Below are 67,844 nucleotides of genomic sequence, written 5' to 3'. Positions count from 1 at the left end.
GCACTCTATGTCAGAGCAGAGCTGAGTTTGACATTAGTCACGTGTGGATAAGCAGCAGCTGTCTGTGAATTACAGTTTTTTGAATCTAAAAGAGGCAATAAGGCGTATATTGGCAGACAATGCCTAAGCTACAATGCCAGCAATATAAAGCTCATACGTAGACCTGCCTGGAAGATAACATTGGTATAATGCAAGAATCACAGTTCTTTCTGTGATTCATCCCTAACAAAGGCTACACAAGTGAAAATCAACTGGATTCAATCAAACCAGCCTGTAGGGCAAAGTATTATTAAATTAAGCAATCAACCAAATGAATCATCTGCCATCGTATTACAAGGCAAAGATAGCTTGGTTTCTTGATTCCCAGGGTTACTTTTAACTCTAACTCACAGACCATTCTGTGAGAGGAGCCTCAGACCAGACTCAAGCCTGATGCAAAACGAATTAGTAACTAATTTTTTCCCCCAATTAATTGTGGGCAATAATATGCCAGCAGTATCTATTTGAAGACACTGCTAGCATATTGTGTAGGGGCTATTACATCTTCAAATACACTGTATATGCAATTTGCCATATAATTAGTATATAATTAATTTATTGTACTACAAGCTCTATATTCATAACAAATCATTGAGTAGTTCAGCAAGAGTGGCTAAAATATAATATGTCCCTACAACAGTTGTGAATAGTTCTTCAATAACTATTATCTACCTTTATGTTGATGAGAAACACATGTATCTTGCATTACTGCACATCATATCACAATCAAACATTTTTAGGGATTAAAAAACATTGGTCCAAGATGCATTTTATACTGTATTTACTATTATTTGTAATCTAACCTACAAATCTAAATCCAGTCCAATGCAATACCCACCACTGTGCATTGACTAGTTAGTGTTTTATTTTCAGATGTTGGAGTTGTTGTCATGGTAACATTACTCAAGAAAATTGCATCATTTTTTAACATGAATTTTAGAAAGCAGTTATATAACCCCAGAACCCCTTTGCCACTCTCTCCTGGGTCGAGTCTCATCTTTGTGTAGAGGATTATAGCATAGATCTTACATCACCTCTGTTTCACTGTAGCAGCAGAAATAGATCAAGGCATTTCAAATAATATCTCCATTGGAGAATGTCCAAAAATAATAAAGATCAGGGTGCTAGCCTGGACCCACTTAAATTGTGCTAATGCATCCCCCCCCGAAAAACCATTTCAATACAGTATGCAGTGTGCTGAGAAAAGGACACTTTCCACGTCGACTGTAGATGGTGGAGTTGTGTGGCCTCTGATCTGAGGTGGTGAATGTTGGGGACAGAGTGAACCCAGAGTGTAATGCTGTTCATGCCTGTTTTTCACACACGTCCGGCTGATATTAATGCTCAACAGTTCCCACCTGCTGCAATGGCAAGCCTGCCAAATGTCCCACTTAGAGAATACACTATCTCCACAGACATTCCTTATGGGAGAAAACAGGAGGGTCCTGTCCCGAGGAGATACTATCTTGTTCAGGAGAATCTCAAATATGCCCGCGCACGCTTCCATCTGCCTTGGCAGTCTACGTTGTGGTCTATTTTTGGTTTTCCCCCGCCTTGGGATGGCATGGCCGTGGGTACTCAGATATTCCGTGCCCCTGTTTGACAGGCTCAAACAGAAGTGGAGCCAATAGGTGCAGCGAAGGGCCCGAGGGCCTTTCAGCGGAAAACGTCCAGCATCAGCCATTGAAGAACAAGGGCCGGGCTAATCAGCGTGACAGACAAATCTTAAAGCTGCCACACTTGAAATTTGAGCACTCGACAGCAATTCTCCATCCACTTGGTCACACATGTTTTAGCCAGTCTCTTTTCCCCATTTTACCTTTGGCATACCAATTCACAGGCACATATCATCTGTGCAATGTCCACCATCACTTCAGTTGCAGTGTGTTGAAACAATATATAATCCGATTGCAAATGATATTGCAACACTTGTATGTATGAGCAAATATACAAATAGTTGCCAGTTTCTGACATTGCAATATAAAATTTAATACATTTTTTAAATGCCACTGCTTCTTTTCACTCTGGTCTCTCTATCTGAGGACCTAAGGATTCTTCACATAGCTGAGGCAGTCCAGAGGAGTTGCTAGTAAACTATGATCATCCTAGAACAACCGTGCCTGGGGCCTGCTTAGGGAGATGATGCTATATACTACCTCCTGTAGCTTGTTCTTTTTTTTTCAGGTGTCACATTAGCTTTGAAGTCCAATTTCATTCAGTGCGCTAATACGCTGTAGCTCTTGGTATGGTCTTCTGTGTGGGAGCCAGATTACAAATGTGATGCGATGCAATGTTTGCTATGAAGTCACAAAACTATAGCTTTTATCATATCACGTGATTTGTATCACTTATGTCACCTGCACCTCTTGTACTGCTATCAATGGAATTAACATATGAAAGCCCCCCCTCTGAAGAATAATGTTTAATTGTTCTTCATGAAATCACTGCAGATCCTGTCTGGGGCCTGTTGCTTTCAATTATAAATCCATTTTGAGGGCCTGTACAGCACTATTATGGAAATTGATTATGGTGGAGGCAAACCATCGATTGAGCCCTCGCAGGAAACAATTCTTTCTGCTGAAATGATTTGCACCGCTATAGCTCCGTATGTGAGCAGAAACGTCCCTCCTGCATGGCTGTAAGCAGAGACCGTGACAGACAGGATCTTCTGCAGTGACCTTAGAACATCCTCACTGGTTGGCAGCTATTTATTTTGTTCATTTAAAATGAAGAAACAAACAGAAAATCAGGGCAGTGTTACAGTACAGTATTAAATTACAGTAAAATACCTGCTGGTTTTATTGAAATTAAGATTTTATTTTGTTCAGGGAGGGCACCACAGATTTTTTTCTGTTGGAGCTTCTCTGTTCTTCTTAAAGACATTTTAATCTACAAATGGTACATACACTGGGGAAGCCTTTTTTATTGTACACTTGCACTACTGTTGCCAGATGGAAAGTGCATTTGTCTAGTAGTACTGTATTCTCACAGACATTATATCAAGCAGCATTATTAAGCTTTACCAGCACAGAAATCCGCTGTGATTATTATTCATTAAAACACTTATATAAAGCAAAGCCTCAAAAATAATACAAAATAGGTATATTTAGCAACTGCATCATGATGCAGCTGCTGACAGTTCATGTTTGTAGTCCATACATGTGAGTGGATTTTCCCAGACGCAGACTTCAAGCACTGAAAGTTGTCTTTGAAGAATAAGATAACACGTATACAGTTTGTGCAAGTGGTTAAGTTCCAGGTGAATGCTCACACAGTAACACACAAACAGAAATGTGTGACCTGCTTCCTCTGAGCTTGGAAGCAGGGGTAACATAAAAGGGTTCAAATGGTGTAAATGCTTGTCCACCAATCATGGAGTACATTAGTAAGAACAAATACGATGCTGCCGGTGATTGGCAGATACTGCTATGGCCACATCCGCCTATATAGTAATGCTTATAGGTGGAAGCATCGCTATTTTATCCCACTGGCTGATCCGAAGCGGGTTCAGAGCATTCCTGCAAACCTCATGGGGGACTCCTGTGGAAATGCCCACAATCATCCCCTGACAACCAATGGCTTGAGTGGAATAATGCTGGGGTTGCAGCATGGTAAATGGTGTACAGGCTAACAGTGAAATTTGACCGACCCCCCAGTGCCAACTCACACATTCATTTCCCCTATTACTCGATGCAGCTGAGGCTGCTGCAAGTGTCCACAAAGCCTTTTGTCAGATGTATATGAGGGCAGCAGAACAGCATTATGAACAAAAAGCCTTCTCTATGAATGGGTACAGAGCAAAACAGACAATGGATAATGTGTTTTATATACACTCAGTGACCACTTTATTAGGCATTTATTAGACTTCTGCTGCTACTGTAGCCTATCCACTTAGAGTTATGATGAGTTGTGTGGTCAGAGATGCTCTTCTGCATACCACTGTTGTAATGTGTGGTTCTTTGCATTACTGTCACTTTCCTCTGAGTTCTCGCATTAACAAGATGTTTTTGCCTGCAGAACTGCTGGTCACTGGATTTTTTTTGTTTTTTTGCACCATTCTTTGCAAACTCGAGACACTGTTGTGTATGAAATTCCCAGGAGAACAGCAGTTTCTGAGATGCTGAAACCACCCTGTCTGGCACCAACAATCATTCCACGGTCAAAGTCACTCAGATCACATTTCTTCCCCACTCTCACATTTGGTCTGAAAAACAACTGAACCTCTTGACCATGTCTGCATGCTTGTATGCATTTAGTAGCTGCCAAATGATTTGCTGATTAAGTGTACAGATCTACCTAATAAAGTGGTCACTGGGTGTATATATATAGGGAGCTCCATAATATTTAGGACAAAGATATATTTGCACATTGTGAAAGTGTATATATATATATATATATATATATATTTTAGATTTCTAATAGAGCATGTTGTAAAAGTACACAATTTTAGCTTTTATTTAAGGTAAAAAATAAAATATATATATATATATATTTTATTTTTTACCTTAAATAAAAGCTAAAATTGTGTACTTTTACAACATGCTCTATTAGAAATCTAAAATTATGAAGTACACAGCTAAATCAAGAAAAAGGTTCTTTCAGCCAAACATTATGGAGCTCACTGTATATATATAACTCTATAAATGTTAAAGGCAGCAATGACATGAATAATTCATTTTCAACCCTGTAGTCACATACTGTAGGGACAGTGTATATTTTATTCATAATTGGGGGAAAAAGGAAAAATAAAACAGCAAATGATCAGCAACAAGGTCCGAATGTGGTTAATGTATTGCTGAAAATTAACTTACAACATTATTGTATTTGTTTATTAAATATCATCATAACAGATATCATTGCTTTCATTTAATGGATAATTTATTCAATGAATAGTATTATATAAATACACAAAAAATTATAACCCCCAGTTTTAACTTCTGGGTGACTCATTCTTGAATATGAGAAATGTAAACATTTAATTAAAAAAACTTTTTCAAAAACCCTTTGGCCAACTTGGTAAGGTTAATTCATTTTTGTTGTGATACTAATGAAACGACCTTTACCTGTGCCAAACATTATGCCAGAAGATGAGAATGGTAGCAGGGTGGAGCTAGAGTCTTGGGGAGCGGGGTGGGTAAAACACTGAAGATGGATTCCAAAACGTTTTTAAAATTATACAATAGGTTCTTTTCACATGCAATCTTATAACAAGGTACTCATCTTGTTACATAGTAAGCCTGTGACATATTTTCAGGCCAAATCTATTGGGCTCTGATCTCTTTTTAATTGAAATAATCCTGATGATTTCTATATTTCAGCATTTCGACTGCCAACCTGTCCAGGGTGTATTCCTGCCTTTCGCCCAAAGTATGCTGGGATAGGCTCTAGCCCCCCTCTGACCCTGTTCAGGATAAGAGGGTTAAGATAATGGATGGATGGATTTTGAGGCTTTGTGCTGTAGCCCATCTACTTCAAGTTTCAGAAATGCTCTTCTGCATGATTATTTGAGTTACTGTCACTTTTCTGTCAGCTTGAACCAGTCTGGCCATTCTCCTCTGACCTCTCTCATTAAGGCATTTTTGGCCACAGAACTGTCACTGATTGGATGTTTTTTGTTTTTCGCATTAATGGTCACTGATTGTATTTGTGAGGCTATGCATAAGCATTTAAATGCATCATAAAATATCCAGAATTTACCTTTTGTTCCATGTCTCATACAAAAAGAAAATGCAGGAAAATTGCAGAACTGAAATCCATAGAATGAAATTGAAAACAAGAAAATTGTTTTAGTTCAGCTGATGTTTGATCATGTCATGGTCAGGAGGTTCAGCAATTTTTCTGACCAAATGTCAGAATGGGGAAGAAATGTGATCTAAGTGACTTTAACCATGGAATGATTGTTGGTGGCAGACAGGGTGGTTCGAATAGCTCAGAAACTGCTGATCTCCTGGGATTTTCACACACAACAGTCTTTGCAGAAAATGGAGCAAAAAGAAAAAAAAAAACATTCTACGAGTAGCAGATAAAAAATGCCTTGTTAATGAGAGAGGTCAGAGGAGAAGGGCCAGACTGGTCGAAGCTGACAGGAAGGTGACAGCAACACAAAAAACTACACATTGCAACAGTGGTATACAGAAGAACATCTCTGACAACACAATGCGGCCAAACCTCTAAGTGGATTGGCTACAGCAGCAGAAGACCAATAAGTCAAAAACAATACTATAAAGTGCTCTGTGAGTGTATATTTTGTTAACATGCTAGATAAATTCTACACAATTTTTGGTGTACTTTGGAGTTTATATGCTTTATGGACAGTTATCTCATGTTATTGATATGTATAGATTTTTTTAGGGATATTTCTCTTTTAGGATTTATTTTGTTTTAATACTGTAAAAAATCAGCAGAACCAGGGGTCCACCACGATAGGGATTCTGAGCTATTTTCCTACCCCCCACCATACCTAGCTATGCCGCTCAATGAAACGGCTGATAAATGAAACCATTACGAGTGTAGTGTATTAATTATGCTGCTGATCATTCAGCCCTTGTGAAATGTAGCTGGACTTCAGCATGGACTGTCAATGAACTAGGTGAGAATGGTGCATATAAATGAACCAGACGAGAGATCTTTTCGGTCTTGCGGCCGTTCGTCTGCCATCACTGTTAAAATGAACAGGGTCTCTGAGCAGCCACGGTCACAGTTAAAATGAACAGGGTCTCTGAGCAGCCACGGTCACAGTTAAAATGAACAGGGTCTCTGAGCAGCCACGGTCACAGTTAAAATGAACAGGGTCTCTGAGCAGCCACGGTCACTGTTAAAATGAACAGGGTCTCTGAGCGCAGCCGTGTGCTTCACTGAGAGCTGTGGCCGGGCCCGGTTCAGCCCCGTCCCCAGCCTGCCCCTCCGGAATGAGCTCATGCGCGGGCGTGTTGGTGCCGCTCCAGACAGGCTGCTGTGTGACGCATGGCAGCGACCCCATCCACACGCCGACACCCTGGGGCGGCTGGGGAAATCAGAACGGCAGGCTGGCGAGAATGAACAGGAAAAAGCACAATCAGGCTGAATTCACAGCACAGCGCAGCACACACCCCCTGCCAATGCGGCTTCCATGCACATGTGGGTAATTTCATGTGTGCCAATAGGTCAGTTTTTCAGGGGCAACAGAATATTTGCTTTTTTGAGGACCATTATTGGTTAACTCCTTAAATCAGTCCAGCCTGTATTTGCGCTTGTTTGTTTATTTGCATTCATTCATTTTTTTTGGAGTGAAATTTCATCAATCTGTACACACAATTTATGGTTTGAAAGTGTTAAATTCAATGCCAATGTTTTAGCGACAATGTTTCCTTATTTTATAACGTGAGGAGGCAAAACAGGCTCGAGGGGACACCTTCTTCCTTCTCTCTGAGCGATGTATTTTACCAATAAAATCTGAACCAGGATTTGTCCAGCTTTGCGAATGCCCTGTACTGTCCTATCACATGTCCACATGCCCCTATTTGTCTTGTTAACAGTCTGGAAAGGGATTCTGACACAGGGCAATCTGGGATCTGTGAGTCTGCTTCATGCCCCCATTACTGACCAAAGAGACAGGTGAGCTAAAAGGCGAGCTAAAATCAATTCCCACTTTTCGCACATTCTTGGATAAGTGACTGGAGGTGCTGTTTTTACCCCTCCTTCCATCCGTCACCGGGGGTGAACAGACCTCACTGCTCTGATGTAGCAGGCAAGGTGCTAAATCACAAACCTTAACCTGTGCTATTATTTCACACATTCACCCAGCCTTTAAACGCAGGCACGTGCATGCACACAACTACAATTGTGTGCCAAAATGATTGGCACCCTTGAAGAAAAAAGGCTCAAATATAGATATAGATAAAGTAGATACCTTTTTTCAATACATGTATTCTCATATTTCAATGTTTTTTTTTTTTTTTCTGAAAACCTTATTACTGGGACACAATTATTGCAAGTAAAATCAAGCAAAGTGAAATTGGCAATACAATTTCACTTCATTTAGTTAATCTCAGTCTAAAGCCATTGTGTCATTCCATCACTTCCAGCTATAAAAATAATGTATAAAAATAAGAAAACAAGAAAGCAAAATCTATTTGGCTTTTCCCATGCTGATGGATGACAAAGAACTGTCAGCTGAGAAGAGACAGATGGTAATTGACCATCACAAGATAATTGGTAGACTTGGTCATAGATAGATGGACAATGACTCAAAACATAAAAATCCTCATATAAATGACTGAGTGAAAACAACATCTATGTTCTGCAAAGGGCATCTCATTCTCCAGACTTAAATCCCATCAAAAACATGTGGTATGAACTGGACATGAACATAAATGTGTTCCCTGACCTTAACACACATTATAGGAATAATTTGAACTCATGGCTTGTGCAAACATGAGGTGTTTGCACAAAGTATTCAGCCAAGGGGGCCAGAAATTGTGAAACATGTTTTATGGGGAAATATATTGTTTATTTGAAAGATATTAGACTTTGTATGATTCCATTTAATCATTAATAAAGCACACTACTTTACACATATTGGAATAAAGCTTATGTCAATATTATTTTTTAGTTTACAGTATTTTTGTGCATTTTTGTCAAGGGTGCCAAAAATTCTGGAGCCCACTGTACAGTATATTGATGTGACTACCCATGCATGCAGAGGCTGGCAACTGATCTCCTTCACAAATGTATTTCCCCTGTCTTGCAGTGAATCAAGAGCTTCAGTCTGTCCCAGTGAGAGCATGAATCCCTTCGTGCCAAGGCTCAGCATTGACTGACTGCCGAAAATAATTCAAGAGTCAAAGTCAAAAGAGCGTAATGGCCTGTTTATCAGGGTGTCACTCTTTTTCTAAGGCTGCCCAGGTGTTATTTACTTTAGAACTGACAGGGAGAACAGGGCTGGATGTGAATTTAAAAATGTATCTACGGTTGAGTGATGGAAGTTTTGTTCCGGGAGGAAGGCTGCAGGAATAGCAGGACACCCACAGCCAGAAAGGTGTTAAAGATGAATTACGCTGCCACGGAGAGCAAACGCTCAAGTCCAGGTCTTAAAAAGAAAATTGCTTTCAGTTATAATGCAATAGAGATTTATTACAAAGCCAATTTCCAAAACTAAACAAGAACCATAGGAACAGAAATTCCAAGAGTGGACACCTTGAGTCATTTCCAAAGGGGGCAGACAGCCCAAAAAAAGCCATTTTCATATCCTGATAATATAAGTGCTACATACTCCATTCCTTTGCTGTCCTGTGTTGATGAAACAGCCAGGGAATGGCCAAGCTGCTCTTCTGCCCCCTGTAAGGGCAAGCAGCCAGCAGCCACATTTCTTTAAATGAAGCTTGGGGGGTTGCCAGGTGCCTGTACCCACCCTCTTTGCCTCCTGTGATAGAATCCTTGACTCACACATTCAAGCTAGTTTTCAGAGACAGTACATCTGAAATGGAATCCCCCTTTTTCCTCACCACCTGAACGCAAGTCTCTGCCACCTCCTCACCATCTGAGGATAGTGGCTATCGGAAAAAATAATAAGGAGGCCAAACCCCTGGACACCATGGTTACGTCTAAGAAACCACAACCCCAACCTCCCACTTTCATACCTTCTGGTCTCTTCCATGTGGCCATGCTCTTACTATTAGCTGGTAAGAAATGTTTTGTTTGTTTGCTTCTGCTTTTTCCAGAATACAGTCAAGGTCATGGAAGGAGACAGGGCCCAGCTTTTGTAGTGGCACATTGATAGTGTTGCTGAATAGAATTTCAGTCTGGCTGGTAAGCAGCAATGTGTTTAGAGGGCATTACTTCTGGATCAAATATAATCTTCCACTTTCTCTCAAACTTGATGGATTCATCAGGCCTTATATTTTTTATGTTCTCAGATGATCTGGCTCATTCCTGAATTTTATTTGTCTGAAAGAAATGACAGTATTCGCCCAACAGCCATAGTCTTTGTTATTCATTGCCTGAATATTGTGTATAAACCATAACAACCATTTTTGTTTTTATATATTGACTTTCAAAATGTTTACTGGCCCTATTACGGAGAGAATACACTTACAGCAGAAATAAAGATACTGAAGGCAAAATGTGGTGTGTGTAAGCCTTCACATTTTCTACTGAACGACGAAAGATGAAAGCACTCAGAGTACGAGTGCACACCCTCACTGACAATGGCGTTACATAAATAACCTGCCAAACTGAATTTAGCCAAAGCCAAGAGAGGGGGAGGCAGGAGATCACTATCTGGCAGTAGCCTATGCTTGCACCTTTGTGTGGTTGTCCACTCATTGTGTGTGTAACAGCTTCCCACAAAGACACAGACTGTCCTGAACTGTGAGAAGGGCCAAAAGAGGACTTATGAGTATGGCCAAGAGAGAAGTGATGATGCAAACACATGCTAGGATATGTAGATTATTGTTCCAGGTGGAAGTTTTTTGAGGGTATTTTGATGAGTGCAGATTTATGCATATGACATTGAAATAATGGATAAAATAATAATAAAGTAAATAGAAGAGCATCTCTGAACACACAAGGCATGATAACTCTAAGTGGATAGGCTACAGCAGTAGAAGTCTAAAACATACAGTATGTCTAACAAATACCTAATAAAATGCTTGGTGAGTGTATTTGCTCTGTGGTTGCCCTGAATAAAGAGTTATTTTTAAGCAAATCAATAGTAATAAGCCTTCAATAAGTGGTACACCTGGATTGTACAATAAATTAGGTAAATTATGGTGTAACGAAAACAGCTCTTGAGTATAAGTTGAGTATACATCACACTGTCTGGTGTCAGTAATGGAGTTGATTTGTTGAGGAACTTGCTATTGGAAGAAACTTCCCCATCCCTCCCAGAAGACATGTCAAATTTAGCTGCAGCCGGACAGCTTGTTCTGTGACCAGGGGAAGCATGGACAGTCTGTGAGACAGATTTCATTTGCACTTTCCATCTCAAGGATTTGTGCAGAATCCACAACAGACACCCCTTGATTTTGTTCCCAATCAAATATGTGGTTTTAATAGCACAGACAAGTTAAAACAAATAGCTCATTTTAAGTGTCATCTCTAAGGAGGAATATGCTGTTCCTGTTCCCATGACAGCCTTAAGGCTTCTTACTGTAGATGCAATAGGGTAGTTTTTTTAAGCGCCAAGATGTTTGATCTCAATTCATTTTATATTCACAAATGAGCATGAAGCTAGCACCATATTTTGGAGATTATAATCTAGGGGTTACTACTATGCTGTGGTGTTGTCTAAACTGATAATGTCAGTTAGACCTCATACATTGTCATGCTGGCACAGAAATCTCTGTTCTTTATCTGTGTTCATCACTGCATTGATACTGTTGCATTGTATGGGATGTAAAGTGTTGAAAATTAGACATGATGCCCACACATAATCTTGCCTACGTCATAAACAAAGAGCATTGGGCCATCACATACAGCTTCAACCTTGCTTTGATTTGTGCAGTAAGTTCATGCTGTACATATTTATACTGTATCTACCTTTGTGTGTCACATATTGCATTCAACTGAATATGAGTCTCAACAACGGAACCAGGAATTTATATTGTACTGTTAAAATTCTCCTAAAAGTACTTCTGCAAGAACTTTCATGAAAGGCTAAATTGCAGGCATGCTCAACCTTTGTGGGAGCTGGCAGTAACAAGACAGCAATAATTTGGGGGATCATCGGGCAGAGATAGTGTATAATTGCGAAGGAGGAGACCATCAATCATGCATTACTCATGCTGGGAGAACAGGATGATTATAACTGTAGATCCATGGTATTCAAGCTGTGTTCACAGCTAAGACAGTCCCTGGGTGTCCCCGCAATAGGTTGCCTGTAGTCAGAGCAGCATCCACAGGTCCAGGGCAGTGATGAATCAGGGGTTGCAGAAGTTTTCACCACATTTCCTGCCAGCTTCTCCTACCCCGATGTTGACACAGAGAGGCTACGACATACAGTAGATGTTTAGTTCACCGGTAATTGAGAAAAACAAGAGGGGGGCGGCATCCTGCCATCTGAAGAGGGTTTGATAGAGGTACAGAAAAGGGCGTTGAAAACAGAAAAACTGCCTGGATTTGGATTTATCGGGGTTGTAGTTACGTCTGAAAATGATGATGAATATATTTCACTGTTTTTTAAATACATCACAGTATCATGAGGTACCAATCATTTTGTATAGTGTAGAGCTGCAATACACTGAAATTACTGTATATATATATACACTGTATATATATATACAGTGAGCTCCAGAAAGATTGGCACCCTTAATATAAATGGAAAAAATATATAATACACAGCAAGGATAATTATCTATATTTTATGTGAAAACTATATACTTTTATTTAAATACATTTACTGTTTCAATATTTTTATTGAGTAATCAATAAATAAATCTATGTATAACCATATCAGTACCATTGTAGTATCAGGAGACCCATAAAACAAAGGGTAAGAAGGGTTTGTATTTGAAATTAAATAATGAAGGCAAAAAATTGAAAGGTGGGGTTTCCTCGTGTCTTTCTGGCCAAGTGGAAGGTCCTTCACTACTGGAAAACAGAGGTGGTGGGTAAAGATTCACTCTTTAAATATGTGAATCTGTATGTTCACACAAATGTGTGTCAACGGGAAAAAAAAAAAAGTTTTATCCCTGGTACAGGCAGTAATAACAAGCCCTCCTGATAAAGCATGTCTTTTTGGATAACGCAGTCCAAAATACAATTTATAGCACTCTTTCCACCACACACTTTCCTCATTTCCAAACGCTGTCTGAACACATGAACGTCTATTGAAAGAAGCACGGGGACTACATGAATAAAGAAACATACAAATGACAATTTCATGTTCTAGTTTAGAGAGCTATTTTTGAAGGCTGGTCCCTTTATTATCTCTGAATGAAAACGGGGACAGCACCTCGACAAACCAGTGCCCAGCTGCCTCTCTCGTGTCATGGACCCCTGCCACTGTGTTTAAAGTGTACCTGAGTGGGCCCCTGTGACTGTGTCTAAAGAGTGCCTGAGTGGACCCCTGTCACTGTGTCTAAAGAGTGCCTGAGTGGACCCCTGTCACTGTGTCTAAAGAGTGCCTGAGTGGACCCCTGTGACTGTGTTTAAAGAGTGCCTGAGTGGACCCCTGTCACTGTGTCTAAAGAGTGCCTGAGCGGGCCCCTGTGACTGTGTCTAAAGAGTGCCTGAGCGGGCCCCTGCCACTGTGTCTAAAGAGTGCCTGAGTGGACCCCTGTCACTGTGTCTAAAGAGTGCCTGAGTGGACCCCTGTCACTGTGTTTAAAGAGTGCCTGAGTGGACCCCTGTCACTGTGTCTAAAGAGTGCCTGAGTGGACCCCTGTGACTGTGTTTAAAGTGTACCTGAGTGGACCCCTGTCACTGTGTTTAAAGAGTGCCTGAGTGGACCCCTGTCACTGTGTCTAAAGAGTGCCTGAGTGGACCCCTGTCACTGTGTTTAAAGAGTGCCTGAGTGGACCCCTGTCACTGTGTTTAAAGCATACCCGAATGCACCATGCCTGCTCACCCCAGGATGGTAGAAGACATCTACCACCCTCAGCAAGCTGGGAAATTATCCATATAAGTTCTGATGCCATGTTCACCCTGTGAAAATTCATCAAAACAGATACAGTATAAAAAGGGGGAAAATCTACAATAATAGCACCAAAATAAAAGCAACAACAACAGCAAAAATCCCTGAGCCGCTGCTTGAAGTTGAAAAATGGAAGGGAAATATCCAGTGAACCATGACCTTGGGTGAGGCACTCTGCTTGGCTGCCAGGCCATATGGGTATACATTATTAATCACTGCTTCTGCTTGCTGTCCCTTTACAGTACATTTTTGTTCCTTCCATAATATATCCACAGTGAATATACAATCATATGGGATATGCACTGTACGTGACTGAGAAGCTTATTCAACAAGCAGGACTAACAATGCTGAAATATAAAAGTGCAAATATGATGACTGTATAATTCATCAGTCTGGCAGCTGATATATTGGACTGCTGCAGGTTCTACACAGAGCCATTCAATTAATCATTTTACTTTTTTATTATTTACTATTATTGTATACATTGTTTTTGCTGTCACAATGTAACAATGTCATGACTGTATTCGCAACCAGTGATGTCAACCCAAAAACGACAATACAAAAAGCAATACAATTAATTTAAAAAAATAATAATTCAAATGTAATAACTTCGCTGTTTGCATTATGACAGTGTTATGATATTGGTCATATGACCTAAGACATTGACTCATTATGAGAGATGCTATATCATGCTTATGACATTTGCATGAGATTGATTGCATACATTTAAAATACTACCATTCGGGTAAGGGATTTCTGTGCATTATGTTGTACTGTCAGGAGTGTATCATATGGGAAGAAGAAATACATATTTAAATACAGATAAATGTTTACTGAAGGGACAAATAAAACTTTCACTTTCAATTTCACATTACAGAAACATGCGCACCTTCACTTAACCCATATAAGGGATGAGGAATTTTCTCTTTTTGATCTGTGGGAAGAAAATGAACAATGAGGAAGGGAAAGGGTTAAGAACAATATAAAAATGTCAATATTTAATTTAGGGATGTGACAAATCATCAGTTTCTGTAAACTGATGTTATCGGGTTATCGTCCCATTTTGAAGACGGTTAACTGTTTTACATTTACATTGACATCAGTGCAGCAGTTTGTAGTTAAAGCTGTGTAGGCTACGTCCAGGCATGCTGGTCGATCGTGTGTCATTTAAAATGACAGTTCTTCGTGTTTTCATCCCTCTTCCCTATGGCTTCTGCCTGACAGACTTGATTGGCATGAAGTGTGCCCAATCTGCTGCTATTGAGAACATTGTTACCGACAGGGTTGTGCACTCACAATTCTGCCACGTTACTGTCCAATATTTGTGTGATATACAGTAACATGATAACACTGTGTTGTGGTGGCGACACAATGAGTCTGGTCTATTTTAGGCAGGGAATCCACTCAGTCGGTAAGGGCAGCTCTCTTGCAGTCAGAGGGTTGCCGGTTCGATCCCCCACCCGGGGTGTGTCAAAGTGTCTCTGAGCAAGACGCCCAACCCCCAAATGCTCCTGATGAGCTAGTTGGTACCTTGCATGGCAGCAAGTGTGTGAGTGTGTGTATGAATGGGTGAATGAGAAGCATCAGTTGTACAGTGCTTTGGATAAAGGTGCTATATAAAATGTCAACCATTTACCATTGCTATTTGGATACCATAGTCGACTGGTCTAATCATTTTACTTTTATGCCATTGGTTTCTATACGGTCTATAATGGTTTCTTCATATTTTTATGTAACAGTAAACTTAGCCAATGTATTTCATTTGATTTTCTAGTTTTCTTTCATTCCTATAATACTGTAGCATTCCATTCCCTGTGGTGTTTACATTCTTAACCCCCTGAAATAGCCAAAGACTGCTTACTTGGACTAGCCTGACAGAAGCTATTACACAGCAACAATTTGTGCGTTTTTCACTGGTGATGAAAGCGCATTTATTTAATTAAACTGAGCTTACAATTTCAGCTTCAGAGAAATAGAATAATTTATCAGTTTGCAATTTTTGGTAAACGTGTTTCGGTTAACCGTTTAAACACCCCTCATTTAATTCTGGATCATGTGAAAATAAAGACAAACGACATAGCAGAACAAAACATTAAATCCGCACATAAATCTGAGCTATTATGTTTCCACATAAATGAACTGCCACATTAAATTGTGCTAATTAGGAAACGGCCCCCAGCTTGTACTGCATATGAATGCTTCTAAAGGAAAGAGCAAACAGAAATGGAGAAAACACAAAGCAGACATGGATTTAGAAGAGTACGCTATTCCCTCAGTGTAATCTTTGTTTGTTGGTTTGTCTCTGTCTTATTCAACAGTTTTTTGTTATTTGCTGTTGTGCATTAGGAATGTAATTTGTATTTACAGACCTGCCTAAAGACAATTTAATTTTATGCTTCATGCTCAGTTCTAATGCTTGTTTTCTTATGCATACACACACACACACACACACACACACACACACACACAAACTCTATGTGTTCATGCGTATGCGTTTTATTTTAGAAATAAAACCACAAAAAAAAAATGCGAAAAAACTAAAAGCACGACTTCCAACCAATGAATGGTTGAAAATGACATTTTAAAATAAAGATCAACCGACAAAACGTAGTCTATTGTAAAAGGAAAGGGAGGGTTGGCTCAGGAGCTCTGCATAATGTGTCATCGCTAATGTTACTTTCCACAGCAAACCACCCACCGCATAACCATCAAACAGAGGGAAATCACTAGCTATTTAGAGCTGTGGGGAGGCATGGAGAGTGATAAAGCAAAGGCTCATGGGTAATGTGACAAACTCACGAGTTTAAATTCTGTCAAGGAGAAAATGGAAATACCATTTGTCAAATGTAGCTCTTCAATCAGTCTTTAGTCAGTAATTCAATCAATCAAGGAAAGCAGCCTCAGAGTATATTAGTGAAAGAGAACAGCAGCATCACACAGATTCATTCAGATGAGTGAATTCAGATGAGCATGTCTAGAAAACGAAAATGAATTTCACGACATTACATAACATAACATAATGACGAACGGGCCATTCAGCCCAGCGATGCTCGCCTTTTGCTACCACTAAAGTGTACTTAAATCCGGAGGAGCAGAGTGATTGAGACTAACCAAAAATCTAAAAGATGATATGTGAACAGGAGCGCATTTGGAAAAATGACTCAATCTTAGTCAAATTCATACAGTATATGAAATAAATAACTGCAAATATAAAGGCCAGGATTCACATTAATAGAATAAAAAGAACTATTGAAAAACAGCACTATGGGGCAATGGGAAAAATCAATAAATGTGATGTATGGCATGAAGAGGACTATAACGAGATGACATTGCTGGAGGAAAGGCTGACACAGGGACACAGGCTGTGCCCTCTGTTGTGGTCATGTGCTTCATTCGGCCCTCACTGAGAACAGAAAAAACTCTAATAGAGCTGGTGGAGGAACCGCTGAACAGAGATTGTGTACAAGAGATCACCATGGCAAAGAGCATTACCACGGTAACCTCCTGTCACGACTGATGAATTGCCCACGCATGCTGCATGTGGAGCATCCCGATAAATTCATTGGCGTACACTTCCCTGACAACGCTCGAGCTGTCGTTTCTACAGCCGCCTTCAACGGGTACCGTACAGTACAGGCAATTAAACAGCAACCCAGAATCTGTTTCAGAAAGATTTATACAAGACCTTATGTAGGGGAAATTAATTAGTTTTCCATGCCTGAATGATTAAGAGAAAGAGTCTGCTAGCATTTTCTTTCTTTCATTTTTTGCAATGTTAAATATTTTTAAAATATCCATTATCCTGCTTCCTAACAAAATATTAAAGGTTCATTCATACATGTGTGTTTGGCATGTGTGTGTGTATCAGTGTGTGAGAGTGTGTGTGCAATGAGTTCTGGTGAATCTATACATATAAATTAATATGAATACTGTGTGCATTTGCAAGCCGTACTGTACTTATGAAAATCACTTCTGCAGGAGTGAACAGTTCAAGTCTTTCTGATGCGCTTCTGTTAATCCTTTTATCGGTTTGCTTTTGACAAGCACACTGTATCTGGAACCACATGTCCTATATGTATGCAAAAAAATGTTTCATCGCAAAATGCTATATATCCATTTTGGGCGTTTTCAGAAAATACCATTTTTGCTACTAATAAATGGGCCTAAAATGTTTTATTTCAAAAATGTAATTTTACTATTTCAAAAAATATTCAAATAAAAACAAAGTTAGTGCATTTTTGGAAAATAAGTAGCAGATTTCAATGTGTAGCCTACTTTTCTTTATATAGGCTACATAAACTGCGTATGCGCCACACAGGACTGGAATAAAATGGAAAGAAGAGTCAAATGTGGCATCCTACATGCCGTGCTGTGTGCGGTGTGCAATGGCCGCAAGCAGTGGAGTGTCTGGGTCAGGGTCAGGGAAGACTACAGCCTGGGAAGATACTGTTGTTGTTGTACACTCTGTCTCCAGTCCCCTGTACTATGGAACAGGTAAAACAAAAATGCCACAAAAACCTGAGGAGTGACAAGAAAACAGACTGGACATACAGTGTCAATTGGGCTTCTTCCTGTTTTGACTTTGCAAACTGACTTTGCAGGAGCTTTGAATGTACTGTATGATTGGCTATTCCATCAAATTCATTTTCGGTAGTTCTCATATCTTGAATCATTAAATCATAGGGATTTCATCAAGAGGCATCTTGTACAGAACATTAAAGTTTAATAACATCTGGAACCCCAGAGCTGGATGCACAGAAAATGGAGCATCTCACTGATACTTTCATGTGTGTGTATATGTGTATGTGTTTGTGTATATGCATCTGTGTGTGTGTGCTTGCATGTGTCCATGATTGCGTGCACATGTGTGTACACACCAATAGTTGTGTGTATGTGTGCAAATCATATTGATTGTGAGCATTCCTGCCTGTGTCTGTACATGCTTGTTTGCGGGTATGTTTGCTTGAGTCTGCAGCCTCCATCCACAGTGTGTGGATTAGTGACTAGGCCTGTGATAAATGAGGGAACATATATGGGCATGTGGGTGGAAGTGTTAGATGCAGGGAGAGGAGGTGTAGGCTTTGTAATGAACATGCTATAGAGAGTGAAATTAGTGTTTGTGTGTGTGTGTGTGTGTGTGTGTCTATGAGCATGCATGTGCATCATATGTGCGTCCATGTTTATGTGCTTACATGTGCGTGTGTGTGTGTGTGCATGAGCATGTTCATACCAAACACTGCATCTCCCACAGAAGAAGTGTGAGTGAACACCAGATGGCTGACAGTGGTGGCCTGAACATATCCCAGGATGCAACAGGGGTGAGAGAATCTGCTCCCACCTGGCGGTGCCAGCACTCGGCCTTCAGGGCCAGCCACCAGAAGGCCTGACGCCTGAATCTGCTCAGGTCACGGCAGGCTAGAGCAGCTCGCTGCGGAGCACAGCACAGGAATTACTGTAGGATTATACATATCAAATCAAAGGTGCAAATGCAGGAAAGATGTACAGAGCCCTCCAGAAAAAAATATACGTCAGAGTGAAATTTCTTTTGCTATATACTGTACTGTACCTAAAGCACTTGGATTGATCAGATAAATAGTAAATACGAGATAAAAGTTAATCAGTTAATACAGATAAGCTGTTTTTATTTTGTATACTTACAGTACATGCAGGCACATGCACACATACTCTAGGGGCCAACCAGTGCCCAAGCACCTGCCCGATTGCCTTCGTAAGAGACAGTGCCCTTATGCCTGCAGCATTTCTCTAATTTATTTCCCTCTTACTGAAGCAGAGGAGCTCTCTGCCCCGCTCTCATTAAACACAAAGACTACATACATGAGCCACCACACACGCACACGCACACGCACTCGCACACACACACGCACACTCACACGCAAACACACACGCACACTCACACACACACACAGACACACACACACACTCACTCACACACACAATGCGAGTGAGTGCTTTCCATGGACATCTCTAGGCCTGCGCTTTCGGGGCTTAAGCCCCAAACGTTTCGAGGCGAGCCCGAATATTTTGTTCAGCCTCATCATAATGCGTTTGTTTACCGCTCAATGTCTGATATCACTAATGAAGCTCGTATGCATGCAGCCAGCCCCCTGCGTCCGTGGAGGCTTGTCCCGGAGGGAACACAAGCTGGCTGTAATGACTGTGGAAGCTTTCTTGCTGAAAGTGGAGGGAAAACACAGGAGATGACTGCACAGAGGCTTATCTCTGTCAGACAGCTAGGTCAGCGTGCTCGCCCTGACCGTCCGTGAGCTCCATAAACAGCGTTCTCCCAGCCGGCCTGAAAAGTACCCATAGACTTTGACCTCTGCAGGTGAGGTTGAGGACAGAGGGTCAGCCTGTGGTGCTGAAGAGACCACTTATGGCATGTATGCTCAATATGTATTCATTTGAGATTGGTGAAGGCTGCCGTCTAAGTGCACTGAGCTGCAGTCAAAGCTAATTCAATCAAAACAGGCCTTGCAAATGAACCATTTAACAGGCATACCAAGTAAAAAAAGTGATACAGATCGTTAAAGTGTTAAGATCCAGTTCAACACCGGCATGAACTCTGCTGAACCAGGGACTGATTGTTCCCGGACTGCTCAAAACTACTATTCAGGCAAACTCATTTGATCATCCATTTACAGTCCAATGCTGTAAAAGCTGGCTATGCCATAAACTGGCCATAAACTGGTCTTGCTGGGTATGAACTAGTCAACCAGCTAGTGCTGGCAGTTGTTTCAAAACATAGCTTGAGCAGGCAAAATCACGTCAAGCTGGGAGCTGGTCTGAACTGGTCAACAAGCTACAAAAAACCAAGTTTGAGCTGTTTTTTAGCAGGGTCTTGCTGAATTAATTTGGATTAAGAACCTTGTTCAAGGGTTGAACAGAAGTTCACAAGAATGCACACCTACGGGTTATAAATCTGGTGTCCTAATCCAATGGTTTTCAACATTACTAGCTGGGGGTCCACGGTGTATGCTGGTGTAGGGATGGGACTTTACTGATGACAGGAATGTCAACCTCTGTCCCCGTCTATATACTGACGTTTGCTTTGCGTTTCTTGCACTGTTGTGTGAGATGGGGTTGGTGAACAGCATATCCCCACCTTCCTTCGCAAACACAATGGCATACAAACATGCGCATACTCACACACACACTCACTCGCACGCACGCATGCACGCACACACACACACACGCACCTATGCCTGTTATTACATTCATTTTGTTAATCATTGATCACCCATGTTACTGATATGCTACACCTGACTGCCACCTCATTTTTATTGTGCCAATTGTGTTGTTTTTGTAGTTTTATGGCAGTGCCATTCCTTCTGTGGCTTCTCTCCCCTCATTCGTTCCCTTTTCTCGCGGAAGGGGCCTTTGTGACCGGGTTGTTTCCGCCACCCCTTCAGGCCTCGAATAGGAAAGAGAAGGGAGTACAAGAGATACCAGACGCAGCTGGCAAGTGAATAAGACAATTATTTATTTTGACCAAATAATGAGATGTTTTTAATATAAAAAAGCAAACATAGGATTGACATAATTGCCTAGCAACCTGACATGTAACCAATTATTGCAATGCTGACTGATAACATGATGACCAGAGTAATAGAATTGAAATATTATTAGTTTACAGACTTTGTCTAAAACCTCTGATTAGCATGCTGGGCATAATGCTGACGCTCTGTGGGGTTGCCGTCTTCTCCCAGGCTCGTATTAAAACTGCCTGCAAACCACATTCCCGACTCAGCCTGGCGTTTACTTTGTATCATCATTTTATCTGGTAAATGGTTTAATCACATTGCCAGTTTGGCACATTGACATTTGCTCTATCACTGAACTCATGTTTCCATAAATGGTTTAGTTTCAGTGTCCAGGCATCCACACTCATTGTAATTAGAAGCCCCAACTGATTAATCCGTCAATCTATAATTTAACCCATTTCAAAATGTAACCTCTTTCTAAAAGATTAATTTGCCATAAAGTACATTACCAAAAAAGACCTGTTCCCCGGCCACTACCACCTGACTGACATCTCTCTGCTCATTGGTGCCCTCTCTACATCCTTTTCTCCAATCAAACCTTTAGTTTGCATCATAATGAACAAACTGCTTCAGACTTTCTGAAATGTAACCCTGGCACAGACATTAGGAATCAAACTTCAGCTAAAGATTTTTTTTACAAATTTTATTCAGCCGTACCTTGCGAAACGAGGTCACTGCTGTTTCTTAAATAACTCTCTTGAGTCACTTCTCTCACTCTATAGCCAGTCTGTGTGAAATGGTGACACATCAGAAAATAGCCACAATGTGACCTACTGGCTGAGTCTACAGAAATAAATTGGTCTGTTTTTGAGTACAAGCTGCTATATTAGACTAGCAGATATGGCAAGGTTCTGGGGTAGTACTGCTCCTATTGCTGAGAGCACTAGAACTTCAATAATAATGTGCAATATTGGGCTTATGGGAAACCAAAGTGAAATGTAAAACATAATATCTAGGCCACATTTGGAGAGATAAAATGTACATACAATATTGCACTGTCTGCTTTCATACCAACAAAGCTGCCAAATGCCACCGCAAAAGGGTTAATGAATGCTCAGTGTTTTTAGATGGAGACCTTGTTTATAGAGGACACACTGCACAGTCATGCATATGCACAATACAAGCCATGCCTTCAGCTCAGTGCTTGGGAACAGATGGGATTCAACGCAGGCTAAGGCTTGTAGACATGAATTATAAATGACCGTACAGTCAGCACACAAGCGAAGGAAGGAAGGAGAGATTTCCCCTTAAATATGGAACTGCAGGGCTGCAAGACGTGGACAGAATCTGGACACTAGCGGCCCGCAGCCTCTGGCTTTGGGTTCAGGGTTCATGTTAAATCAGAGCCCGTCTCAGCTGCCAGCACTCAGGGGGCACCAGCTGGGGATCTGGCGATTCCACTGCCCGGCCCCCAAAAAGAAAGAACCGATCCGTCCCGAGAGAGAGGGCATGATCGGACACCGAGGCACCTCGCATATTTCCTGGAAATCTTCCCGGCCCTTTGGATTAGGGAGGCGGTGAAATTGAGAGTGCACCAGTCCCTATGTGGCTTTGGGATGGGCAGTCCCACAATGCACTGCTTCCACCTCTCCCACTGAAGTGTACCCTCTGTCCCGGCTGAAAACGAGTCCCCTCTGTGCACTCTGTGAGCCTTAATAACTTCCTCAGCACACAGCCACTGTGGAGCTGTGACAGCATCATCAAGCTGTTAATGACTTTCCTCGCCAAGATCACATATATTTCCATGAGTGATATTCCCTCATGTGCAGAGCTTTCATTGGCTCCTGAGGAAAAAATTACGTCTTTTATATCTGTCCATACTTTGTAACCTGTAAGTTATATAACGAAAGGCACTGAACTATCAACAAATATCAAATGTAGCTGGCCCTACAAAAGGTATACAGTAAATTGAGTGTGGTACTGTAAAGGGCTGCAGTACCATGCCATTTATTAAATTATTATTTAATTATATTTGCATGAATGTAATAACAAAATGTACATGGTAGTGACATAAAACACTTAAAGTCTCTCTTTCTCCCTTTCACTTTTGCTCTTCCTCTCCCTTTCTTTTTCTCCCTTAATCTATCACTCATGCTCTCAGTGTCTTTCTCTACCTCCTTTCAGTAAAACTCCCGTCTTACTCCGGCATTTCACAGGTCAGAGGGCAGGGCACTACTGTGTCATGGCCCTTCAGGGAGGGGTTGCAAGGTTGTCTGCTCTTGTATCCATAGGTATGACCCTGCTCATCCCAAAGCCACACAGAGACTGGTGCGCTCTTAATTTCACTCCCTCTGCAATCCGAAGGGACAGGAAAACGTCCTGGAAATCTGCGAGGTGCCTCGGAGTCGGACCTGTTCCTTCTTCATTTTGGGTCGGGCAGAGGTATTGGTGACACCATCAAGCAGCAGACCTGTGTGATGCGTCACCCTGTCAGGAAGTGGGTTGGAGCACTTCATCTGCAAATCAGAATCCAGTTTCACAGTGGCAGTCAGCCTGTACCATTCCCCACAGCTCTTGAAATATCTCCATGACCACTGATTGGTAAAAAAACGTGATTTAATTGTTTTAAAGTTTTGCCCCTTTTGCAATTCTGCAAAACTACCATTCTATTACCATTTTTTATTTTTTATTTATACAAATGTGTTTTCAAAAAAAAAAAAAGAGCAAGATTAACTGTACTGTAACCAAGATGACTGTGATGTACTGTATGCTGAAAAGGTGGCAGATGGCTCACAGTAACTAGATGACAACTCAAGGGCAATGGAGGAACGACGGGATGCAGAAAGCAACATCGTGGTCTTTGAGTTTTCTTTCCAAGGTATTATCATCCCATTCCTGCCCTTGCAGAACGTGCTGGCTGCTATATTTAGAGATGAAAGCTCCTTTTATGCCGCAGTATTGATGCAAGCTGGAGCCCTCCGTCTGGCTGCTGTCCTTCAGTGCGGAAGTCTCGGCAGAGCCAATTGGACCGGTGCAAAAATAAATGGCATCCGCCAGAGCTTGCCCAAGTTTGCGGGGAACCGGGTCCGGTGGGGCCTGGAGAAAAACATGCCACTGCTTGCTCTGTCCCAGCCAGCATTGCCTCCGACGGGCCCTTATTTCACACCCGCAAAACGGCACAGCGGCACAAAGGGGTTTACACCATAATGGAAATAAAATACATGTGCGGAGGGATTAGGACCTCATGATGCTTTCTGGAAGAAAGCGAGCCCCCTCAATAGGACAGCCAATCCCAGGGTAATCATCCCCCTGGCCATCTGGTGATCAGGTGTACCACGGAGCTCTAGTGAATCGTCTCCAGTTTGACTAAAACCAGGTTTGGCTGCAGGAATTGACTGAGAAAACATTTTGTTTTGTCGCAGATGTTTGCCAATGATGTGACACTCCTGAATGCACAGCTTTCAATGAGGTTGTGTTTATCGATGCTTCATGCAAATAGTTAAAGTTAATATTTGGGATTGGCAACAGCAAATTCCCATTACTCCTGCTTCCTCAGAGGGTTCGGTGGCTGGTAGGCACTGTGAGCAGCACAGCAGGTGGTTCAACACTGGTTTTTAGGTAAATCAATCCGGTTGATTGGTTCAAATAAGTTGCTGATTGACAGCTCATTGTTGCCCCACCAGTTTTTGATGACGACACCACATTCTTTATGACTACCAGTTCCATGTTGAAGGGCTCTTCTTAACAGACAATAGCCATGCCTGAAATAGAAACAGAGTGGCCTGTGTGCAGGAGTGACGCATGGACCCAGACACCTATAACTGTCACAAGGCAGCTAAGAAATCAGGCCAAGTGCCGTCCTTCCTGTTTGCAGGCAGTACAGAGGTACAATTCCTTCCAACACCTGTGGTGGTTTGTGAGTTTGAAGTAAGGGAGGCTTAAACTGCAAATTGTCCTAGACACGTTCTATTTTCTGAGGCAAATTTTCACCTATTTTCTGTCCTGTGTCTCTCAAGTCAGAACTCTGACACCTACGCCTACTCAAAGAGTATGGCAGGCAGACTGTGGAGTGTTCTGATGTACTTGCCCAAAAACCAGTGACTATTATATGTAGATTGTAGTCAAGAGAAAACTATAGGAAATCATTACTAATCAGATGCTCCCAGACTACATATGGACCACATAAAACTGCAGGATTAGAGAGAAACTGACTTTGCCTAACACTGACATGGAGCCTGCTGCTATCATACTTCAAGAATATTCTCGGTGCAATCTATATTAAATCAGAAGTACATCCTTTCCCATATAAGGCTCTCTTCCATCCAGCCTGGAACCTTCCGTCTTCTGTCTGTGTTCAAACGAGCACGGCACAGCCACCGACCTGGATCAAATACCACCCCCACTGATGCCACAACAAATGAGAAATTGATTCAGTTTATTCATTAAACAGAAGCTAATACTGGGAGATGCAAGTGAAATGGCAAGTCTTCAGTCATAGTCCGGGAGCTGCACGATGGGGGATTGCACATTTACTTTAGCTCCTGACAGAAGTGATTGATGCACACCTGAAACACAGGCCCAGCCTCCTATCGTCATATCTTCAGATTCACAATGGGTTCTGGGAAGGGTGGAGTGGAATTGGTTAAGGGAGTCAATTTTATAAAATACATGCAAACACACAGACGCGCACACGCCAGTTTGACTTGTTGTGTGTTCAGAGATGGGCTGGGCGGCCTGTAGCGTAGTGATTAAGGTGCATGACTGGGACACGCAAGGTCGGTGGTTCGATCCCTGGTGTAGCCACAATAAGATCTGCACAGCCATTGGGCCCGTGAGCAAGGCCATTAACCTTGCATTGCTCCAGGGAAGGATTGTCTCCTGCTTAGTCTAATCAAATGTACATCGCTCTGGATAAGAGCGTCTGCCAAATGCCATTAATGTAATGTAATGTAATGAGATGCTCTTCTGCATACCACTGTTGTAACACTGGTTATTTCAGATACTGTCCCCTGGTGGATTTGCAGGTGGATTTGCAGGTCAATCACTTATGTCATGCAATGCATCTCAAAAAATACTTCTCCAAAGGATATGCTCCTGTTTCCTTGCTCAACAAAAACTTTAGGAGCGTCCTTGCTCCTTGTTGGGGGTGTTGGCTGATTTTTTTGATCATATGCCACCTTAGTTAGCCCTTTAACTTTGAAATAGCTGAACAAAACATCTTAAAAACTGAATTTTTCATCTTACAACAGCCAATTGCTTTAGAGGCTAGGAATATATCTACTGCCACCACTAGTCAAAAAAAGGCATTGCAGGCACACGAGAAAGCGCCTCAACCACTGATTTAGATACTCATATTATTACATTTACTTCTGACACACCCATAGTATATTTATAGGTTCTGGCAGAAAGGATACAATTCCCTTGCATCAGCACTTAATTTCTTGATGAATGTTAAATGGAAAAAAGCCCACACATTTCTGGCTCGGCAGTGTAATATGCTAATGCATATTATTTACCCGGAGGAAATAAATAACTGAAACCCACTCAAAAGTGTTTTTCTACTGTGACTCCAGTAGACTCCAATTAATTTGGCCAACATTTCTTCACACAAAAATCTAGCACAAAATCCTAAACAAATGCAAGGATCAGAACGTCAAAAAGTTCTGCAGCAATGCAGGCTCATTCCTTTGAGTGAGATTATGAATTTCTTCTCTTTGACTCACACTGCCCCTTTGAACAAACCTTTCAGATACAACATAATCTAAACCTTACGTGTTTAATTTTCCAAACAGAAATTCTATGAGACAATCACTAATTTATGTTTTGTGAGGCGGCAGCCTTTTTTTCATTGGCTGGAGTAGCCTTTTTTTTCATACTGTTCATGTGGGAGGGAGAAGACTATCACAAGTTTATATTTGCTAATAATATACACTTTTTCAATACAAATTGACAGGACATGGTAAATTACTCCAAAGTATGATTGTCGACCTCAGGAGTATGTGATGTGCTTCAGAAGTGACTAACATCACATTCCTTCACTGATGGCATGTTAGCTGAGCAGATTTATTCAGCTTCCTTCATACATTAGCTATGGTACGAGTCTGATCCTTAACATCACTTCAAGATCATCCAAATGACAAAATCAGCACTTTGCCATGAATATTCTCCAAGTTTGAGTGTGGATAACTTAAGAGTACCCCGCATGTATGTATCCACAATTTTAAATAATGTTGCTGTATTACTTGCCTACAGATGAACTGTTAACATCGAATGATATTGAGTGATATTATGTGAATATAATGTGCTTATATGAATTTAACAATGGCAATTTTGAAGCTCAGATGCTGCACCATTATTCATTATTTTTAACTTTTACTTTATTTTTAAATAGCAGTTACAAAGTATTGTGGCGACAGTAACTACTGTAAACACCCTATGGCACCGGTTAAACCGGACACTGTTAAGAAAACACTGTGCCTACCTTATTCGCTTTTTTATTTGACATCACAGACGTCCAGTTGTCGAAGTCACAGGACTGTCTGGGGTAGAAGTTCGTGCTACTTTACCAAACCATTGTTATGTCTGGTGTTTGGTGCTGTAATGGTTGTCCTTTGCGTGTTTTCAGAACTGAAGGATCTGAATCCGCGCACAAAAACCATTGAAGTCTTTTGACGGCACCGGGTTCGCGGCTGATTTCAGTTCGCCTTCTCCCGCTTCTTATTGCTCCCGCCTCAGCTAGAGGAGTGCTCGTGGGAGTTGTAGTATCATTCCAGATTCCTTTTGTAAACTACATTATTTTTTCATATAAAAATGCTACCAAAATGTCAACAGCAAAAGTGGCTAGAAGCAGTGAACGAGTTACTGAACGTGCCACTGCCGAAATCTGCCCGCATTTAGCTGTGGCGGGTGTTAATTCCAAATTTACATTTAAAATTCCATATGAATATGTTTTGGACATAAAAATTATTCACTCTTCACGATGAATAGCCTAAGAAATTATCTCCCCATTGTCTCTGAATATTGATAATCAAGTACTGTATTCGCATTTGTATTGCTGGATATATTGCTGTCACTTTGAATGTTTGCACGTTGTCTGTGATGATGTTACTGTATAAAACACGTTTACTAGACATATTATTAGGCCTACACACATACTATGGCAACCTACCTTAAAATTAATGCACTCTGATATTTTCAAAATAAATATATGCTTTGTTTTTTAATTTAATGTGTAAAAACAAAAGTTCATTTTCTCATGCATATACATGAGTAGACCTAAAGAAGGTATATGCAGTTAAATGCAAAAGGCCCTGTACTCTAGCACATTGGATCGGAAATAAATTTATATGACGTTAAACACTGCCAGCTTTAATTTGAGGGTATTTGTATCCATATCAGATGAAGGAATTACAGCCATTTTTTGCGTGGTGAGGGTGAGGGTGTGGGAGGGGGTGAATAAAAGCTGGTAAAGCTGCTGCTTGACTTGCACAGCTCCAGAAATGTACCCAGGTAGTGAAGCACCTGTCGATTATTAAAATACAATACAACAATAAACAGGTGGCAGTCCATCTAGCCAGGAGCCCCTATGGGACCCATTTTGAACAGGAATGTCATAACAATTGATGCCAAAGGCCCAGATGCTGTTTGGATTGGCTGGTGTGTTCGCGCAACATGGAAACCTACATGTAGCCATGACCATAACCCTCAGAATTGGTACTGGCTTTTCAGCCTTGGCCACTCATTTCCAGTGTTGAGACGGAAGCAGGGGTTGGTAAAAAAAAAAACACCACAGTGGTATCAGGTATCAACCACCAAGGTGGCCTTCAATCTGCAGTGTTACATGTAACATAGAGACATGCCAAGTTGTAGGCACGCTCCTGTTGTAGGCATGCCAAGCCTCCCTTCAGGCCATCCAACTCAACAAAGCAGTGGATCTCCTGTCTCAAGGAGCCAACTCTGCCAATACGCCCTGCCAATAATCCAACACTGACCTTCATTGAATGGTTTTAAAATAATTGAAGAGAAGTTTTAGTTAACCCTTCAGTAGTTATCTGATTAATCTAAGGTGGATCTATTTTAAGGTCTGGCTGTGGGACATTATTGTGCTGGGGAATGTAATATCTTGCATGTTCTGATTCTGCCTTTTTCTGAATTCTGAATTTGGTTCTGCCCATGAATGTGTCCACTGATCATAATTTTCACATGACCTAAATTGACCAGGCTTGTTGGCTGTGAGTGACTGCCTATGCACAAGGGCTTAACACAATGACATCAAAATCCAGGGAAAATAGAGCAATTTATTTAGCCACTGGTACATTACATTACATCTGATCATCCATTGGCATATAACATGGTGTGTACTCAATCTAGCCACAGGTTCCCTGAACAAATCTTTTGGATGGAGATTTTTACATCACCACAAGTTTCAAAAAAGCAAACAACAAAAAAAACAGCTGCTAGCTATTTAGTGTTCGGCCTTATTAAACAACCATGCTGACAGCACATTTTCAGGCATCTTTTTGAAACATCTATTCGCAGTATTTCTGCAGTCAATTGCCGAAGGAGAATAGTCATGAGTTTCCTCATGTGGAAAGAGCCTCCCATACATTGTGAAGAGGCTAGTTCTGTCTTGACTTGTGTACAAACAGCACAGGGAAATAAATCCACAAGTTCAGAGTCCAGGAGGAAATCTTAGGCAGCGGTGAATCTTATGAACAGGCAAGGCAGGCAACTGCCTGGGGGTCTGAGCATTGGGGGGGCCCGAGGGCTGAGTTTTAGGAGTTCTGTGTAATGAAATTCGGTGAAAAGGGTCCCAGGGGATTCTATGCCTAGGGCCCCCCCAACCTGTAGAATTGCCTCTGGCTTGAGGTATCCTCAGATCTTCCCAGACTTGTGCGGCAGTACTCTAATTCCACTCTTTCAAGGGCCTTGTTTTTTATCCCAGGGCTTACTTGGTCAGAAAGTAATTATTGATATATACACCGACATGCATCTACATTTACAGAGCATGACTACTCTGTACTCTTAAATTGAAGTCACAGCTCACGTAATGGCATTGAAATGCTGCAGAGATACTGGTTGCAATAAAGCCGCGCAATGTAATTTCATCCAGGAATATTTTCCATACTTATTCAGTGCCCGGACCTTGTTGGAAAATGTATAGGAACTGATGGGAGTCGTGCCTATGGAACAAATGTCATTCACGTTGAGTTAGTCGGATCAGTCCAGGATTCTGAATATAAATGTTCATTTGACACCTCAGCAGGATGTTTCCGTATCCCAGATACCCCAGTGACATCATCAGCCGATAAACACGACCTGTTCCGGAGCTGCAGCAGCATGCATGCCTGGTTGCTGCGGCGATGACACAGATTTTTACACCCGAGACACATAAGCCTTTTCCTGCCATTATATCCTTATCTGTCAATATCTCTGCTGAGACCAGCCCCAGTCTCAGGGGTCCGTGAAGTAAATTACTTTCACAGGCCCACAGCTTCCCTTACTGTTACTTCCCTTACTTAATGTCCATGCCCAGTGCATGATGGTAATGAGCAATTTTCACAATTTCCTAAGATATGATCTCCTTATTGCTTGTGACTAGCTTATCTTAGAAAATGATCCGTACAATTGTCATTTACTTTACCCGTAATTGTATGTGGTTACAATGCAGTTAAACTGGGTGAGATAAAGAGAGATTGTTTATTCAGCTTTTTTTGTCTTTATTCATTTGTAATTAGTGTATTGTTGAGTTTTGTAGCAGTATGTCAATTATGCTGGCCCCAATAATGATTCTTCTTATTCTTCTTCTTCTTCTTCTTCTTCTTCTTCTCCTTCTTCTTATTATTATTATTATTATTATTATTATTAATACTAATAATAATAATAATAATAATAATAATAATAATAAGAAGAAGAAGAAGAAGAAGAAGAAGAAGAAGAAGAAGAAGAAGAATCATTATTGGGGCCAGCATAATTGACATACTGCTACAAATTCTTATTAATAATAATAAGAATAATAAGAAGAGGAAGAAGAAGATGAAGCAGAAGAATGATAATAATAATAATAATAATAATAATAATAATAATAATAATAATAATAACAATAATAATAATAATAATAATAATGATAATAATAATAATAATAATAATAATAATAATAATAATAATAATAATAACAATCAATTTCATCTCACTTTTAATTTAATGATCTCAATGTGCTTCATAGTGAAGGGTGGAAGCTTGGATGTGCCATTCATGCTCGAAACAGAAAGGCTTCTTCATCACTGGGAAAGCAGTACTGGTTTAGCAGGATGTCCATGCACGCAACTGGTTTGACCAGCAGGTCTAAACTTGCTGTACTGCACATATAATTATCCCTGTATTCAATTATTGAACAGCATACATTAAATGTCAGAACTCTGTCACGCATGTATGGTTCATTTTATTGCAGTTGATTCATTTGGGTCATTGAAATCCAATAATTGATGCATTATATGAAACCAAATAATGCAGACATTTTTATGTGTTCTTGATCTGCTCTAGTTTATAAGAGCTTATATAAGACTGAACATTTTGTCCCATAGTAATATAAAATTGAGGTATGGATGATAATGTCCAAGGAGAACTGTAACCATTAAGCTGTGAGGTGCTGATATGTTTAATCTATATCTATTGCAGACCTGAAACTTGTTGAAACATGTCGTGAGAGCTTTTAAGAACATTTCAGTTTCAATGGCTGAAAAAGCCTTTAAAAGAACACAGTAGTCCATATCTCTTAAATTAACACAGTAGTCCATATCTCTTGCTGGTATAAACCAGATGAATAACAAGCCTATGTTTTATTCTCAACTTTTCAAAACTTGTTTGTCATACACACTGTGTTTCGAAGACCTTAATATTTTGTTGAATTTTGTAGTCAAAGCTTGGTTGCCCCATATATCAAGTTTGTAGAAGTAAAAATGGATCCGAGATTACACAGAAATTACCTGTAGAGGTAATCTGCTGTACTGTACCTTGTATTGTTGCTGTCCAAAGTTCAAAATGGGATGTTCCCAGAACCTGAAAATATGCCTCATAACACTTAAGGTCAGTCAGACTGCTTTTCCCTGTGGCGTTCTAGTGTTTCATGTGAGTCTCAGAAAAGGGTGTAACTAGCAAAAAGTCTCATCCAATCTCACACTTCCACTGGACATTGTGAAACTGGCAGCGCCAGCTCTGTGGAGTGGGAATACAGGAATGTGCTGTCACATGACGGATTTGGGAAATAATTGATAACTAAGTCAGGAATACATTTTTGGAGGATTCCTGCGGAGCTCAAGGTATGTTATGTTCTATAGATGAGCAATACATTCAAAGGGTCAAAGACACCCATTGTCCAAAACTATGAGGGGAAGCAGTTGGTCATTTCATATTATGAAAGTCAACATTCTTTCCTCCAAAAGTAATTACCTTAGATTAAGCTTTAACGGAGAAGTAGATATTAGAAAGTCTGCATAAACACCAGGTTTTGAAAATGTTTTAAGACACAATTATTTCAGACATATTTCTGCCAGCTGTAACAACTAATTGAGAGGATGTAATTTTATGTCTTTTCAAACACAAAGAATATACCATAACATGACTTTATTCACATAATTATACAGGAATATTGGAGTGATTATTAGGTTTAATGGCTTTCTAATGTCATTGCCATAAGAAATGGTGAATGACAATCAGTATGGTTTTTTTCCCTTAATGAGAGCAAGAAGAGGTACGGCACAGTGACTTCCATTGGACATAATGAACAGTATAACAAAAACTGGTGTCATAGCAACAGGACATTCTATGCTGAAATAAAAGTATTTGTATCAGTATCAGTGCTTAATTGGCCTAAAAGGATGCTTTCCCTGGAATGGATTAATATTGCTGTTCTTTTGTGCTCACAATTATGATAACTATCAGATAAAATCTTCCAGTCCCCGGGGGGGAACACTCACATGAAAATCACAAAAGCTCCCGTTCCGACTTGCCCCAGAACACTTGCATCACCAAATACTCATGTTCCTTTTTAAACCATAATTATTCCCATAATTCCTGTGGAAAAGTGTGTTTACTGTAAGCAGGGTCATTCTGAAGTCTGGTCAAGAACGAAAATGTCTTGAAGCAGCACCTCTTGTCTATCGGGAGTGTAAATGGTGGTGTGTTTATACTCATAACCTCAAAAAGTGAGGTCAGAGTAAAACAGACATGGAGGTGGAAAGGACAGGTGGACCTACACTTAAGATTACACTCAACAGGGAGGCAAGTCAAGAAGGTGGAGCTGGTGTGGCACACAAAATCAAAACCTGACTTGCAGGTAGAGGAAAGCACATTCATAATGTCTTTCTGCTCCCCTCACCATGTGCTTCTTAACTGTCCTAAATAGCATTGTGCCGAAGTTCAGTGCGCATAAACACGGACAATAGAGGACCAAGGGCATTGTGCAATTCGTCAAGGGGGTAAAACCCACTAGTTTCACATTACAGATAACAAGCTAAGGCCAGAAAAGCTTCAGACCAGAGGAGGAACCAGACGCAGACACAGACAGTAAGTACAGACCTTCATCTGCACTTTGACCATAAGACACAAGTGTGACAACTCAATATCAGCAGATAGGAAAAAATAGATCTAACTTTAAAATTACTTAGCAGAAGGCAAAATGCAAGGGCAAGACTGTGTGGTTAATTTACAACTATTCATAAGTGCTTATTAACCCAGAAGGAGCAATAAGGAAAAGACAGAGTTTCCTTGAGCATAGAGTCCCGTTATTGCATAACCAATGGCAAACATTAATCTTGCATTTCATGGTGGACTGATGATGGTATTAAACTGAATATATTAGAATGTATCATTATGGAATTAAATTACTAAAATATTTTTGGAAATATTTCTAGATAATGCAGACATGACAATTAAATCCTAGGTTATAGAACCCACCGAAGCCATTCATTTGCAAGCTTTATGTAACATTGATTCCCTGATTGAAGACTTATTTCGAGTCATATTTTATTACTTTTATCATAACTTGAACATAATTTTTTGGCACAAATTACATTTTCTGTATTCATCACTTAATTCAAAGTGGTGGCTGACATAAAAAGGGTACACATTTGTCAACTAAATAATCAAGTTTGCAGAAAGAAATATTTAGTTATTGAAATTTGACATTAATATACATTGTATACAAATTGACATATTAAGGTGTGATCAGTGAGTAAAATATATAATGTCATTACAAATGTATAATGATATATTCACTACAAAATCTCCTACTTTTCCATTATCATCATGTTCATAATCACATGCCTATCCAGTCAATCTAACTATTTTTTTTTTTTTAGTTTTCAGTCAGTTTTTACATAACATTATATTATGCAGAAGTAAAATGTTCAACATTAAATGAATGAAATATTAAATGATAGTATTTTATATGTACATACAGTATATACATGTTTGTACATGTACAATATATATCTGTAACATGTATTTACCGCAAGATTCCGGAGAATTTTCAACCATAATGTACAAATGATGTATTACAGTAGTAGTAGTTTTTTTATATGCGATGAATGAGTATGTCTATAAATTAGTTTTATTTTCATATTTGAAATGTATTCTTATGCTTGTTATGCTGTTTATCTCAGCAGCAGATCTGTTTTATTTGGAGAGGTAATGGAGTCGGGTCAGAATGCTGAGGTTAAGACCTCTCAGATCTACAAAATGACAGCCGCTGACCCCCACACGCATCGGAGGGTCGTGTCCAAAGATGGCCACAACAAGGTGAGGATTGACAACGTGGAAGGCATGGTCAAGCTCTACCTCCACGACATCTGGACCACTGTGGTAGACATGAAGTGGCGCTACAAACTGACACTTTTCTCTTCAACCTTCGTCATGACATGGTTCATCTTCGGCGTCATCTTCTTCTTCATCGGGATGGGGAACGGGGACTTTGAGCCCGAGCGGGCGTTCAACCACACGCCCTGCGTGATGAACGTGGAGACACTGACCGGTGCCTTCCTCTTCTCCCTGGAGTCCCAGACCACCATTGGTTATGGCTTCCGCTACATCTCGGAGGAGTGCCCCTTTGCCATCTTCACCCTGGTGGCCCAGCTGGTCATCACCGGCCTGGCGGAGATCTTCGTCACCGGGGCCTTCCTGGCCAAGCTGGCCCGCCCCAAGAAAAGGGCAGAGACCATCAAGTTTAGCCACTCAGCAGTGATCTGCAGAAAGGACGGAAAGCGTTGCCTTATGGTCCGGGTGGCCAACATGAGGAAGAGCCTACTGATCCAGTGCCAGGTGACTGGTAAGCTGCTTTTCCCCCACGAGACCATGGAGGGTGAGAAGACCCTCATCAGCCAGACGGGGGTGGACTTCCGGCTGGACTCCAGCAGCGAATGCCCCTTCCTCATCCTGCCGCTAGCCTTCTACCACATCATCGATGAGGCCAGCCCGCTGTGGGGCCTCACGGCTGAGAACCTGCGCACCAGGGACTTTGAGCTGGTGGTGACCCTCAACGCCACCATGGAGTCCACAGCCGCCACCTGCCAGAGCCGCACGTCATACATCCCCCAGGAGATCATGTGGGGTTACGAGTTCCAGCCCGTGCTCTTCACCTCCCCCGGAGGGAAATACATGGCCGACTTCAACTACTTTGACAAAGTGAAGCGCTGTGCTGACCTCACCCTGTTCACCCACAACCCGGAGAAACTGAGACTAGAGGAAGAGTACAGGAAGGAACGAAGTGACTAAAAACAGACTGTGTCTAACTGTGGCACCATTTTGTCATAAGATCATAAAACAAAGTAATGATACAGCAATAATAATAATAATAATAATAATAATAATAACAGCAGTGAACAAACAGAAAATGTGTTAAATGTAATATATAACAGAAATTTGGAGGATGGTGTTTTCATATTGGTAAATACTGAAGGAAATGGTTTAGAGACAGTGTGTAGTGTTGAAGGGGTGTACTGTACATTTCCAAATGCTTATTAAGATTAAAATGTATTTGGAAATCATATGAAGTGGGGCTCCAAGTCAATTCTTGATTCAAGTCAAGTTTGATTCTTACAGCTTATCACATTATAATGCGATAATGGCAAAAATGAATATTAGCAGTATGTTTCAGGTGCAAAATAGCAAGATAACTATATAATAAAAATGGAAGGCTATTCTATTGTTGTACAAACCTCTACCCTTCTTTTGTCCCAAAGATTGTTTGTTGTGGCAACATGGACCTATGGTGCCTATCTAGACTATCAGCTAGTTTTAAATACACACACATACACAGAAATACACACGCACACACACATACACACACACGTAAACACACTCATGCAAAACACCAGGACAAAAGAGGAACGGAATGACAGAGCTCCTGTTTGTAAAAAACAAAAACAAGGTTATCACGCATTGTTAATGTGAACATTATACTTTAAAAATAGTTTATTAAAATGCCACAATAGAAAACAAAAACATAATTTACCATAGTACATGTTTTTTTTTTGTACCCTTCCCTTTGTGAACAATTTCAATATCTCAGTCCAGGCTTTGCTGCTTCCCTGGGTTTAAAGGCATCTCACTTCAGCCTCCATCAGGTAAAATAATACTGAACAGGTCCGAATGCCATGCCAATACAAGCTTATTTTATTACATACAATCAGTTTTCTTTTGATTTGTTTTATTTCTATTGTAAACAATTTTGAAGAACTTGAAAAGCCCAAGTCCACTTTTGGTGAATACTGTAGGTTCCTTTCCACTTTGGTTTGTTTTAACAACTTCCTCCACCCCTTCACCACATCCATTATGAAAAGAAATGAAGACTGGCTCTTTGGCTGGCTGAGATCAACTCGTAGTGTATAAATGCATAAGTTATATATTTATAAGATAAAAGACATATGACACTGAATTGTATACTTCATTCTAACAAACGCACAGCGTTCGCGACTCAGAAAAAAAAACTTTTTTTTATGAAATATCTTTGGAAGTATGAGGAGTTTCTCTATGATAAGGCACAGGTCAATAAAACTCCCCCATCCATCCAGATTTGAGGTCCATTATAATATTCTCATATCATCATAATTCCAGTTTTCCAAATTGCAAAGATGCACCTTTTTTCAGACCATTCCATTTTAGAATAGCAATCAAGTAAAAAGGCTTTTTCCTTTAGTTTCAGTAATGCCATATAAAGTATAATACTGATAGATATGGCAGTTTATATCCAAAGGTATAATACTTAATTTCCCATGTCTTAAAACTTAAACAGCGTCTCTCAGGGTCCATCTCTTCCATCATCAACCGTCTTCCACATAATCTCACCAACATGATTTTTCCCCCCCCTTCCCGAGTCAACGGTCTCTCAGCGCAACTTTCCTGCACTGTCCTGCACTCTCCACTGTCTAAACAAAGCATATCCTCTCCCGGTTTGTTTCACAGTTTACCTGCGTCCCCCTCCACCCCACTCCCACCTCCCCCGTTCTCCACAGAAACAGAAGTTGTTTTCGGCATCACATCTACTCTTTTAGTTTACTCCCTGTTTTCCTTTTCCCCTACGACAGATTTTGATATGTTTGCTTCATTAAATAAGGTAGTTTAATACTCTTAACATATACATAATAGGTAACTGTTCATGCAGCTATGGTTTAGTTTGTGGTGGTGTGTTCACCACCCACTGTAATAGGATTTACATCGCCCATCCCTGCTCACTCATATGCAACAGACATAATCAATTCAATACTTGTTTCCAGTTAAATACTCAATTTGTATTTAATATCAACATCTCATCTCTCTTTCTGTTTATACGTCCTCATTCCTTCTATCCATCCTCTCACACCTTTGTGCCTCCCCATACACTTCAACAACCCCCTATTCTACATAGTTCCCGACCCACTCTGTCTACATTGTTTAACTCCCGCTCGTATACATGTCAGAGTATACACCTCCCAAACAAAAGCTCCCTCCTTTTTGTTTGCCCTTTGTTTGCGGTTCGTCTTCTTCGTCCCTGCTGCTGTATCTACGATGAGAGCGAGAGTCAGCAGCCACCTAATAGTAAGTGCCCAGGTGAGAGGGCATGTGGGCGGCCGGGTGGCGGGCATTGGGGTAGATGCCCCCGGCGGGGGAGTTCCAGTAGGGGTTGGGGGCAGCGAAGAAGCTGGAGGAGGTGACGGGCAAGGCTTGCGGGTGGGGCGTGACGAAGTTCATCTTCTGCTGGTGGGCGTGGTAGGAGCTCATATAGGACAGGTCTGAGGGGTACTTGTACATGGACGACTCTGGGGGGTGGGGCTGCAGGGCCTGAGCGATGCCGTGGAAGTCGAACTTGTAGGCGTAGCGCTTGCCGTGCACCTTGGTCATGATGTTCTTGTCGTAGTAGTAGCGCAGGGCGCGGCTCAGCTTGTCGTAGTTCATGTTGGGCTTGCTCTTGCGCTCGCCCCAGCGCCTCGCCACCTCGTCCGGGTCCGTCATCTTGAACTCGCCATTGGTGCCTTCCCAGGTGATGCAGCTGGAGTTGGCGCTGTCCGACAGGAGCTCCAGCAGGAACTGCCACAGCTGGATCTGACCCGAACCTGGCAGGAGGGAGAGAGACAGAGAGAGAGTGTCAGGGAGACAGGAAGAGAGGTAGAGACATCAACGTCACCAAAAAAAAGAAAATAATTTAATAAAACATTAGCAGCTTGGCAGCGTTGCGCTTAAGACTGCAGCTCTGCTGACTAACTAACTAACACAATGTAGAGCAGGAAATGCCATCCAGTAGGTGTAACCACTTAATCTCCCCCCCAGGAAACACTCCCTCAGTTGTTACTGTAAAGCAAAAAATCTGAGCCCTGCAGTAAAGCAGTTACTCCTCTGTGTTCAATTCAGTCACAATAAGAATAAAAAACACATTAATTTGGATTTCTTTGAACAAGACTGGCAAGATATACTTTATTGAATCCTGTGGGGTAATTTGACCCATCCTAGTAATTTAGGAGCATTTAGTTATTTTATAATCCAGGTACTAACTCCAGATCTGGTCGTGGGCAATGGCAGGAGTACAGCTAACCTGTGTTTTTTTAGTATGGGAGGAAACAGGAGTACCCAGAGTAAACCCATGCGAACACAGAGGGAATGCAAAATCCACACAGGGATTCGAACCCGAACCTCCATCTTGCGAGACAACAGTGCAAACCACTATGATGTAGCTACATTGTTAATGAGTTGTGAATGAGAGAGGTGGGAGGAGAAGGGTCAGACTGGTCAAAGCTGACAGGAAGGTGACAGTAATGCTAATAACCACACATTACAACAGTAATATGCAGAAGAGCATCTCTGAACACACAACGCGTCAAACCTGTAAGTGGATAGGCTGCAGCAGCAGAAAACCTAGTCTAATAAATACCTAATAAAGTGCTCACTGGGTGCATATAATGAGGCTCAGGATAACGGCGGTCTGTATGTAACGTTACAGTACATCAGCGGGCATGTAAGTGTACAGTCACTGGACATGGATTGGGGTCTAACACTCGTGAAAGAGCTGAGCAAAGCATAGAGAGACATAGAGATGTGTGAGGGAGAGAGACAGAGCGAAAGAATGAGTGGGAGACAGAAAAATAGAGAGAGAGAGAGGGAGAGAGAGAGAGTCATATGAAGCAATGGATTACAGGCACGATCGCTCTCCCCACACACTGCCAAGAAGCTCTCATCATGTTTCTGTGACCATGTTATTTTTGAAAGATGATGAAAAGAAGGCAATCTCATCCCACACATCAGCACCTCTCTGATGGGGCAATCTCCAGTGGAGCAACTGTGCAGGTGTGAGCATTCCTGTGGCTCAGTACAGGAGATTCAATCAGCAGCCCCACCAGATCCAATCGGTCAAGTCTCCGCCGGGCAAACTGCGCCCGCTCGGAAGACGCCACCCGGCCCAGGCCTTTTCGCAGAGCAGAACAAATCTGCTGAGGCGGGCTGCTGAGTGCGCACGGAGGGGCACTATCCTCTCTGTCTCCCCCTGCCCCACTCCTCCACTCCCGCACTCCCAGCTACATTTAATACTTGGCATTTAGCAAACACTCACCCAGAGTGCATTACATTTAATATATAATCCATTTATACTGCTGCATATTTACTGAAGCAATTCCCCAGCCATTGTCAAGGGTATTTGGGGGGGGAAAAACCTACGCCCATGATGTTGCAAGCCTGTTTCTCAAATCATGATGTGACCACCCTCCCACCCTTTCCCCAATTCCACTATTGTCCCTCATGCTCTCACTCACCTGCTTTCCTACTCTTCCACTGTTCCCACTCCCTCACTCTTTACTCTTCAGCCCCTCCTTGCCCTCATTCTCTTACTCACCCCCAACTTTCCTCCATTTGCCAGTTCTTCACCCACCCACTCCACTTCTGTCCCACTCACCTGGGTTTGCCAGCCGGCTGCTTGTTGGCCCCAGGATCTGATAGGGATCTGAGGCAGAGAGCAAGAGACACCAAAAGTAGATGTTAGAGCTGTAGTTGCATAGGGCGCAATAATCTAAAAATAAAAATCATACACAACTATATTTAGTGAACCCGAGTCACCTAGTTGAGGTCTCTGTTCTTCTGTTTTGGTCACTATGGCAGGAGGTGGCTGGGAACCTGGAGAGGAAATGGACTCCAGTTACTGGGAGGGAGGGGGGGGTAATCATTTCTGCTATCTGTCAACTCAACATAAAAAGAAAACATTTGCTTCCTGTATTTTTCCATCTTATCAGGCGGTTATCTGTGCCACCTCCAAGAAGAACATAGTGTTCAAGTGCAGCACCTTGTAGTAATCTCCTAGCATAACATCCTCCAAGATGTTGCGTAAATCAACATTGCAGGGTGTGGCCAGTGGAATGGCTGAAAAATAACTTCTTATCAGGCAAGGATATGCTTGACAAGCGCGCACCACTCACCTTTTGAGGAAGACACAGCTTGTGGTGTCCACCCTGACCTTCTCGCTGCTTCATAAGCTAAGTCTGCAAGACAGTAGAAATCCCACTGTTATTATCATCAACCAGCTGCAATAACAAATCCCACCAGCAGAGGGAGGAACGGTCACAAAGTTTCACGGGAGAAGTGGGTACTTCTCTGTGGTTTGCCTCAAAGGATCACGGTAAGAGCAACAGATTTGCAAAGCATTTCATCATCAAATGGGACTCATGAAAAGAGATGCATAAACATTGACACTAGCAATGGGCAAAATACACTGCATGAAAGCATAGCACATAAATACAAAATATAAATGATAGAGTCTTTGAATTGCTTTTAAAAATGACTTCCAGCATTTCAGTGCCAGGTGATATTTTATCTATGTCAGGTAAATACAGGGAAAGTATATTTGTGTATCTTTCCAGCCAGGCTTTCAGGCACATTTCACTTCTTTACAGCGCTATTTGGGTTGAGCAGCACCCACCTGGTCGAGCCTGGACCCGGGGCGAGGAGTCAGGGTACGCTGAGCTGTTGGGGAAAATAAAACTAGCACCTCCTGGTGAAGGAAAACAATATCATTAACAGCAGAACCGAAAAAAACGTTAGCAACTTGGCAGCGTCACGCTCAAGACTGCAGTTCTGCTGACTAAACGAGCACAATGTCGAGCAGGAAATGCCATCCAGTAGGTGTAACGCCTTCATCTCCCCCCCAGGAAACACTCCCTCAGTCGTTACTGTAAAGAAAATAATTAATGTAGAGCCCTGCACTAAATCAGTTACTCCCGCGTGTTCTATTCAGGCACAATGGCAATAAAAATGCATTAATCTAGGTTTCTTTGAACAAAACTGCCAAGCTGCATCACGTTTGATATATTTTTTACACCCCGCCCCTCCCTCCACTCCAACCACAACCACCAGACAAAACATAAACTAATACATGTGTATTGACATCTAAGCATGGCTATAGACACTGTACATAGAATGAGGCACAGAGATAAATAAGTATTTATGTACTGTATATAAGCCTTTTATATACATCAGCGTGTAAGTGGACATGGCTTTGGGGACTAACGCTAGTGAGGAGGGCGAAGCAAAGCGTAGAGAGGCAGAGAGAGGTACTTACCTGTGTTTCGGGCATGCATTAACCGTGGGGAGTTTTGCAAGGCTTTGTCAACATCATCTGAGGTCAAGTGAGGAAGTGGAGCTGAGAAACAAAACATTCTTTTCTTTAGAGGGGAAACCGTACCAAACGAATCGCTCAAAAATAAGCCGATGCAGCCGATGCAGCAGGCACTCAGTGAGGCGGCCATTTCGCTGACAGACGTGAGCCATGAAGCACGGGCCCCTGAGCCACTCTGCCCTGAGATCAGACAGAGGAGCCGCGGCCAGCAGGGCGGGGCGGGGGGTGAGGTGGGCAGGGGGGGGGAGCAGGAGGAACACCGAACACAGAACGCATGGTTGCAGCGGGAGGGCATGACAGTGAGGCTCCGCACCCAGACAATGCCAAATAAGCACCAAGCAAAACAGTCACTTCTGACCACAGTCATTCATGAGCTGCATGCGTCCATAACGGGCCCCGTCCAAACCGAGTCTTGTGAAGCTTGTGTAGGCGTTAAAACAATGAAGAGACCGTTGCTAATGCTAAAGGAGAAAGGGAATGATGGAATGAGATATTTAAGAGATATTAGTCCTTCACCAGTCTGTTGCGGCTCGAATAACAGTTCAAGCCAAAGTTAGAGAGCACCTTAAAGACTCAACTGCCCTGTGTCTGCACGCACACACACAACCAACAACGTTCCTTGCCAACTCACTCATTTTCTCATTACGGACTTAAGCTAACACAAAATCTACATGGGCTTGGGCACTTGCCATGAAACTTATTTTCCTATTCGATGGTACAGTTTTTTTGGAATCAAATTGTGCATGCAGCATCATACTGTGTGTGTGCAGCTATTGCATTGCGAGGTGTGTGTTTGTGTGTGTGTGCACATGCATGTGTGTGCATGCGTGCATACTTGTGTGCGGGTATATATTTCCATGATTTTTATGCCCATATTAACTACTGTCCTGCACACTAAGTCATCTGTACACTTAAATACAGACTAAGCGGTATAGAGCTGCAGGACTTTGACAAATATTTTCTATTTAAACATGTACACATCTGGGCCTGGTGAGTTCTGTCACATGAATTTGTTCATTGTTTTTCATTTTCTGTTGTTGTTTTAATGAAAAACTCAAGGTCTTTCCATGACCATGTTTCCATCCACAAGCAGTCCTGTTGCAGGGGCTTGCTACAAGCCACATCAATTTCATTGTCAAGACCAGAGAAATGGTCATCAGTCAACAACCTCTGAACGAAGCAATGGTCACAATTTTTTTTTTCTGTCTATTTATATTTCCACTGTTTGGGGGGGAAAAAATCAGGGAATGCACTGGGGTCGCTTTACGAAAAACCTGACCTTGAATACATGCAAGTTCTCCATTCTCCATCCTCCATACAAAAAAATAATAATTAAACCCCACAGAGCTGAAGCGAAACCCCTGAGAAATGAGCACAGGCTCTGGATCCAGCTCTGTGTGAAAACACTGCAGATGAAGCTTCGCACAGCCCAGAGGAAGCTAGAGAGGAAGAGGAAGGAGCAGCTCTCCAGATATCTCTCCCCCTCTTTCTGCACCACTTTCTCTCCTCTCTCCAATCATTCTCCTGTAAATATAACCACCAATGAAACAGGGTATTTGTCTGTATAAGCCACATCATGCTAGATTTTACTACAGACTACTGGCCACAGCTCAGTTTGTTCCTGTGTAATCTGAAAAGATGAAAGAGGGCCTCCTTGAATGGGACACCTTAATTTAAGAGTCATGTGACAGTCATCCTTTTCCTGCTGCTAAACAACTCGCCGTGCTCATACAAATGCACCAAAAGTAAATCAAAGTTTTTAAAAAAAGTATACATAACAATAAATACCCACAGTATTCCAAACCAAGACTGAAAACTCCAACACTCAGCAGTTGGCTGACGGAAAGGGCCATATTTTTCCTCTATTTTCCTGAAGCAAAGGTCACAAGTGGACTGTAGGACACGGCTGTATCGTAAATTGAAGTTGGGTTGCAGGAAACACGCAGGGTTTCTGAGGGAGGTCTGGCTCACCAGTGTGTGCTATTTCACAGGCTATCAGGGCAGCAGGCTCTCAGATGTCACTGTGATCATTTGAATAATTTCAGCCAAACTAAACCCTACAGAACCAAACAGCTCAAGTTAGGTTTTGAAACAACTGGTAGCTGGTAGACCAGTTCAGACCAGCTCCCAGCTTGACATGGTTTGACCAGCTCAAGTTATGTTTTGAAACAGTACTAGCTACCAGAACTAGCTGGTTGACCAGCTCATACCCAGCTAGACCACCTTATGACCAGCTTGACCAGCACAATTTTCAAGCTGGTGAAGTTGTATTTTACAGCAGGGAAGGACAGGAAAGAAGGTTCTGAATAGAGTAGGGATAGAGGAACAGCCAAGCGGAGTGGCAACATGCAGACTTCACTCTTCTCTTAATGGATGAAAGCAGCTCAGGTGAGATCTGGTTCTATGGACAGGTGGACGTGATGGGTGGGACACAAGGTGAAGCTGCTCCTGGAGCACAGCGTGTGTGTGTGTGTGTGTGGGTGTGTGTGTGTTGGGGGGGGGGGGTACTTACTCTCTCTGAGGTAGTGGAGGTGGGAGAGTAGGATGTCGGCATTGTAGGAGGGGGTCAGCTGCTGGAAATCCTCCTTGCTCATCTTGCAGAGCTCCTTGCCATCGACGTTGTGAAACAGGGAGAGGTCCACGTCCAGGAGCATGTACTCCTTCACCGCCCACTCCAGCCACTGGCGTACGTGCTCTGACGTCCACAGCGTGGGGTCTGGGAGAAAGGGCAGTGTGGGGGGAAAAGGCTTCTCACTCTTCTTTCTTTTTTCCTCTTTCCCCTTTTTTTCCCAAATTTGGAATCAAAATTTTTGATTCTCAACATTGTTTGTCTTCCCAACCACATCCAGGCAAGAACTGAATTATGAGCCCAATCTATTTTTACTCTATAAGCCACACAGTACTACAGGAGAGGTGCATGTCTCACTGACATAAGCTGATAGCCCATGGGTTTTGGAATGAAGACAATTCAGTAGTAACCTCAACCAATAGTTTATCACGTGCCATAATTTTACTGACTCACATTTTACCAACCACCTATATTTACCATGTGAACTAGATTTGATGTTCATGGCTATTGATTCTGTAACCGATGGTTTATGTGAATTGCACCTTATCTGAACTGTGTTCTGAAACTGTTCAATGACCTTTGTTATGAACTTATTGTACATCGCTTTGGATAAAAGCGTCTGCCAAACACATGCAATGTAATGCAATGTAATGAGCACTGGCTGCCTAAAACACGCCCTACACCTGGCCTTGTTCCGCCACCAATAGAGTGGGCTTTGTTCAGGAGAAACTCATTTAGTGTAACCAGTGCAACCTCTGGCTGACCTAAATTCACTCCACCCTGACACTGTGTAAGTCCCGGCCATAGACAACTCATGTCCTTGCTGAGATTTAGACTGCCGACCAGAACCTATAGCTTGCAATGACGGCAGTTTTATGGACTGGGCCACAAGCAAATGTCATGTAATATTAGTGGTGGGAACAGTTCACAAAACCAAAGTATAAGATGCCATGCCAAACACTCAATAAAATAAGCAACCTCCATTTTGTGCATACACTCCCAGAGTGTGCGTAACACCCTGAGAGGCCCTTAGAGAAAACAAGCTAAAACATATGAAAAACATTGAGAGGTGTGTTATTTTAGTTGAATATAGCAATGCCAGGGTGTAACGTTTCTCCTTTTGTGGAGGAGTGGAGGATATTTTCAGCTCATGATTTTAAGGAGTGGCACAGAGCCAAAGTAAATGAAATTACTCGCGGTGGCACAAAACGCTGCTGGCAGTGTCAGTTCCACTGGCGCTTCTCAGTGATGAGACACAAGCAGGGCAAAGCAGACGCTGAACAGGACTTTTATTCTTTCTTTTCTATTCACTCCCTGAAGTGGTAATGGGTGTTACTTTGAATTATACCTACGTCTTTGCCCTGCAAAAGAAAAAGTGCTGTTTCATTTCTGAGGGAATATCATTAAAATGCTTAACAGGGAAAATACATATTACTGTGCAATACGCTCATTGCTATACATTTCTATAGCTACTGATTTACAAGGCAGCCAGCCTACCAGAGATATAAAAAATGGCAAAAATGGGAGTGAAGTGTCACTTCACTCATTAAACTGGAAAGAATCAGCTCCACAAATGATGGAGTATGTTAATAAGGGATATAATGGATTGATGATCAGTGGATGCTTTCTGGCTGTGCCCAGGAGATTCCCATTGGGGATTCACATGCAAATGGCTAGGAAGCCCACCTCTGTGTAGCATATGGTTATGCCTACATGCAAGGAGGCAGGTGTGCCAGAACCAAGCATCTAAAACTATGAAAGTAAACCTAATGCTACATTATATGAACAGGAATATAATTTTGTTCCTTGGTTTGGAAGAACACAATGCACGTCACTTATGACCTCCCATCAAATTCCAGGGAGCTCTATGCCTATTGTGCTTTTTTTAAATGAAAGGCAAAAACAGGATGTGCTTAACATGTCTCATCATTGTCCTTGTCAACCTTTGGCTGAAAAGGAAGTTGCGCTAAGAGACTGAAACCATTACCCAACCCCCTATCGCTGTGAAAAGTTTGCTATCTAATCCACATAATATGGTAAAACAGCGTTTGTGGAACCAATGGTTGTCACTGCCTAGTAGAAAATGAGTTTCCTACTAGGCAATGCAGCAACATTCTCACATTCTCCGTGTCTGTGGTAAATGTGTTAGTCACATTTCTAACTAAATTTGCAGTCCTCAGAAGAGAAGAACATCAATGATGTTATTAGTGGTAACACCTCCCTGATAGAGGCAGCTTGATCAGAACAAGGTGGTCAGGCCGATAGCCCCCCCCCCCCCTTCCACTAATCTACTGTAAAACAATGTGCAGCTACGCATATGAAAGATCAAGTTTAGTCATGAAAACTGAGAGAGATGCCTCTGTAAGTGTGTGCCTCTGGATAAATTCTGATAAGAATATCTTTTTCTTTTGGCAGAAGTTCATATCCTAACACCCCCACCACCAGTATACCCCCCCTCCCTCTCTGAGTTTTAAGTCTGCCATAGGAAATGGTCTAGACAGGCAGAGCATACGCACAACCAAACACTGCAGCTAGGGTGCTACTGGACAAGAATGAATGCAGGTAAAGCTATTTGATAGCTATTCAAGGTTTCCTCATAACTCTGACTCACCTTCTGATCAAAATGTACAGCTCTGCCAAATATTTACATTTTCTCTCTCTCCATTTCCAGAACATTCTTCCTCTGTCCTCCTTCCCCTCCCTTTCTCTCTCCCTTCCCTTCCCCTTCTCTCTCTTTCCATCCCAGGCATGGGGAAGCTAATCTGAAAATATAAACTAAGCTACCAATTTCATGACACTGGAAAAGGTTAAGCTAAAGCATAGTGACCAATGATACAAAGTAGTTAACTTCATGAAACAAAACACAATGGGGAATGCAATTGAGTTATTTTTTAACTGGTGTTTTTTGCTCAGACCCTTTTTAAATAACAACAAAAATGTGATTAATTCCAATTTTGATTAAGCCACGAAGTCTCCAAGCTATAACAACTGGCTAAAACCTAACCACACTCCCCAAATGATGACATTTGTCAGCTTCTAAAAAAATGTGCATTCAAAGAAAATGTGCCTTCTAAGGAAATGTACTAAATAAATTAGCCGCTACAGTAACTAATGTCATCTCACGGATGGACTGATAGAAAGCTGAGAGGTATGGCGACGGTACTGCAGACTTCATCTTCCCATCCATAACCGTTCACTAATGCTGAGGGAAAAGAGTCCAGGCAGAAAGCACTTGCTGCACACATTGAACTGGCCAGCGGGGAAAGACATGCCAAGTAAAAACAGTTACACAAGCCTATAGGCATTTTTTGCTATTTCGATTCATTTAAAAAACTGAGCTTGTTTCTGCAGTTTAACGGGTGGGATGTAGCTTTGTCCATGCTACCTCGCTACTTGGTTAAAAAAAAAAAACTTGAAAGTAGTTACCACATGCTACTGGGAAAATATAATTAAGCCAGCAGTTCCATCACATGTAATATTGGGGACGGCCTGTAGCGTAGTGGTTAGGGTAAATGACTGGGACACGCAAGGACGGTGGTTCTAACCCCGGTGTAGCCACAATAAGATCCGCACAGCCATTGGGCCCTTGAGCAAGGCCCTTAACGCTGCATTGCTCCAGGGGAGGATTGTCTCCTGCTTAGTCTAATCAACTGTATGTCGCTCTGGATAAGAGCGTCTGCCAAATGCCAATAATGTAATGTAATGTAATGTAATATTGCTACTCCCCAAACAACATCCAGCATCTCTCTCTCTCTCTACCACCTTTGCCCCCCGATGGCACCCTGTGTCCATACTGTCAGAGGTCAGTCCACGGTTTTGGTGAGGTCATTCAGCAAGTGAATGTTCTTGTACCTGCAGGCACAATGACCCTGCGCTCGTTGGTGGTCATGTTGGGGGGTGGGATGTGTTTGTCCTCCACGTAGTTGCCGTAGGTCATGGGAACACCATCGCCCCCACTGGGGCCCTTCCCTCCTTTCCCCACACTGCAATTATCTGGGGGGGTCCTGTACAAACAAGGGTCAGAGGTCATGGAGCAGGATATGTACAGATGTATGACAAAATAACAACACACTTGGAAACAGAATTAGAAAATCATCTATAATCATCAATATGCCATTTTAAAAGCTACAATTATACTGTGCTTCCATTTGTGGGCTTGATTGACAGATCTAAAGATTCACTTTAAACAAATTGTTACACATGTTTACATATGTACATACGTATAACATATTAATATGTCCATGTAACGGACAAAAAAAAAATCTTGGACAGCAGTGCAAGCCTCAATTCATATTTCTAGACAAAGTGGTCTCAGATTTGTATTTCGCTATTTGGATACACTTTAAAAAGCAAGCCTATTACTAACCCAAGGCCCTCCAGTTTATTCATTCATGTATCAAAAGCACATGGGAAAGGGGGATACGGACTGAAATAAATATGAAGGGGAAAATGAGTGCCAGAGGCCCCAGTGAATGACCTCTGTACATTTATCAAGCTGCCGTTATCACGGCTGGTGTATCCCGTGGGCGCGGGAGCCAGATGTTGCGGATTACGGTCGGAATGTCCCATCAGTGTGGATCACCTCTGCCCTGGCCCAGATATGAACAATTTGGACTCTTTATTAGAATCAAAGTCATGTGTCAACCAACTGTTCTGTCTTTCCTGGCCCAGAGGAGGGGGGGGGGACGTACGGACCGGCTCAGCATTTATGGCACACACCACCGAACGATGACAAGTAACGGCTGCTGAATGTCACATGGGGTCACTGCACTGGAGACGTGTAAATGTGACTGCCACTCAACCAGAGAAATGGTCCGATTGGCCAGTCCCAACACATACCATCCTTAATTTCTGAATCAGAAACGGTACGAGAAGGGATCAACGTATCATTATTAAAGGACTTTTTTATAGCAAAACACTGTCAGAAAATTGATTCCAAAACCAGAACCGCAAGGAATGTTTACATAAGACCTGCCCTCACAACCCTGTATCCTATATTTACCTCTCAAACTGTCACATTAAATACATTTCTTTTTCAATTTGGTGAAAACAGCCTCTCTGAGAAAGAATGGAATGTGTCCTTTGACCATTTTGCAGATACTGCAGTAGGAAAACTGGGCACATGATATTAGATAGGAGTCTGACATTAAATACAAAACCAGGAGAAACATCCGGGAGCATAAAACTTCAGTTCTGCATCCAGAACAGCTCAATAGTACAGAACACCAGTCAAGAAGTTTTATGATACAGTATTTAAGAAGAAGGATAACATTTGCAGACACCCTTTATTTGAGCCACGTCAGTTAGATTTCCAGAATTGAATTACGATTCAGTCATGGAGAGCAGAATGTTGACTCCTGTAGCCTTATGTAATAAGTGTAACTTTACATGAGAGAGAGAGATACTTTTAACCCTCAGAAATCCAATAACTGATATCTTGGGCAAAACTGTTTCCCCCTTCAAAACATTCAGCAATCCTCTGATCCTCAGTGCTGGCTACATTCAGGTCAATTACAGACAAACTCCATCTGGTTCTTGTAATGTTTCTGTATTTGTTCTGTATGTTTTCATGTTTATTCTTGTTTATGATTCATTTCCCATAGTACCTGGTTTATGTTTTCCCATTACAGTTCTCTATTGTCCTCCCCTGTTATGTCTATGTCTGAATGTTTATCAGTCTAGTCACTCCCCTGTCTGCGTGCCCCACTATTCGGGTGGTTACGGTAGTTTTTCGGGGTTCAACATTTTTTCTAAAACTTCCTGCTTTTTCTTGATAGTTAAATGTTGTAAAGCACGATTCTTACTAACTACTACTAATCTAGGTTTTGTACAGTACTAATCCGATTAATACACTTACTGTCTGTCTAACTAACTAACTAACTAACAATCACTTTTATTGGGTAGTTTAGAAATATTCACGAAACTAACTCACTAACGCTATCTCTTAGTATTTCTGCACTGTTCTATAACTCCGCCTCCCTATGCTATCCCTGATTACTCGTTTAGTTTCAGCGAAGTGTTCGCACCTGTCTCTAACTATCACTACATCTTCTAACTATGCAAATGTCTACTCCCTAATCCGGAGCCGTATGTTTTGCATGTTTTGTTTCATGCATCCAGTCCGCGTTTTCGTCTCCCTCCCGTTATTATGTTATTACCCTATTGTGTTTCCCCACCTGTTGTCCATTTGTTTAGCCCACCTTTTCCTCTGCCCCGCCTAGATTGTCACCTTCCCTTTTGTATTTAAACCTCAGTCTCAGTATGCTTCGTTGTCAGAACGTTGATCTTGATAAGTGCCGATTGTTTGTAAGCCTTGTTATAGAGATTCTTGAAAGACACCCCTTTGCCTTGACTTCGACTTTGCTTTTGCCCTGCTGTACCTTCGCCCTGTGATTTTCTGGATTTTGACCTCTCGCTTGTTTTTTCGACTATTCTTTTGCTTTTCGTTTTTGGCTGTGTTTTGGATCTCTTGGCTTGTGACTACTGACATTAAAACTACTCTTTTGGATTATCCTGTGGTCTGCGTCTGGGTTCCCTGGACCCCTGAACAGTTCTATTGCAGAATCTGTATACAAAGTGATTTATTCGATCAATAATGGCCCCCAAAACATCCTGAACCGAGTACACTCTGCCCATTTTTGTCAGTGGCATTCAGAAATACTAAAGGCTGGATACTTTTATTTACAAATATTTCTCATGGTACATTATATTGCAACATGACTTTTTCTCAGCTGGTTATTAGTGGCACAACTAAAAGTGGACACAGACCTCTACCCGTAATCATCATAACAAGCATCCCACGGAAGCATAATTCATTTTATTTAGATGTTTGAAATTAGCTTCCATTTAATCAAAATAGGTTATTATCCTAACATAATTATCATGAGAGAGAGGCAGAGAAATTATGCTGTAAATCATTTGATATGAATTTATACACAATTCAATGATGGGACCTTATCTGAATAATATGAAGAAGAAAGATGACCATTGAAGCCCATTGAACATTCAAGTAAATGGCTCTATGTACTGTATATTATACTATTTGTATTAGCACTAAACATAATCAGAATTTAGAAAAGTACAATAATAATGATACAGGTCAAATACTTTCCAAAAAAGAAAACATGGCAGTCATGGACAGGCAGCTATATTGTCTGAACATTTATAGTAAATCTGAAACCACTTACATTTAGGCAAGAATAAGTATTACAGGTCAAGGTTACAAACAAATGTTTTATTTTTGCAACTGTTGGTCACTGAGGGCAGTAGTGAACACAGTGGCATTATGGAACATGTCATTAAACAGCTTGTAAAATTTCTCCTTTTAGGCATATTCAGTATATAGTCTAACACTAAACTAGTCTATAGATACAAATGGTTCATTAGCAGTGACAAGGAAGAGGGTAGAAGTTCAATAGTGTATGATGAGACTGTGGGTGGGATTGGCAGATGGGTCTAATTTTAAACAATAATATAATGAGTGATTGATGTACATCACTTTAACCACTTTCTACTAAAACAAAAGTATTCACACCACATCACAACACTACTAATGACTGCACTCACAGCTTATGTAATCAATTTCTGCTTGGTTGTGTTTTTCAGTTGGGGCAGACCCCCTAATGTGTACTGCATGCTTCATAAATATATCTGACACATATCTGTAAGTATATTCATAATGCCAAAAGTGACACACAAGTAATTAATCTGTGAAAATAATTAATGAATTTGAAATATAGTATTTATTTTTGCTGGCCAAAGCACAACTGGTTCTGATCAGAAAATTTTCACTTTATAATTTTTTTGTCATTCCTCCCAGAGTGAATCACCATAGCCATACCACAAAACAGTGAGCGAAACATTGCACATGGCAGAATATTCAGTGTCAATTCAACTCTAAGAGTGCACTTGAGTTCACACAGGTTAGAAGGTACTCTGTCAGGTTTGACTCTTCTCTATAGGTGGTCATGTGACCTCCCTGCCCTCAGATTAACTGCCGTATCAGAAATAGGAAAGCGCTCAACAGAATAAAAACGTTGCGCAAACTGAGCTAATTCTTCTTTTTTTTTGGCAGCCACACAGGTCAGTGGGGAGTCCTGCCACTGCAGGCTGCCTCTGAAAGCCAGATAAACCAGTAGAGAGGAGGCCCTGGCAGGAGCAGCCTAAATTGGCACACGTGGTCACACACACACGCACACACACAAACACACACGTGCGCACACACACACACATACCTGTGCGCACACACACAAACACAGACACACACACACACACATGCGCACACACACACACACACACACACACACAAACACACATGTGTGCACACACATACACAAACACACACACATGCATTCACACACACACATGTACGCGCACATACACAAACACACACACATGTGCGCACACATAGACAGTGTTTGTGTATGTGTGATAAGCATGATAAGCATGCACACGCACACACACACCCATTAACAGCGGCCTCCTCAACCTGCAATGCAAAAGCTGCTTTGTTCATTGTTCTCCAGTTTACTTTGCTGATGAATCTGCCACAAAAAGGAGGCAACTCCCAAAAAGGGAATTTGTGAACTCCCTGTGCACGGTCCTTTGCACGGGGACTGTAGTGGGACACTGATTACATCATGCCCAGCCAGGGCCTGGCTTCAGCACCTCTCTCATTAGCCTCTCACTTCCACGCACAGCCTCAGCTCATTAACACAAACATCCATGCATACAACAGGCACTCACATTTCATACCCACAAATTAGACATTTATTAAAATCTTCAATTCAGCTCTAATAGGCTGCCTAGCAAGTATAACAATGCTCTACAGTATGTATGATTGGAGCCTCATTTAGTCCTCCTCCTTGACTTCAGGCTATTTCAAACTCCATAAACGCCAGCGACTTCCAAAGTAGAAAGTAGAAGCAAAATGCCTTCTACTTTCCTGAGGCAGTTGAGTTGACCGTGAGCGGAAATATTCTTCATTCCGTGCGACAGCCTGCTGTCCTGATCTCCCGTCACATTTGGCAGCGAAAACAGCGTCTCCTTCAGGCATCGCGCCAGCGAAGACACGTCTGCGCGTTGGAAGATGCCATAAAACCGCTCTGTAAATCTTAACTTGCGCTCTGACTCCACGCTAATTGGAACAATCTTTCCTGCATCCCACCACCAGATGAGCGAGCATTACAGCGGCGTCTGTTGCCCGGCACGTTCCAGTGGGGGATGGGGGGACGGGACTGGGGTTTTGGTGGATTGTGACACGTTATAAATATTTTGACAGTGGCAGTCCTTCTGTTTGAGGGGGCCAGCTGCTTTCAGTTTGGACTCCCATTGCAGATTTCACTTCTTGTTTGGGGTTCAGGCAGCATTGTATGAGCTCTCCCCTCTCCCCATCTCCTCTACTGAAAGACAGTTTGAGCTCCCAGTGTGCTTGGCTGGCCAACAGGCCACCGACTGTTCCAGAAGGGCAATACCCTCATGATTAATAGGCAACTTCAGCTGTAAACAGCAGTTCTCTTAACTGACAGCACCACGTTAGATTTCTTTTCCTGTGGCTCTTAAAATATTTATGTTTCGAGTGTAGGTTTCAGGCACAACAGTAGGCCTGCTTCACCCCCTGGCTACAGAAGCAAAATGGGACAACAAAGAGGGAGTTAGGGGTCACAGTCATCTGTCTGTCAGTCTGTCAGTGCATGCTGTACACCAGGGACCCCAAACTCCAGTAATGTTTGTGGTTTCGTTTCTATCTGCAATCCATCTAGGCCTTGGAAACTGGGTGTGTGGGCTCTTCAGCTGATCAGCAACATAAATTAAGCACTTAAGTGGTGAAAAGTAAAAAAAAAAACAGTTGTCAGTATAGCCAGCTATGATCTGAGTTTGAAATTCCTGCATTACTCTCTATAGATGGCCCTGTCAACAGTCCTGTTTTACGCACCCCAACATTGTGCACTATCAATAACCGCATACAATGGTGTTCACCTACTCATTCCACTCTAGCCAGCACCCAGCAAGCCTGGAGCCCAAACCGGCAGAGAGCCAGCTGTGCCCCTCAGTGAGTGAGACGGGGTGAACCCACCTGGAGCCGTTGACCTGGCCAGCGTTGCACTCCATCTTGATGGTGACGCGGGCGGGCGGCTGGGGCAGCCAGTCCTGCTGGTGGACCCGCGGGCTCATCTTGGCCGCCTGCCCGTACTCGCTGGCAGACGCCGCCGTCATCTCCGTCTTGGGATGGAGCGGCGTTCCGTAGGCGCACTCGTAAAGCGACTGGTCTTCACTCACCACCGACAACGCTTCCTGCACAAAATGGAGGACAACACTTCCTTTCATTTTCTGCCACACAGTATCCCCATTATGCCTTTTACATACGCCACAATTCTGCGCCATTAAACTCAGCTTTTCTACACAAAGTCAGCATCATTGGTTTTCCCACTGCAGGGATTTCCTCAAATTGCCTTCAGTGAATATGCAATCTGTAACTTAAACACCCAAATCCAGGATTATTGCTACAGTGCCAGTGTGTGAAACTGGAGAGCCGATTCTAGCATGTAAAATAGCTCCATCCATCTGTTACAGGATCTTATTTCCTGTCAGTGCCCTGTTGCCAGGGTGCCTGACAGCCTAACTCAGAAGTGTTTGGAAACGAGTAAGTGCATTCACTCATAAGAGAACCAAAGACCCACCTAATTATTGGATTACTGTGTCCAGTACCAGACCTCTGGGACAATATGCTTCACTGTTACACAACTCAGCTGGCAGGCAGCTAAAAGGCATTATGGGTAAGCAAACTGTAAACACCAGGCCTGGCGCGCGTAGAGGAAGCCTGTATAATTTTAAAACCAAATCTTTTGTGTAAACTTCACTCCAGAGGATAAAACCACAACTGACCATTTTAAAATGATTTTCATCAATCATATTAAGGAACAGTGACATACTTTTTCATTATGCTTTTTTGCCCCTTCAGTCTGTACTTACTTCACAAAACAGATCTAACAAGAGTTTAAACAGGACATGATCCTCATAGAAATACCTTTGGTCAGAGTTGGCCACTGTGTTTAGTGGCACAGCATTGCAGAGTGCTTGGAGTTGGCCAGAAAAGAGAATCAGAAGATGTGGTCCTCCTCTATAGCTTGGTAGAGTAGGACCACATTGCAAACCACAGTCGTGCAGATATCGCAGTTTCTGGATTTTGGATATCCTCTTCTAACCACCTTAATCGAGTAATTTCTAACCAATGTGTGTATACAGTACATCATCCATAAGGTGCATCTTTTCCTATGTCTGAAATATCCAAATCACCCCAAAAAACTCCAGAAATAACAAAAATGTCAGACATTTAAAATACTTTAAAATGTGTTGCGTGATTTCCAATGTTTCCCTGTAATTTCCCTGTAGTTCCTTTATTTTGAGGCTTTCTCAGAGTAACGTGCAACCTATGGCAAAAACATGGAAAATAGGGGATTAATGGAAAGCTAGAACACTATAGGCATGGTGTTCCTGCATATAGAGCTGTAGCTACAGTGACCTCCTCATGTGTCCAATTCAAACACATTTCCCCAGATATCATTTTGCTCAGTGCTAATTCCTCAGGTCTTAGGTAGCATTTTCTTGCAATTTAATAACTTTCCCTGCGTCAAAAATGTTGACATATCAGAGGATACGATAAGCAAAGTAACATTAACCACATCACCGCCCAGACAAATAACAATTAATCCAGGAAAACTACCATATTCTTTTAGCAGCTTCCATTTTCGCCAAATCGAAAGTTTAAGCCGTAGTCGAAGTGTTGAAGGCATTTTCTGAAAAGGGAGAGCTTGATCCCTTCCTATGAGGGGCCCTAGCCAATCCCTCTCCGCCTCTCTCTCTGTGCAGGAAAACTCAATATGGCGCAGGCAGCTGCCTGCTCCAGCCCTTCCTGATGACAGGTCAAGAGGCTGGACTGGGATCAGTTGGAGGAAAGGGAAGCTTTGTCGGAAACCAGATTAATCTAGTGGCCACTGTTCCTCCCTGATATGTCAGCTGCAAAACGCATTATTGAACCGTGGGGCAATTAACCTTCACCTGGAAGAACTGCAGAAGGACTGCATGCATAAGCTAGGTAGTGTGTCATTGGACAACGGCTCAAGTTATGTTTTGTTCCTCCGCCCAAAAAAAAACCATGAACCACACCCACTTCAGGCATGTCCTGTAAGAACATGAAAGGACTCCAAGAATGCTGAATGAAAGGGGCTCTCAGCCTACCTCAGACCACCAGTGGTCTGAAGTTCATCTAACGCCGTGTACAGCCTGGTCTAGAATATTCCAATGGTCTCTGCTTCTATGTCAAGGAAGGCCTCTTTACCTTTGATCCTACAGAAGAGGATTTGAAACGAGGATTGGAACAATAACCGTATGTCACCAAACGTCCACAGGAGTGGTTTGTTTATGTCTTCATTGTTCATTGTGTAGGATCTCTACAGAAAGCCCTATTGTGATTTTGATAATTACTCCCAAACTACGCACGTAAAAGTATTCGGAAGAATCTTTTTTGGATGATTTCCGATTCAGAGAAGGACATCAACGCAACATATGATAGTAAATTCCATCTCACTTCAAACATTGCTACGATCAGTAAAGGCACGCTTTAGCGAGTGCCGTACATTTCAGAACTTTCCACTTCGGGACATTATTTGCATCAAAGGCGAACTGGAGATTGTTCTAGCGGCCTCAGCCAAAGAAAGCAAACACAGATTTAGGAGGGGAAAAAATGTGGTGACCAATTTTCCTTTTTAACACCCCTACCCTGTCTGGGTGATGGACGAGCGTGAGCGGGCTGTGCATGCAGAGGTGCGCAGTCAGGGAGGTCTTTCTGCTGCTCCGTTCTGCCGCAAGCTCCTCCCAATCCGCTTTTCATCCAAACCCGTTTCTCCCCGAATCACTGTACACCTCACAGATTCCCAGAGCTCTACCTCCTGCCTGCCCCCGCTCTGGCTGCCTTTCATTAACCCCCTTTAACCACCCCAGAGGCTCCCTCATCCATCGCATGTTATCTCCAGTGTCACACAAAAACCTTGCGTGTCCAAAAATATTCTTAACAAAAGCAAAAAAAAAAAAAAAAACTTATTTTCCCATTTACCAACATAGTATTATGGTTTAGTCATGTGGGTTTCTGTACCAGTTTTCTTAGTTCTTAAGTTATGTCGTGTTGACTGTAAGTCGAGCTGGATGAGCTTTCAATCGAGTATGTGTCAAAAAGTCAAATGGCAAAATATGGACATATGGGTTTTTTTCATGAGGGACAAGATACTTTCAGTCAGCTGCAATTTATATACAGATGTTTTCTGATGAGGTATTTTGCAGTACTTAAAGATAGAAATTAAGTGGCGCTTTTGGGTCTCAAACAAGCAACCTTTTGGTTAGCCAGTTCCTTAATCACTACTCTGCGCTGCAACCCTCCTTGTAATACAGTACATATGCAATTTACCAGCTTCTGAGAGAGCAAATCTGCACAGCTGCTCTCTTAGCAATGCACTGTTGCCACTCTGTAGGACATACATAAGCTTCTCTGCGCTAATGATGCAATTCTGCCAAGCTAAATGGCCAATGAAGCTGCAATTATCATAATGAATCCTTATGTGCCGAACAACTGCATCACAGAGACCTCCTGAGGATGTGAAGAACGTCAGTACTGCCAGTTCCTTTCTGTTAAAAAGGGGCACTTAAAACCTCAAGCAGGGCAATGCTGTACCATGCAGCTGTTTGTTCAATTCATAGTACAGTAAACTGTAACATAGTTCACCGCGTGAATGATCGGACCACTATTTTCTATAAATCCTTATCCACAGATGAATGTGGCTACAGCATGAAGCCTTAATTTCCCCCCACATTCTACCTCTTTCACTTTGTTATATTTCAGTCTATTTATTTACTAAGCACTTTATAGAGACTGTTTAGGTGACCCTACAGCTCTACCCTAGTCACTGCTCGGAAGGACCACCAGGCATTCAGTCATACAGATTTGCAGGGAAGGCACCCTCTTCTCGGTGTGGCGGGTAGCAGACAGGAAACGCCTTCTTAAAGCATTTCCTGCATTGAAAGTTCCCGACAGAGCTGATATCAGTGGGCAGGGAAATACTCCTCTGTGGGAGTTTTGATTCGAGCTGCTTCTGAAGGCCTTAAAATGCTTCACCCCCTTCTCTAATGGAGGAGAACAGGGGAAGAGGAGCACATCCTGTTACATGGAGCACAGAAAGGAACCCCTAGCAACTTAAAACGTGAAAACAGGCAACTCAGCCCATTTAGGTGCTAAGTCAGGCTTTAATTAAAACACAAGGGCCCTCTCATGATCATTCGCCCGCTCTATCAGTGGACTTGAAAGCACACAGTGCAGGCCTCACTTGGTTCTCCTTTCCTGCTGGGTCAAATTTCATTTTATTCTACACCTGACAACATTTTATTCTATCGCTGACAACAAAATTTTATACTGCCCTTTCACTCTCTCTCGCTGTCACTTTCATCTTTGGGTCATTGTGATTCCACAGAGCAAAACCCTATTTTCATGCTATACGAACCATTTAAGAATTTCTGGGTTTCCTTAAAGGACCCCACAAGTTTAGTCAGGATGAATAGACTTTGTGGTCCTTTGAGATATTCACTCAAATTTTCCCAACAGATATTTGGGAAAAAATATTTTCTTGTAGATAAATACTGTGCTTCTAAATCATGTACATGAGAAACAATGAGTCACATGAGAATTGCTTTCCTCCAATTGAAATCATTTACTGTAAAATTAATTTGACAAATTCCGATTGTGAGTTCACCTTGTAACGAGAACAAATTAGACTGTTTTGCAGCCCAGAGGTGTTGAAGGATTGAAAAGAGTTGTTGATGGAGAATGGCAACCTGTTAGAGAAGCACAGTGTTTAACAGGGTCTGAAAGGGGGCAGTCGGGAGACGGGGGACAGAGAAATAATAATCCTGCAATATGATCATTTTATCCCTGACTCTGGTTACAACAATGCTCTGCACTGCGCAGCCCTGGAGTGTGTGTAGAAGGTCAGCAACCCAACAGCAGGGTGGATCCTTCCCTGGACTTCACTGAAAAATGTAGCATAGCTAAGGCCTGTGACGTCCTGGACACTTATTACCACAATGCTCTTGAAATCTGGGCTTCATAGTTGTGGGTGGTCCGAGAAGGTACTGTAGGGGGGGCCTTGGCTGAGACTTGCTTTGCAATGACTATATATACATTTGGAAAAATATTTTCAAATATAAAACCTTTTTTTCAAAAACAAAAATATAACCCTTTTTAATTTATGATGGGGTTCCCTGGATGCATTTGAGCCTGGGTGGTGGTCCCTGGATCAGAAAAGGTTCCCCTGGTCTAGTAGTACATTTTCACAGTGAGTACAGATTGACAAGAGAACACTGGTAGTCTTGTTCACAGTCTCATTACTGTTAAAGGGCTGTGTCGAGAATTGGCAATGAATAAAAGAATAATTGGGCTTTCAGATATTTGAATCAATTCGTTTTTTTGTTTTTTTTTCATACTAAGAAAAAACAATGTGTCAATTTGCATTAGAGTTGTGATTGTGTCCCCTATTTCCTGTCTCATTGGCATGACAACAACATATCGAGTACAAGCCTTACAGCTTGCATTGATAAGATACTTAACATCCATAACATAATATGCAGGACACATCTTCTTGTCATCCTATCAAAATAGTCTACTTATATGCATGCTTGTCCACTTTGCTTTCAAGGATTTACATAGGACTTTTCAGTATACTGTTAAGGCCTGTTACTTGAGAATGTCAAAAGAAATTACATTAAACACTGGACCAATATACTAGACCAGACTCAACTTACTCTACAGCAGGGTGTCTTTTCATAAGCATCAGAAATACTTTGCATCTTTTCGTCTTGTCTGAAGTTGCCAGGAAAGGTAATGCCTAACCCTTGCAATTCTCTCCGTTACTGTAGCAGTTTTAAAAGTTTGACTGAGAATTATGCAAACATGGTGTAGAAATTCTACCATAGTAGATTCTGTAAGATTTACATTCTACATAAAATCTGAACTCTTCTGAAATCACTTTCAACCAGTAGATGAGCTTCCTCAATAATTTATGCTCGTTAATTGAGCTTGATAATTTGATTGCTGGTTTTATGTTGGATTCTTAACATTCATTCTTTAAAGAGTAAAACTTTATTCTCAAAGATGACTGTTCATTGGCATCTCTTCAGTAAATACTAAGAAACAAAAAAAGGGAAAGAGTAAGTTTAACTTGCCTATACTCTGCAGGGTTTACAAACAGAGATCTGAGTTGTTTCTCCCTGGAAGCACAAGTCAACCATGGCCATAGTCCAAAAAAAATGAATTGCACAAAAAAGAAACGAGCTCCTTTTTCAAAATATTTGTATCAAAGCCACTGAATTCTCCATTGTGGTGTTTACAACTGAAGCCAGTGAGACAGATGATTATGTAATTATGGCTGCCATGGCAGGTTGCTGCCTTTTGTTTTATTGTTTGCGCGGTGTTTAAGCTCTCGTAAACATCTTTGTTCTGCGGAAGACGGGCACATGGAACTCAGCAAAGGTCAAACCGCAGGCTGGCAGACTTTTGCCCATCAACAAGTGGGCTTCAGTAACACAAACCACCACAATTCATTCAAAAGATCCAACTTAGACTCACTTCATACCAAACATCATATACAGTATGTTCTGGTGCTTGCTCTATTACATGAGAGCTGACAATTTTTAGTAAGGAATTTTCAGTAGGGAAGCAATAAATAATGTGTGTTTAACAGAAAATTTTCCGAAACATTACTTTATCTTCCAATAAAATCTACAATTTCTATAGCCTTAAATTTTAAAATATTGTATTATCCTAATTATACAGAATAATTTATAAATAACAAATCCAAAAAATTTTCCATTTTGTCCACATTATACTGTATAATAGCTACAAATTCATCAGCTCACAATGGCCACATTAATTCTGAGAAAAATGACAAATCCTTAAAACATGAAATTATGGAAGGTTGTGTATGCATAATCCTTATGATACGCATACTCAGTGTCCTCGGTACAATGGATGAATTCCAACAAGGATATTCAGTAGATCTATTTTGTTCCCTAGGATTCTCCTGCTCCTCAATATCTCCTCAACATCTGAATGAGGTACCATTTTCACGATCCTCTGAAGAACTCTAGACTGTTGTAGTAGGAAAAAGGAAATTTACAAGGCAACGAAAAAGGAAATCTTGTCGCACTGTTCTGGCAAAAGGGTGTTACCCGTTTCCCAGTGAAACTGTTCTCCATAGAACTCCACGAAAGCTCCCCAGAACAATGACGAACAAATTCAACAAAAAGATATTTACAAAGTAGCCAGGGTCTCAGGCCCCTTACCTTTATGGTGCTTGCCATTCTCGATCAGGACTATCGATCGAGTCCCGTTGTAAATACAGTCAACTTATTTTCTCTTTTTTTCTGGAGCTCAAACAGGCAAAGGTTCTATCAGCGTTGTTTGGAGCGGATGAGATTGTGCTAACTTTGGGAAGTGAAGTCAGCCAATGGCAGGAAGAGGTTTCTATTGGTTCTGGCCACTGCAACTCGAAGAAACAGGATATTTGGGAGCGGGGAGATAAGGAGGGCTAAAAACAATGTTGTTATTCTGGATGATGTGTGTGATGTGAAGGTTTTTCTGCGCTTTTCGGGATGGGGGGTCAGAGGTGGGAGAGAACTGGGCGAGGGGGTTACTTCAGCTGTGCAGTCTCTGGTGAGGCAGGTGTGATGAGAAATGCTCTACATGTGACACTATGGCTGGTGGCAGGATGCAGATGTCTGATAGTCGTCCAAATTTGACACGGTTCCCCAACCAGCCCCGATCGTTCCCCACCCAAGGCTGTTGAGTTGGGCATGTGCGCACCTTCACTTTTAATGCCACACTCAGAGAGCATGGTGTTTCATTTGTACCTTGCCCAACAGAATTCACACGATTTAGCTTTCAAAATATTCTCTATTCTCTATTGAGCACTTGGCTACTTTTACCAGCAAGTGATACTTTACAGAAAATATTTATGCTGCACTTCCTTCTTTTTTCTTCTGGTATTACATATGAATTACACATGTTATTAATAAATTGTTTCATGCAATTATTAAGTACTTACTAAGGCTTAAACAAAGTCTCTCTTTCCCTGAGCCAGTAATAATAAGGTCTGTAAAAGCAAATAGCCTCATTAGTGTAGTCTGGCACAGTGCACAGTGCAATAGTGATGCAATGTATGGACAACAAAACATCATATCATGGATGGTGGTATTCGTTTTGTGTTGAATTTACTGAATCAATCTGGACATTCCTATTGTTCTCTGGAGTGTTCAGAAGGATCTAAGCAATATGAGAGCAGGATCTCAACTGTCCTGTCAAACAATGAAAGCAAGCAGGTAAAGTTGAAAAATCAGGACAGCAATGGACAGATCAGCACCCCCTTTCCAAGTTCCACAAAGCAAACAAGGGTGTTTAAAGTACAAAATTAACAGCATAATTCAATGTATTGAGATTGATGATCCTCCAAGATTATAACTAGTGTGTGAGCATCCGTGTGTATATACTGTACGTACAATATATGCGTACTGTTGTGTGTCCAGCAAAGTGTGTATAGTCAGTCTAACATTAACTTTCATTTCAGATGAATGAAGCAGTCATCATTATACTTACTCATTTTATGTCTTACTATGAAAGACAATTAAACACTATTTCTGCTGTTAAGTAAATAATCACACAGTAATAGTGACTTGGACGTGCCTGATAAAATATGGAATGTACAATGTTTCATAAATTGTACTGAGATTTGTGGTTCAGTCTGTTGCTCAAGATATAAGCCCCACTGTGTTCCCTGCATTGCAAAAGAGCAGTTACTAAGACGGGAAGTTGCTGTAACTAGTACATGTTCTAATAATGTTCTGATAAATTAAAGATTGTGCTGCTGTTAAACAACACAACAGGATGTTGTGTTGCACAGGGTGGCTGGAGCCCACTGCAGTATATTTCACCAGACACCTGCTAAGAATATTCCACAGTATTTTTGTCCTAGCTCTATGATATAAGCTAAAGTAAAGTAAAACTGTAATGTGAGTAAAACTGGCAAGATGCGTGGCACAGTCTACAGGGCAGCCCACTCTGAAGCCACACATGAGACTCTCTACATGCTGTGTTATGCCAGCCATGGTAACTTCTGAGCTGTGATCCCTTCTCTATCTGTTACCCTCTCTGCTTTCCCCTGCCTGCATAAAGCAAAAAATACAAAAGGAGGGAGGCATGTCCCCTCTCCTTTAAAAACAAAAAAGTAAACGATGACACTTCAAGTAAGCGTTACTCAAAAATTTAATTGCCCAGTACATATTTTGCAAGATCTTGCTATCCTTCAGTTATTTGCAACAGCTGTCTTTCAACAGATTATTACAAGAACAAAACAGTCAATTTATTGAAGGGGAAGTGATGTACACTCAGTGAGCACTTTATTAGGTATTTATTAGACTTATTAAGTCTTCTGCTGCTGTATCCACTGAGAAGTTTAACGTGTTGTGTGTTCAGAGATGCTCTTCTCCATACCACTGTTGTAATGTGTGGTTATTTGCATTACTGTCACCTTCCTGTCTGCTTTGACCAGTCTGGACCTTCTCCTCTCTCATTACCTACGCGTTTCTGCCCACAGAACTGCTGCTCACTGGAAGTTTTTTGCACCAATATCTGCAAACTCTAGAGACTGTTGTGCTTGAAAATCCCAGAAGATTAGCCGTTTCTGAGATACTCAAACCACAATGTCTGGCACTAACAATAATTCCACGGTCAAAGTCCCCATTCTGATATTTGGTGTGAAAAACACCTGAAACTTTTGACCACATCTGTATGCTTTTATGCATTTAGTTGCTGCTACTAATTAAATATTTGCATGAACAAGCTGGTGTACAGGTCTACCTAATAAAGTGATAGAATCCTAGGGGTGCTGGATGGCTCATCCTATTAATACACAGTTCTAGTGTATGGTATCAAATCCGGACTGTGCCAGCCAGCATTGATGACACATAATTATGTGTCACATAATTAGCGCTAGGGTGACACATAATTGGTGCTAGCTTCACCCAGGGATGGGAGGGTTTTAGTCAGGCGGGATTACAGCGTCTCATTACGCAGCAGTGTCCTTTACTGGTCAGTCGCTGGTCAGTCGTTCTCTCCTGTTCACTCTCAGTCTCTCTCTCTCTGGCCTTCAGCAGGAAGTCTGTAGGAAGTGACCCTGTCCCCCTGGCTGTGTGACACAGCAGCGTGACACCGTGTGACCTCCAGTGGGCTGGGAGTGGAAACGTCCTCTCCATAGGGGGCTGGGAAGCTGCGATGGCCCCCCTCACAGGAATGCACATTTCTGTGTCCGCGCCTGAATACAGCATCTAACTGCCCAACTAGCCAGGTCCTCCCCTGCCCCCAGTCCTCAACCCAACACTCTCACTACATTCCTTACATTATATATGTACATGTGTAGCACTTCTCTTAAAGCTCAAAGTGACTTTATTCAGTGATGAGGGGGAAGCTCATCTCAATCACCAGGATGATTCACGGCAGCCATTTTGCACCCAGCAGCTCACCCCAGAGGAGAGGTTTGAGATTTTTTTGCCAAATAAACTGGGAGGTGTTTCGGTGGCAGGCTGTGAAAGCCAGATTGGGAATTGGGAATCCCCCAGTGCGATAAGTGTCATGGGATCTTTAATAACCACAGTGAGTCAGGACCCGTAGATCCAAGCAGTGCTCCACTCCTGTCTGAAGATGCATGTCTTGACTGCGAATAACAGCCAGCGAAGGAAAGAAATGCATGGTGCAATGGAAAGAAATTGTTAAAAAAAAGCACAGGGAACACAAGGGAACATCCTGAAAAAGTCATCTTTTTCCTCTCGGTTGCATTATGATTTGCTGTCCTTATTGACACAGACTATAATTCACACTGTGGACTGATCACCTGCCCACACGCATTAATGTGCTGCCAGCAACAGCACCATCTACTGGCAGTACAGCGAAGAGAGCAGAAATTTCTGCTGTGCATCATTCACTGTTTTAGATTTACAGCAAGGATCATTCACATGTGCGTGACGGCAGATGACTTAATGCCTTTCTTGTCGGACAGCGCAAAGACCCAGCACCTTTCAGTGATTTGACTGAAAAGAAGAGTGTGAAATTCATATAGTATGTATTTTGTGGTGTGATGAGTACAGAGGAAACCATATAAATACCAAAGAGTCAAAGTGAATGACCATTTTCAGGATTTAAATCTTTTCTCCTTTTTCAGCTTTTCTCAGCCATTTCAATAACAAGCCCACAAGGTAAAAACTACATTTCTCACAAGGGAGAAAACTCACCGGGGAGGTTTGGATGAAATCCATTTCCTAGCTGACAACCAGTTCTACAACAGTGTGACTCTTGACTCTATTATGGGATATGTTCTGACAGTAAGCGTTGGTGACAGAAGAGGTACATGCTGAAGTGTTTACACTCAGGTATGATACCAGCAGAACCAAACCCAGACAACCTCCGGATGAGACTAAAATTTAACTTGGGGAAAGAAGATCCATATCAAGTTTCTAATGTTTAGACCACAATCATGAAATACGACACATACTGGATTAGTCAAGAAATTGGAGACATTTTTCATAAAAATACGAGTGTAAATAGGGTTGAAGGACGGTTCCGAACAAATGGCTGTTTGAAAGCTTGTGCTGCATTGATTACAATTAGAACCAAACAAGTAAGTTACTTACAGACTCACTGCAAATGAATATTCCAATATGTACCTGTTTCAGGGCTGTTGGCACTTTCAATAAAAACAAAATGTCAAGCACCTGATACACTGCTGGTTATAGTTGGGGGGGTTTTCTATTTCTGTTATTACATTTCTGGCCCTCAGTGGCAAAGCATTGTGCTGAAGCCTCTTAGTCAGTAAGTGAATCAGTCAGTTGGCCAGTTTCAGAGACAGTCAAGGCTACCCCTTCCAGTTGCTGCAAAATAAAGTTCTCAGATGGGTCCATTTCAGGAGCTCAGTTAAGTCCTTAAAAAACTATAGAAATGTACACCAGACAGTGGAATTGAATGAAAACATATAATTTGTTGAAGGATCATCTTTCACATTGCTGGAACACGGCACATAGCTTTCTTATAGTCTTCACAAGGGGAAAACACCACTAATTTTGGACGCATTGTACTGTCCATGACAGGAAATATTCATAGAAACTGCGTTCCTGTGGGTTCTCACTACCTGCAGGCATATTTGACTCAAATTTATTTTGTTTTAAAAAACACTTCCTGGACCAAATAATTTTATGCAGTAAAAACACATTGTGAGACTATTTCATTCTGTAGACAAAGAGTCCATTATTTATGATTGCCCTTTAGCATGCAATCAAATGTATGGTCCAAATGTCTGTACAATTAAAATGAGTTTGTCATTCAGGGTGAAATCTCAACCAGCTGGGCAAGGTTTCACATTAATATAGTTAAATCAATACAAATTTTACAACATACATTTTAAATCATGTTAAAACAACATCTTATACACTGCATAACAATTTGATTCGACTCATGTTGTTTAAATTCCCAAAATGCTTTTAGCTAAAAAGCAAGCAACAATTTGCCAATACAATATGTAAAGATGGCTTCTTATCTTGTAATAGCCATGAATTTGTCACTTGTGTTTATATACAGATGTAAAATGTCTCCTGCGATGTGTATATGTCTCTTCACAGAAGCATTGTTTTTCTATGGCATGCTATGGGTAACAAAAAAAATGTACAATTCAATTCTTTACTTTTTTTACTCAATTACTTCCTCTTTTTTGAGGGCAGATCTGTTTTCCCCACACTACGTTTGTTGTTAGAATCCTGGCTGAATTTAGTTAATCAAACTTGCTGCTTTTCCAATTACTATTTGAGAGTTCAGTGATTGTCCTATTAGCCTTGCAGAGCCAGCCAGATGGTTTCAGGCTA

The 67,844-nt window shown here is 41.7% G+C and overlaps 2 protein-coding genes across 3 annotated transcripts; one reads left to right on the top strand and one right to left on the bottom strand.

The window, feature by feature from the left end:
* Positions 1-33,442: 33,442 nt before the first annotated feature.
* On the top strand, positions 33,443-36,194 carry kcnj15 (potassium inwardly rectifying channel subfamily J member 15). 2 transcript variants are annotated; one of them, XM_061247698.1, is made up of 2 exons: positions 33,443-33,717; positions 34,818-36,194. In XM_061247698.1, the coding sequence occupies exon 2, from the start codon at positions 34,843-34,845 to the stop codon at positions 35,920-35,922; it is 1,080 nt and encodes a 359-aa protein (XP_061103682.1). In that variant the 5' UTR covers positions 33,443-33,717; positions 34,818-34,842; the 3' UTR covers positions 35,923-36,194. The 2 variants fall into 2 exon arrangements, with proteins under 2 accessions (XP_061103682.1, XP_061103681.1); XM_061247697.1 differs by having other exon boundaries at positions 34,815-36,194.
* A 394-nt stretch (positions 36,195-36,588) lies between these two features.
* erg (ETS transcription factor ERG) lies at positions 36,589-62,512 on the bottom strand. Its single transcript, XM_061247696.1, has 10 exons — positions 62,229-62,512; positions 54,922-55,139; positions 48,699-48,850; positions 44,790-44,993; positions 42,221-42,301; positions 41,582-41,653; positions 41,082-41,144; positions 40,726-40,782; positions 40,565-40,612; positions 36,589-38,738 (listed from the first exon to the last, which is right to left on the bottom strand). The coding sequence occupies exons 1-10, from the start codon at positions 62,244-62,246 to the stop codon at positions 38,218-38,220; spliced, it is 1,434 nt and encodes a 477-aa protein (XP_061103680.1). The 5' UTR covers positions 62,247-62,512; the 3' UTR covers positions 36,589-38,217.
* Positions 62,513-67,844: the final 5,332 nt, after the last annotated feature.

Source organism: Conger conger, chromosome 7, assembly GCF_963514075.1.
Source record: "Conger conger chromosome 7, fConCon1.1, whole genome shotgun sequence".
Classification (NCBI taxonomy): domain Eukaryota; kingdom Metazoa; phylum Chordata; class Actinopteri; order Anguilliformes; family Congridae; genus Conger; species Conger conger.
Note: the sequence above shows the minus strand (reverse complement) of the source record. Positions and strands in the feature narration are given on the sequence as shown.

What these genes read in the sequence shown, in the direction of transcription:
- kcnj15 (XM_061247698.1), top strand. Translation starts at nt 34,843, where the DNA reads ATGGAGTCGGGTCAGAATGCTGAGGTTAAGACCTCTCAGATCTACAAA.
- erg (XM_061247696.1), bottom strand. An exon ending in CCGGGTCCAGGCTCGACCAG is followed by an intron (nt 41,145 to 41,581) that starts GTGGGTGCTGCT and finishes ACTGTCTTGCAG; the next exon opens with ACTTAGCTTATGAAGCAGCG. An exon ending in AGCTGTGTCTTCCTCAAAAG is followed by an intron (nt 40,783 to 41,081) that starts GTGAGTGGTGCG and finishes TTTCCTCTCCAG; the next exon opens with GTTCCCAGCCACCTCCTGCC.